This window comes from the organism of the source record quoted next, unplaced genomic scaffold (genome assembly GCF_019419815.1).
Source record: "Pyrus x bretschneideri cultivar Hongxiangsu unplaced genomic scaffold, Pyrus_bretschneideri_v1 Contig35, whole genome shotgun sequence".
Classification (NCBI taxonomy): domain Eukaryota; kingdom Viridiplantae; phylum Streptophyta; class Magnoliopsida; order Rosales; family Rosaceae; genus Pyrus; species Pyrus x bretschneideri.
In genome coordinates, this window is record NW_025999668.1 from 443,901 (window position 1) to 515,989 (window position 72,089).

General features: G+C 38.2%; 1 pseudogene; it reads right to left on the reverse strand.

The window, feature by feature from the left end:
• Positions 1–23,777: 23,777 nt before the first annotated feature.
• LOC125480771 lies at positions 23,778–23,888 on the reverse strand (annotated as a pseudogene).
• Positions 23,889–72,089: the final 48,201 nt, after the last annotated feature.

A 72,089-nucleotide genomic window follows, 5' to 3' on the forward strand; every position in this document is an offset into this window, starting at 1 on the left:
TAACAACTTCCCCATCAAATTCCATGGACAAAGTTCCATTAAACACATCAATCTTCGTCCGAGCCGTCTTCATAAATGGTCGGCCAAGGAGGATTGGCAACGAAGGGGCATGGTCAGATTCATCCATCTCGAGCACATAGAAATCCGCCGGAAAGATCAAATGATTGACCTGCACTAACACATCTTCCAAAACTCCCTTTGGATAAGCATTAGATCTATCAGCCAATTGTATGATTACACCATCATTTTCAATACTCCTAGGTTCATAGATGCATAAATTGAATATGGCAAGACATTTATAGAGGCACCTAGGTCTAGCATGGCAGATTCAAAACGAGTGTTACCTATGACACAAGGAATGGTAAAACTACCCGGATCTTTGCATTTGGGGGGTAGTTTGCGTTGCAAGATGGCGGAGACATTTTCACCTACCTTTACCACCTCTTTGGTCGACATCCTCTTCCTAGTGGTGCAAAGCTCCTTTAAAAACTTGGCGTATCTCGGGACTTGTTTGATTGCATCCAAGAGGGGTATGTTAACTTGAACTTTCCTAAATGTCTCAAGGATGTCCTTCTCGACTTCTTCTTTCTTTGTTTGCATGAACCTACTAGGAAAAGGCACATTCGAAGGAAAAACATTAGTAGGAACCGAATTTGACACATTCTTACCCTTTTTGGACAAATTGGACAGTTTGGGGTCACTAGAAGCTTGCGGCAAAGGTGTTTCCACCTTTGCCGTGGGTTGGCTTGCTTCCTCCTCTTCAATTTTTAGTTTTTCATCCTCTTCGGGACTTGATGGTGATGGTGTAGGACCTGCCCCAACTTCTTTTCCACTTCTTAAGAGTATGGCCTTTGCACTTTCGAAGCCTCCCTTTGGGTTTGGAATGGTAGAACTAGGAAGTTGGCCTTGGTCACAAAACTTCCCTTCAAAATCTGCAATCTGCCCAATTTGTTTCTCCAATTGGTCCACCCTCTTGTCTTGGTTTTGCATGGCTTTGGCTTGATTCTCTTGCCCCTGAGACAAATTAGTTAGTAACTTAAGAAGTGAATCATTGTCTAGGGATGTACCTAAAGCATTTGGGGCAGATTGTTGTGGAGCATGTGTGGGTGCGTATGGCTTAGTGAAGAAACCCGGGGGTTGTTGTCTAAAGCCGCCTTATTGTGGTGGTTGTTGGGGCTCCCTCCACTTGAAGTTTGGGTGGTCTCTCCAACTTGGATTATATGTGTTAGAATATGGATCGTTCCTTGGTTGGTTTTGGCCTTGAAATCCAATTGCATTTGCGCTTTCCCATCCACCATTTTCAATTAGTTGTGGGCACTTCTCAGAAGCATGTCCTTGGATAGAACACACTCCGCATACAATTGGTCCTTGCATCCTCATTCCTTCGGCCATCTGAGACACAATGGAAGTAAGATTAGCTAATTGTGAATGAATGTCGGGTGTGGAACTTACCTCATGAACTTGCTGCCGTAGGGGTCCTCTTTGGCCTACTCCTTCGTATTGTTGAGTGTTCAACGCTCGATTAGCAATTAAGACCTTGGCAGCCATGGGTGTCTTGTCCACCAATGCTCCACCCGCCGAGGAATCGAGCATTTGACGTTCAATTGGTAGAAGCCCCTCGTAAAAGTATTGTAGAAGTAACTCCTCCTTCATCTGATGCTGTGGACAAGAAGCAACAAGTGATTTAAAACATTCATAATATGTAGGAAAAGACTCACCTTCATCTTGCTGAATTCCACTTATCCTTTTACGTAGAAGGATGATTCGAGAAGTTGGGAAGAACTTCTCCAGGAATGCCCTCTTTATACTCTCCCATGATGTGACGGTTCCGGGAGCTAATTCATACAATCAATCTTTGGCTTTGTCCATTAAAGAGAATGGAAAAGCCTTCATCTTCAAAATACTTCCATCGACGTTGACGGGAGTCATGCTTAAACACACCACTTCGAATTCTTTTAGATGCTTGTTCGGATCCTCCATGGACAACCCATGGTATTTTGGAATGTGGTGGAGCAAACTTGACTTCAACTCGAACTCTTCGGTCTTACCTTCGGCAGGTGGGGGATATTGGATACACAAAGGTGCGGCATTATCCAATCCCGAAGCAGAAAGCTCCTTGAGTGTCTGGTTGTCCACGGCCATGCCTTGTGTTTCTTCAAAAATCCTTGTCGTGGCCTCTTCTTCCTCTTCTAAGACTTGTTCTTCAAGGTCAGGTTCCGGGCTTGGTGGATTTGATTTGTGTTGCTTCCTCTTTCGTCTCAAAATCCTCTCGAAATCGCTGTCAAAGTCCAAGATATTCTCACGAATCGGTTGAGAACTCCGAGTCATAAACTAGTACCTAAAACAAGAAAAACAAAACAACATCAGAAACTTTAACAAAATAAAATAAATAGAAAATAACAATCCAAGGGATTAGCAAAGTTGCTAATCCCCGGCAACGGCGCCAAAAATTTGATGCGAAATATATAAGCACACAAATTAAAACCCTCTTTTGACAATTGTAGTATATGTATAAGTAGGGATCGTTCTAAACCGGGGATTAGGAGGGATTGCTAAATCACTTGAAAACTGACTCAAAAATGTAAAACAAAGGTTAAAACACTAAACTAGACTCAATGAATGCAAAACTAAACACTAAAACACTAAAACAAACCAAAAGACTCAAAACAGCAACAAAACACTCAAACTCAGGTTCCGGGCTTGGCGGATTTGATTCGTGATGCTTCTTCCTTCGTCTCAAAGTCCTCTCAAAATCGCTGTCAAAGTCCAAGATATCCTCACGAATAGGTTGAGAACTCCGAGTCATACACTAGTACCTACAACAAGAAAAACAAAATAAAGTCAGAATCTTTAACAAAATAAATAAACAAAACGTAACACTCCAAGGGATTAGCAAAGTTGCTAATCCCCGGCAACGGCGCCAAAAATTTTATGCAAACTAAGTAAGCACACAAATTAAAACCCTCTTGTGACAATTGTAGTATATGTATAAGTAGGGATCGTTCTTAACCGGGGATTAGGAGGGATTGCAAAATCACTTGGAAACTGACTCAAAAACGTAAAATAAAGTTTAAAACACTAAACTAGACTCAAAGAAAGCAAAACTACACACTTAAAACACTAAAACAAATCAAAAGACTCAAAACAGCAACAAAACACTCAAAACTGCCTTAAAAACACAATCTGGGCAGTTTTGAACACCTACACTAATTTGGACGAAATTGGGTGATAACTTGAATCAAAACACTTAGAAACACAAACTAAGACACTTTCTAACTAAATTGAAACACTAAAGTAAAGGGGGATTTAGTTTTGACGAAATTAAAACAAAGAACACAGATTGTAATAAAAACAGATTGCAAATACGAATTTGATGAAAATATGGATGGAATGCTAGCTAGAAGGTTCTTCTCCACACATGTCACACTTGCATACAAGATGATTTTCGGTTGGTCTTTCGATGAATCATGAAACTCAACACCCCAGGTTAAATAGGTTCGCTTAAATTAACCTTCAAGTTCTCCTTAAGTTAATGAATTGGATGGGAAAGCGCATACAACAATTCAAAACATTCTCCAAAAGTACTTTACGTGAAAAGCACAATAAAGATACAATCAAAGATCATTAAGCAACATGAAAACTATAAGTGTTGACGAGGCATTCGTTACTATGATGAGCATGAAACTAGTGCCAAGAATTCATTTAACGCGATTGTTTATAAGCAACCTCCACTACTTGTGAATATAAGTTTGTAACTATTAGGTGAAACTCCCTCATATTCTAGCATCATATTCATGCATGAAAACTAAGCGTGCACTCTCAATAAACATACATAAATACGTTATCAATCAAGTAGTTAAACAAATTGAATCCACAACTCATGAAATTCCAACTGAAGGTAATCAATTTATATTGCAAGCATAGACATGGTTTTGAATCACCCCCTAGCTAACTAGGGGTTTAGCCTCTCATGTTCATAGAAAGAGAAACAAAATTGAAATTAAACATAGAGAACAAAAGATTGATTACACCTAGAAAGCCCAACGAATCCACTTTGAATTTCTGCACGTTTTAAGCTCCTCTTTCTTCTTCTCCTTGATGCGGCAGAGAGGGTTTGGGGTGATTTTGGATGATTTTCTGGGTTGTAGATGGGTTTAGGAAGGGATGGTGGTGCGGCAAGGCTTAGTGGTGGTGTAGGGAGGTGGCTGCGATGGTGTGAAGGTGTATGGAGGGGTAGAATGGTGTAGAGGGATGATGGTGGCTGTGGCAGAGAGGAAGAATGATGAATGAATGAATGAAAAAGGATCCCTAAGGTGCGACTAAGTGCAAGAATATATAGGGTTTCCAGAAATTAAAACCCTAAGTTATTTTGGTTAATTAAAATTAAGTCAAAGGCTTCTAGAATTAGGAAATCAAATCAGAAAATTAAAGGGAAATTGGTTAATAGGTGCGGCTAGGGTTTTATTTGAAAGGGAAATAGGTTTAAGTTCAGAAATTAAAGGGAACGGTGCGGCCAAGAAAAGGTTAGGGTTTAGGTGCGGCTTAGGGTTTTATTTTGAAAGGGGAAGTGTCCTAAAACCAAGGGAAAAGGGGTCCCTTGCACGGCAAGGGATGGGGAGAAAGGGAAACCCACGGCAAAGGTCCCTAAGAGGTCTAGGGCCTTTGTTTTGTGTCTTAAAGTGCATACGAGGCCTTCAAAGTGGCTGGAAAATAAGGACTTTCAAGATTAGGAAAGGTTACCAAAATGGGAAACCCTGGCTTAACTTTCCTACTTCAAGTAGGAATCCTTGTTCTTCTAGGAATCCTCATGTGAGTAGGAATCCATCTTCAATTAGGAAGTCATATTTCTTCAAGTCTTCAACTCATTCATTCCTCTTTTGCTCCAAAAGACTCCAATTTGCATCTTCTTGCACACTTTGGCTTTATAATCTGAAAATGCACACAAGTGACTTTAAACACTAAAATAACTAAGGGAACACAACATAAACGCACGAGAACAAGCCAATTAAGTCACATAAATATGCTCCTATCAGCTATCGCCTTGAGAAGTGGCAAGGAAGTTGGAACCAACCCTAAACCAACCAAATTAAGTCAAAAATAGGACGAAAAGCTGCTGCTCGAAGAGGATGAATTGGACAAAGCCACGACAAAGGTGGAACAAACCTTGCCGCTGCCGTGCACCAAAATCGTCCCACATCACTAAGGTAAGTTCAAATTTGAATTTTTCTACTTCTATTCCACTAAATGTGCCATTTCCTAGCAGGTTTAGGCAATCAAAGAAAGAAGAGAATAAAAAGGACATTTTGGAAACCTTTAGGAAAGTTCAAGTCAATATCCCGTTCCTTGATGCAATCAAGCAAGTTCCTAAGTATGCCAAATCCTTAAAAGAGCTTTGCACAACAAGGAAGAGGATTTCAAACAAAGAGGTGGTCCAGGTAAGTGAGAATGTTTATGCAGTGTTACAATGGAAACTACCACCTAAATGCAAAGATCCGAGTAGTTTTACAATTCCTTGTGTTATTGGCAATACTAAGTTTGAACATGCTATGTTAGACTTAGGAGCTTCAATTAATGTCATGCCTTACTCAATTTATGCATCTATGAACTTATGAGAGCTTAAAAATGATGGTGTGATTATTCAATTGGCCGATCGTTTTAATGCATATCCGAAAGGAGTTTTGGAAGATGTTTTGGTGCAAGTTAACAATTTGATCTTTCCAGCAGACTTTTATGTGCTTGACATGGAAAATTCAGCCCATTCTACCCCATTACCGATCCTTCTTGGGAGACCTTTCATGAAAACAGCCCGCACCAAGATAGATGTGTTCAAGGGGACATTAACAATGGAATTTGATGGGGAAGTTATTGATTTCAATCTTTCTGAAACTATAAAATATCCTAAAGATGATCGTTGGCACAGGACTATCTTGACTCCTTGGAGAAGGATCCCCTTGAAATGACCGTTACTAAAGGAATGGGACTCAAAAACCAAGGGGCAGGAAAAGATCAAACCCACGACATGCATGAAGAGGTCCTTTCCGTGCCTACATGTGAAGATGAGGCCGAGATGATTGTTGCCCTTAAGTCGTTGCCACAACACTTTGGTAAGCCTCCAAACCCGTACTAATGCTTTGGGTTGTCGTATGATATCATCCAATCCACTAACTTAAGGGAAATCTGAGGGTTAATTAGTGATGTCACGGTTAATCTGGGGTGTTGAGGTTCATGGTTTATCGAAGTTAGAAAGTATCATGTGTGGAGAATTATCCCTTGGCTATCCCATCATCCATTAGTTTTTCTCAAATTCGTCCAAAAGCTGTTTTTAAGTTTTAAGTTACTTGTTTTCTTTTAAATTCGTCCAAAATCAAAACCCCTTTTCTTACTTGTTCCAAATCTGTCCAAAAGAGTCTTTTTGAGTCTTTAGAGTAAAAACTAAGTGTATTTTCGTCCAAACTAATTCCTAGAGTCTAAATTGAGTCTTTTTGGTTGTTTTGAGTTGTTTTGAGTCTTTAAAGTGTGTTTTGAGTCATACAAGTTAGTAAGAGTCTTGTGAGTCTATTTAAAGTGTGTTAAAGCCTATTTTCACTTCTTTGAGTCAATTTTCATTAGATTAGCAATCCGTCCTAATCCCCGGCCTAGAACGATCCCTACTTATATCTATACTACAATTGTCAAAAAGAGGGTTTAATTTGAGTGCTATCTTTTATCACATCGAATTTTTGGCGCCGTTGCCGGGGATTAGCAATTTTGCTAATCCCCCGTTGTTTCTTTTTGTTTCTTTTTGTTTTCTTTTTGTTTTAGCTACTGACCTAGTTTCTTTTCTTGTTTGTAGGTACTAGTTTATGACTCATAGTTCTTAACCTTTAAGTGCAAACATCTTGGATTTTGACGACGATTTTGAGCACACTTTGAGAAAGAAGAAGAAGAACCCAGAACTTCACACATCAAGTTCTAGTACGGCTCCCAACCTTGACGAGGAAGAAGAGCCCACAGCACAAAGGGAGGAAGAAACCATGGCAGTGGACAACCGTACAATCAAGGAGTTTTCTGCTTCGGGAATGGCCAATGCCGCACCCTTGTGTATCCAATACCCAAGGGCGGCTTAAGACAAGACCGACGAATTTGAATTGAAGTCAAGCTTGTTGCACCACATTCCAAAGTTCCATGGACTGTCCATGGAGGATCCCAACAAGCATTTGAAGGAGTTCGAGGTAGTGTGTTCGAGCATGATTCCAGTTAACGTTGATGGTAGTATTTTGAAGATGAAGGCCTTCCCGTTCTCACTTTTGGACAAAGCTAAGGATTGGTTATACGAGTTAGCACCCGGAACTGTCACTTCTTGGGAGAGTATGAAGAGGGCGTTTCTTGAAAAGTTCTTTCCTACTTCAAGAGTCATTCTCTTGAGAAAGAAGATTAGCGGAATTCAACAAAGTCAAGGGGAGTCTTTTCCAACATACTATGAGCGTTTTAAAACCCTTGTTGCATCATGTCCTCAACATCAAATGAAGGAGGAGCTTCTACTTCAATACTTCTTTGAAGGTCTTCTTCCCATTGAAAGGCAAATGCTTGATGCTTCGGCGGGAGGAGCGTTGGTAGATAAAACCCCTATGGCAGCCAAGAACCTCATTGCAAACCGAGCTCTCAATGCACAACAATACGAACGAATTGGGCAAAGGGACCCCCCACGGCAACAAGTGAATGAGGTAAGTTCTCAATCCAACCTTCAAACTCAATTAGCTAATCTTACTTCTCTTGTGTCTCAGATGGCCGAAGGAATGAAGATCCAAGGTCCAATTGTATGCGGCGTATGTTCTATTCAAGGTCATCCTTCGGACAAGTGCCCTCAATTGATTGAGAATGGTGGGTGGGAGAGTGCAAACGCCATTGGATTTCCAAGCCAAAATCAACCAAGGAATGATCCATATTCCAATACATACAATCCGGGTTGGAGAGACCATCCAAACTTCAAGTGGAGGGAGCCTCAACAACCTTACCAACAAAGAGGCTTTAGGCAGCAACCCCCGGGGTTTTACACCAAAACCCACGGCCAAGACCAAACCCAACCCTAATCCACCGAAAACCATCAAGGTACGTCTTTAGATAATGCTACGATTCTTAAGTTACTTACTAGTTTGTCTCAGGGGCAAGAAAATCAAAACAAAGTATTGCAAAACCAAGAAAGGGTATTGCAAAACCAAGAAAAGGCAATGCAAAACCAAGACAAAAGGGTGGACCACTTAGAGAGGCAAATAGGGCAGATTGCGGAGTTTGTGGGACAATTCCGAGACCAAGGCAAGCTTCCAAGTTCAACCATTGTCAATCCAAAGGGAAGGTTCGAATCTGCCAAAGCAATTACTTTGAGGAGTGGAAAAGAAGTTGGCACTACATCCACACCATCCAAAACAAGTCCTAATGAAGACGAGACGTTGCAACATGAAGAGGAGGCCGCAAACAAGCTCATGGCAAGGACACAACTTCCATTGCCGCAAGCCCAAAAGGACCAAAACTCATCCATGCCATCCCATTCGGCCACCAAAGGTAAGTTGGGTTCAAATTTGATTAATTCTAACCCCGTTCCACCCAATGTTCCATTTCCTCACAGATTTCTGCAAACAAAGAAGGAGGAGCATGAGAAAGACATTCTTGAGACGTTTAGGAAAGTTCAAGTCAATATCCCGCTCCTAGATGCCATAAAGCAAGTGCCCAAATACGCTAAGTTCTTGAAGGAATTATGCACTACAAGGAAGAGGGCGTCACATAAAGAGGTAGTAAGGGTAAGTGAGAATGTTTCCACTGTTTTACAAAGAAAGTTACCACCAAAGTGCAAAGATCCAGGTAGCTGCACAATTCCTTGTATTATTGGCCAAACTAAGTTTGAACATGCTATGTTAGACTTAGGAGCTTCAATTAATGTCATGCCATACTCTATTTATGCATCCATGAACCTTGGCGAATTGAAAAATGATGGCGTGATTATTCAATTGGCCGATCGATCTAATGCCTATCCAAAGGGAGTTTTGGAAGATGTTTTAGTGCAGGTGAATAACTTGATATTCCCGGCGGATTTTTATGTGCTTGAAATGGACGACTCGGTTCATGCTCCACCCTTGCCACTCCTACTTGAAAGACCGTTCCTGAAAACAGCCCAAACAAAGATTGATGTGGCCAAAGGAGCACTAACAATGGAGTTTGGTGGTGATATAATTAAATTCAATGTCTATGACTCTATTAAGAATCCTAATGATTGTCATTCTTGTATTGCCATAGATGTGCATAAGGATATAGGGCCGAAAGGATCCACACCTATCAAGAAGGATGTATCAAGAACCACAATTGGAGAGGAACTTGGAGTGATTGCCCTACAACCACCCAATATGGCTGAAAGTAGCCATAGTGACATTGTTGATAGGGATGCCAATTTTGAGCCTTCACCACAATATGTTTGTAAGTCTTCAATCCCAATTTCAATTCCCATTTCAACTAATAGGTTGTTACCTTCTTTGGTGCAGGTGCCCAACCGATTTCAAGGTGGTGGGAGCATTTACATGGACTTCCGGAACCAAAATACCACCACTAGGGAGGATCACTATCCCCTTCCATTCATTGAGCCATATTACGAAAGTGTTGAAAGGCAAGTTGTGGAGGACATCACCCTCCATGCCGTGGGCTCCAAGTGAGGATGAGAAGAACGTTTGTCCGGCTGCAAGACGTTAAAGCAAGCGCTTCTTGGGAGGCAACCCATGCATTCAACGAGAGAGGATGTGGGCAATTCACCAATTCATGCTACAAAATTAGATTTGCGTTCCTCAATCTCTATCTCTTTATTATTTTTACTTTTGTCATGTTAGTTAGTTTATATTGTTTGTTTGGATGTGAGTCTTTGTGTGAAACATTGAGGACAATGTTTGATTTAAGTGTGGGGGGGTAAACAAATTTCTTTTGTATGATTTTACATGATTTTCGTGGGATTTTATCACCTATCACTTATAATGTTGTTTCTCACTGTTTTTAAGTGTTTTTAGAGTGTTTTGAAGTGTTTTTATGTCTTTTGTTCAGAAAATCCGAAAATTTACAAAAAAATTTGCAAAACAGTTTTGAAAAACCCAAAAAGAGTTGTTTTAAAGTTGCTTTCGTGTGTGTGTTTGTGTCTTAGGGTACCTTCCAACGCAATGATGAGGATTTGGTTTTTAATTGCATGACTATTAAAGAATGTTGTAAACATGGCTGGAAGTTGATTTATGCTTTGGTTTATGCTTGGTTATGGTTATAGCTTATGAATTCACATGTAATTACAAAGAGAAAATCAGTTTTTGTAACATGCTTGAAGGAAAAAACTCAAACTAACGCTACAACCCTGAGAGACTTGAGCCTATAACGTTCTTTGGAGAGTATAATCTGTGATTTCTTGTTTTCTAAAGTCGTTGCATGATCTCATCATTCTTTGCTTGGTTGCTACTTAGAATGCATTTCATTATAGTTCCAAATACTAGAACTCATGCCCATTTCATTCAAAGCATGGTATTGATTGCATAACATACAATAAGATGAAGTTGTTAGTCAAGCCAGAGCCAAAAAGCCTATCCCTTTTCATATGTATTGTAGGATTAACCCTCTTGAGCCTTTTCAAAGCCTATTTTCTTTGTTAGCCACATTATCCTCACCTAGCCTGGATTAGGACTTTCCATACCTTTGTTCTTAAAGGATAGTGAAGCACAACTTAGAGTGAACTCCTTTGGTCAATATATGGCAGAAAACGAGTGTGGGGGAAGATGATAGGGCATGACAAAAGAAGAAGAAAAAAAAAAAAAAAAAAAAAAAAAAAAAAGAAGAAGAAGAAGAAGAAAAGAAGAAAAATTCGTGGAAAAATCAAAAGAAAATAGAAAAGTGTTCAAAAGAAAGAAAAGGAGTTGAAAAATAGAACAACAAATCTGCCTTAAACATGAAGACACCATTCCTAAATCATCTTGTCATGAAAAGCCCTTTGGATTGGCATTAGATCTATCGGCCAACTGAATAATCACACCATCATTTTTCAATTCACCAAGGTTCAATGAAGCATAAATAGAGTATGGCATGACATTAATTGAAGCCCCTAAGTCTAACATAGCATGTTCGAACTTAGTTTGACCAATAATACAAGGAATTGTAAAGCTACCTGGATCTTTGCACTTTGGTGGTAACTTCCTTTGTAAAACACTGGAAACGTTTTCACTTACCCTTACTACCTCTTTATTTGAAGCCCTCTTCCTTGTAGTTCACAATTCCTTCAAGAACTTGGCATATTTGGGCACTTGCTTTATGGCATCTAGGAGCGAGATATTGACTTGAACTTTCCTAAACGTCTCAAGAATGTCTTTTTCATGCTCCTCCTTCTTTGTTTGCAAAAATCTGTGAGGAAAAGGAACATGTTGGAAATGTGCCCTAAAACCAATCATATGATGATACTTTACGGACATTTCAAACTAATGTAGTTTAAAGGGCAAAGATTATTGTTTGAGCCGTCTAATATAAATGTTATATGCTTAAACGATAAGTCCAAGGAATATGTGATTGGAAGAATGCGATCTAAAGAAGTTAGATTCATGAGACCATTCTTTCGTTGACACATCCTAAACGTTCCTGATCATAGGATTGTCAATTGGGCATTAACAGTCCGTTAAGATCAGTACGTGCTATGTCTTCTCTCAGGGAGAGTGACTAGTCTCGAGTCATTGGTGTGTGTGACATCAAGACAAGTACGTAGGTGCTCAATAGAGAATGAGTTCACTGAACACGATCAACGAAGAGTTCTCATATTCATGTCACATGAGAACTCATGGTTGGGATAATGCAAATTAGTCTTTTGACCTGAGGCATCACAGTTGTCTTGTGGTTAGGTCCTTAATCTTTGATTATGTCAAAGTCACTCTATCAGGGTGTCCACGGCATCGTCGGGGTTAAGCCACTTAGCCATGGAGGCAAGTGAATGCGCAACAAGGGATCTCTAACCTTCAAACTGTTTGAGGGAGAATACTCTATGATATGATTTGGAATCTCTGGCCAGAGTATGAATGAAATGTTGGAATGCGTTCCAGATCACATTCAAGGTAATCATATAAGCACAAGATTCACATTGGATAGTAGACATGAATAAACTATCAAACCAAACAATGTGGTCAAGAGTATTGTATTAGAGAAAGACCGTATTGCATTTGTAATCCTAAACTGAATAGGTTCTCCACCTCTTCTGATTAGCTTGGGTAACCATGATATGCTGCTAGGTGTCACTCATGGTTTGTGGAAGCCCTAAAAGTGTATTATCACTAACGGGAGAATTGAAAGTAAGTTTCAATTCACAATCGATTTGAAAGAGTTTGAATCGCCCACTGCCTCGCTAAAAGGAACCTAATGGATCGTACACCGTGTAAGGTAGAGTTTGAAGATTCAACGGAGATGAGTAAGAATAATTAAATGGTTTAATTATTTATCTAAGGCTAGGATTAATTAATATGTTAATTAATCAAACGAATAAGTTCGTTAAAGACCTCGGGTTAGTTTTGGGCCGCAAGGCCCAATGGGATTTGAATGTCAAGCCCATTAACTCAAGTTGTATGACAACTTGAATAAAACAAAGGGCTTGAAAGCCCAATAAACCTATAGGCTAGCCATGTGTAAAAGAATAGGGCTTTTGGTCCATTAGGTCACTTATTTGAAGGGACTATATAAAGGACTTTATAGCCTAAAATTTACTAAGGGTTATTTTTGGGGAAAGGATGAGAACACAAGCTCTCATTTTCTCTCAAAAATTTTGGCCAATCTAGAGGGGAAAATCTAGCAATCTTACTTCCTCTAGGTCACTCATTTCTTCTTCAATATACCTTGGTGTGGAGACTTAGAGGTTCTCAATTTTGGGAACTTGGAGAAACCTTTTCATCCATCCAAATCCATGGATCCAAGATGCAAGGAATGAAGGCCCTCTCTTTGGGTGATTAGCCTTTGCTTATGCAAAGAGGAATCTACAAAGGTATTGATTTCTCAACTCACTTTGTTTTGAGTTGAGTCTTGATTCACCTATCTACTAGGCTTTGAATTTCATGGGTAAATGTTTTGTTTTAAGTGCATACAAGCATGATTCCGCCTTTAATTGTTAATTGCATGCTATTGATGTTGCTTAAATGAACATGTTTTTCACAAATTTTCCTTCAATTGGTATCAAGAGCCTAAGTCTAGTAGTTGGTGAATCCTTTTGGGTTTTGTAGTTCATAGTTTGTGATTTGAATGTTGTAATTGTTACAAGCTTTATTCTTGCTTCTTTGAATGTAAATTTTGTTAGAAAATTTGCCATCTCAAATGTTGTAGATGTAGTTCATATGAGCATGAATTTTGGAGCTAAAATTTGGTGCCATGTTTTTTGGGAAATTCGGCCAAATCCAAAGGGTGGAATTTTGGGTTCTTGTTTGACTTGTTAAAATTGTTTTAAAGTGACTTTTGGAACCCCTATGTACCCTAGTATGGTTGTATGTTATTTCCCTTAAGTTTGAGTGGTTTTGGTATGTTTTTGGGTGAAGAATGTTCATGGAGCTCTTATGGGTTTTCATGAATGTTCTTCATTGTTCTTGATATGTTCTTGCCAAGAACAAAAGGTTTGGTGTTTTGATTCAAAGTTTTGATTTATTTCATAAAGTTTTTGTTTTGAAATATTTCTTATGTTTAAATATATTAGATATTTATTTTGAAAAATTAAAGAAATTATAGTGGGTTTGGTGTGTAATGATTTATTCCATTACACACACCCCACTTACAAAACTTTGAAATTTTTTTTTAAAACTTTGCTTCAAAATCAGCCACCCTACTCAATTAGGGTCCTTGTGGGGCTTTCATGCAATTATATAAAGTTTTGATACTTTTGTGTATTTGCATTTTGACCCAAAAGTTTACGTTTTTACGTAAAGGTCCAAAATCACTAAAAGGACAAATTGTTTTGCTCCTTTAATGAAGTTTTATTTTTTGTGGAAATTTTTGGGTTCTAGTTGTAATTACATGAAGTAGTGGACTTTTGTGTTTTTACAAAGTGACCCCAAAAGTTTAAGTTTTTGCAAAATAGCCCAAAAGTTGAGGTTAATTGCACTATGGCCCAAACAAGTTGAGGTCATAGCATTTTGGCCCAAATTAGGTAGAGAACAAAAATTGTTTTGTCTCTTTAAATGAGAATTGGATTTTCATTTCATTTAGCTCCATTTAAATCAATTCTATGGATACAAAAACCAAATGAAAATGTTGCATTCAAGTTTAATTAGTTAAAGTGTTAATTAATTAAAGAAAGGGTGATTATGAACCTTAGCCTACGATAATTGAGCTATGTGAAAGGCCGTTTCAAATTTGTTTGAACCATGGGAATGTGTAGATTAAATTTTGGTTGTAATTTGATATGATCAATTGTTGTAAAAGAGCATAAGCTCTTCTTTACTTTAAAGTAATTTGATTTGATCAATTGTTGTAAAAGAGCATAAGCTCTTATTTACTTTGAAGTACTCCTTTCTTGTTTTATTCGATATGCATGAAAATGGAGTAGTTGGGTCCAACGCCCAACAAGACAACACGCCTTAATGTGATTAAACGCGTAACTAAAATCAATCACCATCCCTAGACCGAGATTCAACACTAGGCTCGTGTTTGAATCGAATCAAAGGTTCATAGTCATCCTAAGGCCCTAAGGCAACTATATAGTCCATCAATGAATGCAAACCTTATGTTAGTAGTATCATATACTCTTGCTTTAAAAACCGTTTTAAAAGCTTAGTGGGAGTATTATATACAACTAAATCAATCAAATGGACCAATAGTTGTAATAGGACCAAAATGTTTTAATTGGATTAAAATGTATGTTTATATGTGATGAGACCTAAAAACCCTCAACCAAATCAATATTAAGTTGATAAGCGAGAGATGCTTTGAATATCTCTTCGTGGCCTTCCACCGTGGTAGGCTCCAATCGTTTGTGACTTGTACACCGGCTTCACCCTATAATGGGGGAGTACAAAGTGCATGCTTACATTCAGGAGGAGTCTATACGCATATGATGAGGTGAGTGTAGACAACGAGTATGGCCAACATGATATAATTCTGAGGTTGTGCTTGAACCTCTACATAAACTAAGCATGGTGGGAATAACTTAACTAAGTGCAATGGTGCCAACATGATATAATTCTGAGGCATTCATTCTCTAGAGGCCAAACTAGATGGGTAATTACAAACGTTGTAAATGAGTAAAGCGTTATTCTCTCATCATTATTTTTGCTAACCAACATCGTATAATCGTGAGGTGGGCTTGGTAATGGTGAGCCTCCCATACCCTACTAAGAGTTTCCTCCAAAACTCTCGAATTCCGATGAGGGATATGGAATTTGCCAAAAATAGTGGGTGGTGCTAATTGATTTAAAGACCCGGATCAAATAGCTTAAAATCAATCAATTTATATTCGTTATGTATTTGTTTACCAATATATTTGCAAACGCTATCCAAAACTTGACAAAGAAAAACCAAACGCTTTAATTTCCGGACTTAGTTCTACAATCCCATAGATTGTCTTTAATGGCTTGTAGATGTAACTAAGTAGTCTCATCCTCACAATCTTCCTATTGATAATGTATCAATGGAAGAACATGTTAGATAAGTCTACCATGAAGAGGACAATGCAAACTCTAGTGCTTGTCTCTTTGTTACACGAACAAGGAACTTGAGAAGTAAGCACAAGGGCATGGACACTTTATGTGCCATGATTCTTCACTTACAAAATGTTGTATGAAGAAATGAGAGTTGCCTTGAACAACTCTTGAGAGTTTGTTGTTATGTTTAGAACATAATGGTTGGTTGACAAAAATAGTCCATTTATATGGACTTATGATGATTTTGAATCATTGAGTGTTGAAGTGTTAAACCACTTAACGAGACGGAAACTAGGCAAGGACTTCACCTTTGTGTCCCTATCCTAATGGTTCACTAAGTTTATTGTAAACTATATAGTGAACAATAACCGCGCGCTCTCCAAATCGTTTGATGTGTATAACACATTTGAAATGAGTTTCAAGAGAGATAGTGGGAGTTTAGGGACCATGACTATTGTAGTCAAAAGGGAAGTCAAATGAAGAAGGCAAAATAACTCCAAGGGAACAAACTTTCTTTATGAAAGGATGGACATTGGAAGGGGTATTTGCAAGAAATGTCTTGCAAGTGTCAAGAACACACCTTTTGAAGGTGTTGTAATACGTTCTTGAAAAGTTCATAACAGTTGGTTCTTCTACTTGAATGCATGATTCTGTATTAGTAACTATGTTTTACAATTGTTGTAAAAGTGTGCTAATAAGAAGTAGAAGATATATGAGAGAAGAGAAAGTACTTCACATTCCAAACGTGAATCGAATATAGATCTCTGCGAAAGCGGATTGTACTTACTTCCTCATATGAACTACCAAAGAAATTGGAAAATACTAAAGATTGTCTTTACATTCCAATTTTAAGGAACTTAAATCCGTCACTATAGTAGAGATGGATAAATGTTTTGTTTGACAAAAACATTGTTCTTTATTAATCAATAATTAGATTATTGTAATTGGTTGTCTCTATAGTAGAGATGATGTGGTAGTTTAACTGTTTAGAATACGATGATGCTTAAAACCCAAAAGGTTGCAAGGTAGTGACTAATCCCAACTGAGTTGTGATACCTCTAAAACATAAGTTACGAGTTGGTCATAGATGGATGCTTTGGATCGTTAGATCCGGATCCAATACCTTCTTGTTAAAATTGTATAGAGGCGAAATGTTCGAATCTTTATTCTTTTGGAAAGAATAAAGAATCACAAAGTTGTTGAGGTTGATTCACTTAGATGTTAGTGGCAATTGTCCACAACATAATACTACTCATGTTGTATGACATTCACCGAAGATCACTCTCGGTTGGACTATAGTTTATTTTGAATAAACACAAGTCCGAATACTTTGCAAAAAGTTTCAAAGAATTCAAGAAATGTAAGTAGATGAGTAAGACGTCTAAAGTATTTACCTCCTTAGATTTGATCCAAGGAAAAAGTAACACTTTAGATTAATTTCCTTGAAAAATATCAAGGAAAGTAGCATCGTAAGATAATGTATTTCTCCATTAGGAGAAGAATGAACATAAATAAGATTTAGTTCGTTGGACATTATCAATTACCCATATATATACATGATATATACTTCTAAGACATGTTAGTTGTAGAGATCCATCCATCATGGATCTTAGCAAGCTAGTGGGAGCCATAAGCGTCTTATGAGAAAAGATAAATTGTTTGATTTCTCATAAAGATGTAAATGAATCTTTTGTTTACTAGGTTTACAAAAGATTAGTGGGAGTTGATCATATTCCTAAATTTGAATATATATACATGATATATATTAATTTTGAAAATGAAAGGAATTCTTCATCGTTAAAGTTATGACTTTAAAACATTCTATAATGATAGAATGTATATGGGAGACATAGTCTATATACATGGGATGGAAATCTATAATGATAGATTTCAAGATATAATTGGATTATATCAATCCCTAAAATAGACAATGAGATGCTAGAAAGTTTCTCATATGATGATAAACTTCAATTAGAATGACAATTCTAGTGAGACTAGGAAGTTGTTCTTCTCAAAGGGAAAGTACCCTTTGACTCCCAAAGAAATAATGCGTAAATAGAATCCTTTATGCATACGCAGAAAGGTGATTTATGTATTTCATATTGTATGAAAACATTGATATAAGTCGTACCTAGAACGGTACAAGATGATATCAGTGCAAGCCCAGGATCAGAACCATGGCAACTGTCAAGTGAATCCTTAGGTATTTAAGAAATACTAAGGATGGATTCCTCAAGAATGAGGAAGAATTAGAGTAACGTAATGGAAGCGTAAATGTATTAGATTATGAATCTAATCCATCATAGAATATCTCTTCATTATGAATGAAGTGATAAAGAGATATCTCTTTATTATGACTAAAGAGATATTTGGGTGGAAACGTTAAAAGTAAATGACTTTAATGTGTTTCATCATGTATGCAAAATATATTGTCATATAGAAGCTTACAACAATGTTGTTTGGATGGGAAAGTTCATTCATGAACTCTTCATTCGGTTCCAACCAGAAAGTGTATGACACTAATGGGGCGATAGCTCAAGCCAGGGAATCAAGGTCTCATCAAGGTCCGAACTAAATGAGAGACTGAACCACATGATTGAGAATCATGTATAATGGTGAAGTCGTTATTCTCAAGGTTGCTTCTATGGATAACATATAGATATCCATTGTTTAGGCCTACTACTCAGCCATTTATGAAATGAATTACAGAAGAGGTACAATCATATGATGACTAAGCTGATTGGCTCTAGTGCAAGTGGGAGATTGTTGGAAATGTGCCCTAAAACCAATCATATGATGATACTTTACGGACATTTCAAACTAATGTAGTTTAAAGGGCAAAGATTATTGTTTGAGCCGTCTAATATAAATGTTATATGCTTAAACGATAAGTCCAAGGAATATGTGATTGGAAGAATGCGATCTAAAGAAGTTAGATTCATGAGACCATTCTTTCGTTGACACATCCTAAACGTTCCTGATCATAGGATTGTCAATTGGGCATTAACAGTCCGTTAAGATCAGTACGTGCTATGTCTTCTCTCAGGGAGAGTGACTAGTCTCGAGTCATTGGTGTGTGTGACATCAAGACAAGTACGTAGGTGCTCAATAGAGAATGAGTTCACTGAACACGATCAACGAAGAGTTCTCATATTCATGTCACATGAGAACTCATGGTTGGGATAATGCAAATTAGTCTTTTGACCTGAGGCATCACAGTTGTCTTGTGGTTAGGTCCTTAATCTTTGATTATGTCAAAGTCACTCTATCAGGGTGTCCACGGCATCGTCGGGGTTAAGCCACTTAGCCATGGAGGCAAGTGAATGCGCAACAAGGGATCTCTAACCTTCAAACTGTTTGAGGGAGAATACTCTATGATATGATTTGGAATCTCTGGCCAGAGTATGAATGAAATGTTGGAATGCGTTCCAGATCACATTCAAGGTAATCATATAAGCACAAGATTCACATTGGATAGTAGACATGAATAAACTATCAAACCAAACAATGTGGTCAAGAGTATTGTATTAGAGAAAGACCGTATTGCATTTGTAATCCTAAACTGAATAGGTTCTCCACCTCTTCTGATTAGCTTGGGTAACCATGATATGCTGCTAGGTGTCACTCATGGTTTGTGGAAGCCCTAAAAGTGTATTATCACTAACGGGAGAATTGAAAGTAAGTTTCAATTCACAATCGATTTGAAAGAGTTTGAATCGCCCACTGCCTCGCTAAAAGGAACCTAATGGATCGTACACCGTGTAAGGTAGAGTTTGAAGATTCAACGGAGATGAGTAAGAATAATTAAATGGTTTAATTATTTATCTAAGGCTAGGATTAATTAATATGTTAATTAATCAAACGAATAAGTTCGTTAAAGACCTCGGGTTAGTTTTGGGCCGCAAGGCCCAATGGGATTTGAATGTCAAGCCCATTAACTCAAGTTGTATGACAACTTGAATAAAACAAAGGGCTTGAAAGCCCAATAAACCTATAGGCTAGCCATGTGTAAAAGAATAGGGCTTTTGGTCCATTAGGTCACTTATTTGAAGGGACTATATAAAGGACTTTATAGCCTAAAATTTACTAAGGGTTATTTTTGGGGAAAGGATGAGAACACAAGCTCTCATTTTCTCTCAAAAATTTTGGCCAATCTAGAGGGGAAAATCTAGCAATCTTACTTCCTCTAGGTCACTCATTTCTTCTTCAATATACCTTGGTGTGGAGACTTAGAGGTTCTCAATTTTGGGAACTTGGAGAAACCTTTTCATCCATCCAAATCCATGGATCCAAGATGCAAGGAATGAAGGCCCTCTCTTTGGGTGATTAGCCTTTGCTTATGCAAAGAGGAATCTACAAAGGTATTGATTTCTCAACTCACTTTGTTTTGAGTTGAGTCTTGATTCACCTATCTACTAGGCTTTGAATTTCATGGGTAAATGTTTTGTTTTAAGTGCATACAAGCATGATTCCGCCTTTAATTGTTAATTGCATGCTATTGATGTTGCTTAAATGAACATGTTTTTCACAAATTTTCCTTCAGAACATTGGGTGGAACGGGGTTAGAATTAATCAAATTTGAACCCAACTTACCTTTGGTGGCCAAATGGGATGCATTGGATGAAGTAGTGTCCTTAGGTGCTTGCGGCAAAGGGGATTGTGTCCTTGCCGTGGGCTTGCTTGCAGCCTCCTCTTCATGTTGCAACGTCTCGTCTTCATTAGGACTTGTTTTGGGTGGTGTGGATGTAGTGCCAACCTCTTTTCCACTCCTCAAAGTGATTGCCTTGCAAGATTCGAACCCTCCCTTCGGATTGGCAACGGTTGAGCTTGGGAGCTTGCCTTGGTCTCGGAATTGCCCTACAAACTCCGCAATCTGCCCCATTTGCTTCTCTAATTGGTCCACCCTTTTGTTTTGATTTTCTTGCCGCTGAGACAAATTGGTAAGTAACTTAAGAATTGCAGCATTTTCTAGGGACGTACCTTGATAGTTTTGGGCAGATTGGGGTTGATTTGAATCTTGGCCGTGGGTTTTGGTGTAAAACCCCGGGGGTTGCTGCCTAAAGCCTCCTTGTTGGTGAGGTTGTTGAGGCTTCCTCCACTTGAAGTTTGGATGGTCTCTCCATCCCGGATTGTATGTATTGGAGTATGGATCATTCCTTGGCTGATTTTAGCTTGGAAATCCAATGGCGTTTGCACTCTCCCACCCCCCATTCTCAATCAATTGAGGGCACTTTTCTGAAGGATGACCTTGAATAGAACATACGCCACATACAATTGGACCTTGGATCTTCATTCCTTCGGCCATCTGAGACACAAGAGAAGTAAGATTAGCTAATTGAGTTTGAATGTCGGATTGAGAACTTACCACATGCACTTGTTGCCGTGGGGGGTGATAAGTCACATTTTGTATACATTTATATCTTCATTATTTGGCGTCTTTGTGATTGTTTTGGATTAAACTAGTTGCATTTTACCTTATTTGGTGTTAGTGTGCAGCCAAGGGTGAATTTGGATCAATGGGAAGGCAAATGAATTAAAAACATTCCTTTTGGTAGCTGAGCATTATTCTAAACGTGGAGAGGATTCTAGGGAGTTAAATTGAAGTCCAAATGAAGAATCTAGGAAACATGTGACTGCTTGAATTTCAGGAAAAGATGTGGAAGTGTTAAGTGGTGCAATTCGACCATATTGGGTGATTCTAAGCAAGGCAAAAGCATTGAAGTCAGATTAGGTGATTCCAACACCAAAACATGCATTCACATGCATGTTTGCAACCTTGCCGTGCTTCTCATGCTATTCTAGCTCCCTTTTGCACCAAGAACATGCATTTCCATTACTTAATTCACTCAGCCATCTTGACACCAACAAACACAATCATACCGTGCAGATTCCATGTTCTAACACCAAAACATGCATTCACATGCATGATTCACAATCTGACCTTGCATTCCATTACCTTTCTCCACTTCATCTTTGCAGAAATCCACATGCATCTTGATTAAACAAACCACATACCTGCAGATCATGTCCACTCCTTGCAGCCATCATTGCAGAAATCCATTTCATCCCATCATTCCATGTGATTTCAGCCCCCTTTGTCCATGCCGTGTGCTTTCTTCCCCTTTCCAGATTTGTACAAACAATTTCAAATGGCCAATTCACCTTTGCAGAGGTCCACTCACTTGTTGCAGCAAAGGCACATGCATCTTTGATTAAATAAATCACATACTTGCAGATCTTGTCCATGCCGTGCGTCCACCACCTCAGAAACCCATCATTCCAGCTGACTTATGCACTGCCATCTGATTTAAACATATTCACGATCCAATCTGATTGTTGGAGCCACATTCCTTTCTATAAAACAAGGCTCACTTCACACAACAAGGGGTTCCGCATTTTTCTTCTTCATTCAGTCCATTACACACGCATAACCTCTCCCATTTCACTTCATTTTTCTGTCCATTTCTGTCCCAAGGGCAGAAACCATTCAACCATAACCATTCTACCTTCATCCGCACCACATTTGGAGAACCAACACCAAAGGCACTCTTCAAGGAATTCAACACCAGTTTTGCTTCAAGGGTTTCTTCTTCTTAATTCTATGTTCACTCATGTTATTTATTTTTATGCTAAACCTTTGTAAACATGAAGTGTAACTAATCTTCCTCTAGGGATTCGATGTAGCCTTGCAAAGTTTGCCATGTAATTAAGTTAGAATGCTCAGTTTGTCCATCTATTTCTTGTTTCATTCTCTGATTTAATGGTGACTTAGTGTGTTGATTTTAATGTTTGATCATCATTTGAATTAATCACAAAGTTGTGTAGCCAAGATTAAATCACACATCATGCATAATCTTGGTAGATATGTGAATGAATGAAGGGAATGTTTAGCAAACATCCTGCCGAGTTATTCCCTTTGGTTTTATGAAAGTTTCTTGTGCATTACATACTCTTGATTATGAACCAAAGTTGCACATCACAATTAGGTTCATGATTAGAGACATTTGATCAAATCCACACATCATATGGTTGATCATGTCCAAGTGAAACAAACTCAAGAAATAGGTAGATGAATGAGTACAAACTAACTTAACAAACATGGACTTAGTTGAGCAATGGTGAAACCGAATCCCTAGCTTCATTTCCATTGGAACCATCTCATTGTATTAATTGTTGATTCATTTATTTGTGTTTATTTCATTTTCTTATACTTTCAAGTTACAACAACAAATCTGCCTATTTTGATTAGTTTGATTCATTTCTTAATCTGCCTATTTTGATTAGTTTGATTCATTTCGTAGAGTTCTTGCAAAACAAGTAATTACATAGGTCCAATTAGTCCCTGTGGATTCGACACCCTTGCTTGTGCCATTATACTAAATATATTCTAGCATTAAGAAGGAATTATACATCAACACAACAAAAATGGCGCCGTTGCCGGGGACTGATTTCAGTCCCTTGTAATTGCTTGTTTGCTATTTAAAATTTGTTCATTTCATTGTTGTTTGCTATTTAAACTTTGTGCTTTTCATTGTAGGTAGATTCTTGATTTTCATTCAAACTTGTGTTACTTTGTTTCAGGTAGTATATGTCAAATAGACTTGTTGAGTTAGGCCAAAGAATTGAACGGTTAAAGGGCCACACTTTGGACAACTTTGTGCCATCAAGTTCATCCATTATCCGTGAGGAAGAGGAAAGGATTTCACCTAGTTCAACAAGTAAAGGATCTGAGCAATTTAATTGGGAAAGAGAGGAAGAGATGGCGGGCAACCAAGATGAACTTCGAGCTTTGGAGGACTTTGCTTAACCAATCATACCAAATTCACCTTCATGCATCTTGCTGCCCACAGAAGCTAGAAACTATGATCTCAAATCTTCACATTTCCATATGTTTCCCTCATTTTATGGCTTACCTAATGAAGACCTTTTAGCTCATATTAAAGAGTTTTACAATGTTGTGAGTGGTTTACCTTTGCAGGGGGTAAGTGAAGCAAATTTGAGGATGAGAGTGTTTCCTTACACCTTGAAAGATAAGGCCAAGAGTTGGTTGATGACTCTAACACCAGGTTCCCTCACCACATGGGATGCCGTGGCTAAGAAGTTCTTGGAGAAGTTCTTTTCTACTCAAAAGACAGCCACATTAAGGGGACAAATCTTCAACTTCAAACAAGATGATGGAGAACCTTTCAATGAGTGTTGGGAGCATTTTAAAGGCCTCTTGTTGCAATGTCCACATCATGGGTTACCTTTTCACTTACAAATGCAAATTTTCTATGATGGACTAACCCAAACTTGTCAATCAACTGTTGATAATGCAGCAGGTGGAGCATTGAAGAAAAAGAATGCTCAAGAGTCATATAACATTTATGAGATGTTGGGGTCTAATGCTCAACACAAAGATTTAAGGGGTAAGAAAGTTGGAGTCTATGAAACAAGTTCTAATCATGAGCTTTTGTTGCAGGTAGCTAACCTAGAAAGGAAGATTGAATCCGTGCTCAACATGGTGCCAAAAGCTAATGAAGTGTGTGCCATTTGCAACATACCAAGCCATCCTACTCACCAATGTCCATCTAGGGAGGCTTACCCCGAGTATGTTCAAGAACAAGTGAACCTCATGAATTCTTACAATCAAAGGCCAAGGAATGATGTGTATTCCAATACATATAACTCAAGTTGGAGAGATCATCCCAACCTTTCATGGAAGAACAACAATCAATTCCAAAATTTCCAACCAAAACCTGCCACTACCCTTGAGGACACGGTTAAATTGTTAGCCCAAAACACCTTGCAATTCCAACATTCCACCAATAGCACTCTCTAACAACATTCAGCAGCTCTAACCAAAATGGAGACACAATTGGGGCAGATTGCAGATGCCCTGAACCAAAGAGAAGTTGGAAAGTTTCCAAGCCAACCCGTGATACTCCAAAGGAACCAAGAGCAAGCCAAAGCAATCACTACACTTAGAAGTGGTAAGATTATTGATAATAGGGTTGGCAATGAAGTTACTAATGAATATGATCATGTGAATGCAGGTGTTACTCAAGGAGACAATGATAGACCAAATGAGGAACCAAGTCATGCTACTTCCTCACTTGAAGCACCAAATCTTCACAAGGCCGAGAAACCTTACAATCCACCAATACCATTCCCTGGAAGACTTGCCAAGAGCAAGCAGGATAAGTCATTCAAAGAAATTTTTGATATACTAAGCAAAGTGAATGTTAACTTACCTTTGCTTGATGTCATTAGGAACATGCCAGCATATGGGAAGTTCTTCAAGGAGTTAAACAGCTACAAAAGGAAGTATGGACCACATGAGAAGGTAGTGGTGTCTGAGAATGTGAGTGCAGTTTTGCAAAGAAAACTTCCACCAAAGCTCAAGGATCCAGGAAGTTTCTCTATCAACATCACCATAGGGGACAAGAAAGTAGAGAAGGCAATGCTTGATTTGGGTGCTAGCATCAACTTAATGCCTTATTCAGTGTACCTTCAACTAGGTTTGGGAGATTTGAAAGCCACCACCATTTCATTACAACTTGCAGACAGATCCATTAAATATCCAAGAGGTATAGTAGAAGATATCCTAGTTCAAGTTGATAAACTAATCTTGCCTGCAGATTTTGTAGTGTTGGACATGGAAGAAGCTCCTATACATGATCGTGAGTTGCCTATATTGCTTGGGAGACCTTTCATGGCCACGGCCAAGACCATCATTGATGTGCAAAATGGACTACTCACTATGACAGTGTTAGGAGAGACAGTTCAATTCAAAGTGTTTGAATCTCTTTCTCATCCTTCTTCATCTCTTGATTGTTATGCCATTGATGTGCTTGATTCACTTGTATTCTCTAAGTTCTTGCAGGCACAATCGAATGAACCATTACAAACTGTTTTGAGTCAATCTCAAGATGAGTTTGATGAAGAAAATGCACTCATGGAAGAAGTAGCTGCCTTGGAAGCATTAGCATTGTATCCTTTGAATGTTTCACCTCTTTTAGAGCCTTTAGAATCATCAATGTCACATCTAACTCCTTCCACTGTTAAGGCACCAAAACTTGAACTTAAACCACTTCCACCACATCTAAAATATGCATATCTAGCTGAATTTGAAACTCTTCCAATTATCATAGCTTCTGATCTCACCCCAAATGAAGAAGATAAACTAATTAGGGTGTTAAAAGAGTTCAAATCAGTTTTTGGTTGGTCTATTGCAGATATCAAGGGAATAAGCCCTACCATGTGCATGCATAGGATTCTCTTAGAGGAAGGGGCAAAGTCAACCCGTGAACCACAAAGAAGGCTCAACCCACACATGAAGGAAGTTGTTAGGAATGAGGTGTTGAAATTGTTAGATGTGGGGATCATATATCCCATTTCTGATAGCAAATGGGTGAGTGCCATTCAAGTGGTACCTAAGAAGGTGGGAATCACAGTGATGAAGAATGAAAACAATGAGCTTGTGCCCACAAAGCCCACAGCTAGTTGGCGTGTTTGCACCGATTACAGGAAGTTGAATTCTAGCACTAGAAAAGATTACTTTCCTATGCCTTTCATAGATCAAATGCTTGAGAGATTGGCAGGGTACTCACATTATTGTTTTCTGGATGGATACTCAGGTTACAATTAAATCGCAATCGCTCCGGAGGATCAAGAGAAAATAACCTTTACTTGCCCCTTTGGCACATTTGCATATAGGAGAATGCCTTTTGGACTTTGCAATGCTCCAGCAACATTCCAAAGATGCATGTTGGCCATCTTTTCTGACATGGTAGAAAGATTCATTGAGGTATTTATGGATGACTTCTCAGTGTTTGGTTCCTCTTTTGATGAATGTCTTAACCATCTCTCTTTAGTACTTCAAAGATGTCAGGAAACAAATTTGGTTCTCAATTGGGAAAAGTGCCAATTTATGGTGAAACAAGGAATTGTGTTGGGACATGTAATCTCTAGCAAAGGAATGGAGGTGGACAAAGCCAAAATTGACGTCATCACTAATATGGTAGCCCCCACCACTGTGAAGGGAGTAAGAAGTTTTTTGGGCCATGCGGGTTTTTATCGTCGTTTCATTAAGAACTTTTCAATGATCACTCGTCCATTATGCAATCTGTTAGCTAAAGATGTTGTATTTCATTTTGATAAGGCTTGTATGGATGCATTCAATACTTTGAAAAATGAACTAACCTCGGCCCCTATTATTATGGCACCAGATTGGTCGTTACCTTTTGAATTAATGTGTGATGCCTCTGACTATGCTGTTGGTGCAGTTTTAGGGCAAAGGGTGAACAAACTTCCACATGTGATCTACTATGCAAGCCGGACTCTGCATGATGCTCAACTTAACTATTCCACAACTGAAAAGGAGTTGCTTGCTGTTGTTTTTGCCTTAGAAAAGTTTAGGTCATATCTGGTGGGATCTAAAGTTATTGTGTTTTCTGATCATGCAGCCCTTAGGTACTTGATGACAAAGAAGGATGCTAAACCACGCTTGATTAGATGGATACTCTTACTACAAGAGTTTGACTTGGAAATTCGAGATAAGAAAGGCAGTGATAATGTTGTGGCTGACCATTTGTCCAGACTTAATGAAAACCATGGAGTGGGGCAACCCTTGCCCCTAAATGAATCATTTCCAGATGAACAACTCCTTGTTGTTCAAGAACAAGAACCATGGTATGCTGATTTTGTTAATTATCTGGCTTGTGGTGTAATGAGAAATGACCTTTCTTTTCAGGAAAGAAAGAAGGTCCTTGCCATGGTAAAGCACTACGTTTGGGACGAACCATATTTGTTCAAATATTGCCCTGACCAAATCATTAGGAGATGTGTCCCAGAGAGTGAGCAACAAAGCATTCTAACATTTAGCCATACATTGGCATGTGGAGGACATTTTGGTGCCAAAAAGACATCTCTAAAGGTTTTACAATCTGGTTTCTTTTGGCCTACTTTATTCAAAGATGCTTTTGATTTTTGTTCTAAGTGTGATAGGTGCCAGAAAATGGGGAACATTAGCCAAAGAAATGAAATGCCATTGAACAACATTTTGGTGGTGGAGCTCTTTGATGTTTGGGGAATCGATTTTATGGGACCATTTCCATCCTCTTTTGGCTACTTATACATATTAGTGGCAGTGGATTACGTATCCAAATGGGTTGAAGCCATTGCTACAAGAACTAATGATCATAAGGTTGTGTTGAATTTTCTTAAAGATGTGATTTTTTGTAGGTTTGGAACTCCAAGAGCTATTATTAGTGATGGTGGCAGCCATTTCTGCAACAAACCCTTTGAATCCTTGATGAAGAAATACAACATCAACCACAAAGTGGCAACCCCATACCATCCTCAAACCTCAGGACAAGTGGAGATTAGCAACAGGGAGATCAAGAACATTCTGATGAAGACTGTGAGCCCTACAAGGAAGGATTGGTCATTGAGGTTGAATGATGCACTATGGGCATATAGAACAGCATACAAGATCCCCATTGGCATGAGTCCTTATCGCCTTGTGTTTGGGAAAGCTTGTCATTTGCCAATGGAGCTTGAACACCGTGCATATTGGGCCATCAAGAAGTTCAACTTTGATTACAAGGATGCTGGAATAGCAAGGAAGCTCCAACTTAATGAGTTGGAAGAACTTAGAAATGAGGCATATGAAAATGCCAAAATCTACAAGGAACGGACTAAGCTCTATCATGACAAGGCCATCCTAAGGAAGGAGTTTCACCAAGGTATGAAAGTACTTTTGTATGACTCACGTTTGAGACTTTTTCCAGGAAAACTGAAGTCTAGGTGGGTGGGACCATTCAAAGTACTGCAAACATTTCCCCATGGAGCTGTGGAGATAGAGAACATGAAGAATGGCACCTCTTTTAAAGTCAATGGGCAGCGATTGAAACCATATTTGGAGAAAGTAGAGGAGGAGCCAGTGTATCAAGTTGTAGATTTTCTTGAGTTTACAACACCATGAACAAGCTACCATGTCTTGCCTAGACATTAAATAAAGCGCTTGCTAGGAGGCAACCTAGTGTGGTTTGTGTTCTTTCCTTATTTTGTGTTTATGTTATTTCCATTCCATATTCTTTGCCTATTTACTTTGCATCCTATTTACTTTGCATACAATTTTAAGCATCGAGGACAATGCTTAGGTTAGGTTTGGGGGTGTAGGATGGAAGGTTTGTGTTTTGGATTTGTTTTATGTGTTAGTTTGGGTAAGATTGTTGAAAGTTTATTTTTGGGTTGTTTGTTTGTTTTTGTTGGGTTAAGTGTGTTTTTGCTTGCTAATATGAATGTATATGAGGGCTATGTTTGAAAATAAACGATTGGGTTGCTATGAAAAAGTGTTGCATCTTGTTGTCATGTATAAAGCTATAACTCTTGGAATTATGATGATAGAGGTACCATACTTAAATTCTGGAAGAAGAATAGTGGAGACTACCCTAGTGAGTTATTTTGAGCCTAATTGCTTCTTTGAGAGGGTTTAAAGTGTTTCTACTCCTATCTTTTTCTTTCAATTTCACTTTAAATGATCTCATTACTTCTATTTTGTTTGGATACTAAGAATCATTCTCCTTTGCAGATACCATGTGTTTAGTATCATTCATGAATGAACTCAATGAGATGATGTTAGGCTATGCATGTTTAACTACTAAAAGGCTTAAATCCTACCCATTTGTGCGCTCCATTCACCCTTATCGCAGCCAAACACTTTAGGCTAATTCTTTCATCACCCACACCATAATCTACCCATTATAGCCCATTTCAAGCCATACCTTATAGTTTGGGGAATACCAATGTGATGAAGACTAAGGGCAGATTGAGTTATAGAGCAAGATTGTGGCGTGTACCAAGGGCACCTATGTTGAAAATATTTCAAAAAAAAAAAAAAAAGAAAAAAAAAAAAAAAGAGAGGATCAAAGTGGATACAAATTCCAAATCGCCTCATTATAAAGCATAGGGCCTGGATGCCAAAAACAAAAGAAGACAAATGCCAGTGAAGAGCATGATCCTCAAAGACACCTTGGTATACCCCAAGCTCTAGTATTTCATATCACTTCTTTCGTAACCTATACCCTAAGCCTTGCATTACAATCTTGAGAAAGACCTAGCTGATCATTGAGGATGTATTCATGGGTGATGGTAAGTGTGTGTGTTATCTATATTCTTAGCATTCGATTCATTTCATGAGATCTACTCAGAAACTGTGCTTCCATTTCAGATTTCATATGTGAGAATTTTGATTCCCTTTACATAATTTCACTCATATATGTTGTTGAGAGACTAAACCTTAAGATCTGAGTGAGAACTTGAGTGGAAGCTGTGAGGAGTAGAGTTGAGGCGAATTCTATCTTAAGCATTTGGGTATGGTGACCTTGAAGTTGTAAGACATGGAGAAATATCTTTATACGTTACAATTGATACGATTCTTTGAAGTGGCAAACTTTTGAGTTGAATGAATGACAAAATCTTCATTGGTTCTTATTAGTTTGTTTAAAGCATGTATTAGCCAAATTGTTTGCAGTGTTTGTAGATGTTTGTGGGTGTCATCACTGTAAACCCTCAGGAGACACAACTCCTCCAACTAGGGACACCTAGGGGTTCAAAGGCTTGTTGCACATGCTCAGTGCAATCGTTTAGCCAGTGAAAGTGGTTTAGTTAGATGTTTGTGTTTTGTGTGTTTTAGTTTTAAGTTTGCTCGAGGACTAGCAAAAACCAGGTTTGGGGGTATTTGATAAGTCACATTTTGTATACATTTATATCTTCATTATTTGGCGTCTTTGTGATTGTTTTGGATTAAACTAGTTGCATTTTACCTTATTTGGTGTTAGTGTGCAGCCAAGGGTGAATTTGGATCAATGGGAAGGCAAATGAATTAAAAACGTTCCTTTTGGTAGCTGAGCATTATTCTAAACGTGGAGAGGATTCTAGGGAGTTAAATTGAAGTCCAAATGAAGAATCTAGGAAACATGTGACTGCTTGAATTTCAGGAAAAGATGTGGAAGTGTTAAATGGTGCAATTCGGCCATATTGGGAGATTCTAAGCAAGGCAAAAGCATTGAAGTCAGATTAGGTGATTCCAACACCAAAACATGCATTCACATGCATGTTTGCAACCTTGCCGTGCTTCCCATGCTATTCCAGCTCCCTTTTGCACCAAGAACATGCATTTCCATTACTTAATTCACTCAGCCATCTTGACACCAACAAACACAATCATACCGTGCAGATTCCATGTTCTAACACCAAAACATGCATTCACATGCATGATTCACAATCTGATCTTGCATTCCATTACCTTTCTCCACTTCATCTTTGCAGAAATCCACATGCATCTTGATTAAACAAACCACATACCTGCAGATCATGTCCACTCCTTGCAGCCATCATTGCAGAAATCCATTTCATCCCATCATTCCATGTGATTCCAGCCCCCTTTGTCCATGCCGTGTGCTTTCTTCCCCTTTCCAGATTTGTACAAACAATTTCAAATGGCCAATTCACCTTTGCAGAGGTCCACTCACTTGTTGCAGCAAAGGCACATGCATCTTTGATTAAATAAATCACATACTTGCAGATCTTGTCCATGCCGTGCGTCCACCACCTCAGAAACCCATCATTCCAGCTGACTTATGCACTGCCATCTGATTTAAACATATTCACGATCCAATCTGATTGTTGGAGCCACATTCCTTTCTATAAAACAAGGCTCACTTCACACAACAAGGGGTTCCGCATTTTTCTTCTTCATTCAGTCCATTACACACGCATAACCTCTCCCATTTCACTTCATTTTTCTGTCCATTTCTGTCCCAAGGGCAGAAACCATTCAACCATAACCATTCTACCTTCATCCGCACCACATTTGGAGAACCAACACCGAAGGCACTCTTCAAGGAATTCAACACCAGTTTTGCTTCAAGGGTTTCTTCTTCTTAATTCTATGTTCACTCATGTTATTTATTTTTATGTTAAACCTTTGTAAACATGAAGTGTAACTAATCTTCCTCTAGGGATTCGATGTAGCCTTGCAAAGTTTGCCATGTAATTAAGTTAGAATGCTCAGTTTGTCCATCTATTTCTTGTTTCATTCTCTGATTTAATGGTGACTTAGTGTGTTGATTTTAATGTTTGATCATCATTTGAATTAATCACAAAGTTGTGTAGCCAAGATTAAATCACACATCATGCATAATCTTGGTAGATATGTGAATGAATGAAGGGAATGTTTAGCAAACATCCTGCCGAGTTATTCCCTTTGGTTTTATGAAAGTTTCTTGTGCATTACATACTCTTGATTATGAACCAAAGTTGCACATCACAATTAGGTTCATGATTAGAGACATTTGATCAAATCCACACATCATATGGTTGATCATGTCCAAGTGAAACAAACTCAAGAAATAGGTAGATGAATGAGTACAAACTAACTTAACAAACATGGACTTAGTTGAGCAATGGTGAAACCGAATCCCTAGCTTCATTTCCATTGGAACCATCTCATTGTATTAATTGTTGATTCATTTATTTGTGTTTATTTCATTTTCTTACACTTTCAAGTTACAACAACAAATCTGCCTATTTTGATTAGTTTGATTCATTTCTTAATCTGCCTATTTTGATTAGTTTGATTCATTTTGTAGAGTTCTTGCAAAACAAGTAATTACATAGGTCCAATTAGTCCCTGTGGATTCGACACCCTTGCTTGTGCCATTATACTAAATATATTCTAGCATTAAGAAGGAATTATACATCAACACAACAGGGGGTCCCTTTGCCCAATTCCTTCGTATTGTTGTGCATTGAGAGCCCGGTTCGCAATGAGATTCTTGGCTGCCATGGGAGTTTTATCGACCAACGCACCTCTCGCCGAAGCATCAAGCATTTGCCTCTCAATGGGAAGAAGACCTTCATAGAAGTATTGAAGTAGAAACTCCTCCTTCATTTGATGTTGAGGACATGATGCAACTAGGGCTTTAAAACGCTCGTAGCATGTTGGAAAAGACTCCCCTTGACTTTGTTGGATTCCGCTAATCTTCTTTCTCAAGAGAATGACTCTTGAAGTAGGAAATAACTTTTCAAGAAACGCCCTCTTCATGCTCTCCCAAGAAGTGACCGTTCCAGGTGCTAACTCGTATAACCAATCCTTGGCCTTCTCCAAAAGTGAGAACAGGAAAGCCTTCATCTTCAAAATACTACTATCAACGTTAATTGGAGTCATGCTCGAATACACCACCTCAAACTCCTTCAAATGCTTGTTGGGATCCTCCATGGACAGTCCATGGAACTTTGGAATGTGGTGCAACAAACTTGACTTCAATTCAAATTCGTCGGTCTTGTCTTGAGCCGCCCTTGGGTATTGGATGCACAAGGGTGCGGCATTGTCCATTCCCGAAGCGGAAAGCTCCTTGATTGTACGGTTATCCGCTGCCATGGTTTGGACTTCTTCTTCCTCCCTTGCCGTGGGTTCCTCACCCTCCTAAAGATTGGAAGCCGAACTAGAACTTGTTGGGTGAAGTTCTGGGTTCTTCTTCTTCTTTCTCAAAGTGCGCTCAAAATCGTCGTCAAAATCCAAGATGTTTGCACTAATAGGTTGAGAACTACGAGTCATAAACTAGTACCTACAAACAAGAAAAGAAATAAGGTCAGTAGCTAAAACAAAAAGATATGAAAAAGAAACAAAAAGAAACAACGGGGGATTAGCAAAGTTGCTAATCCCCGGCAACGGCGCCAAAAATTTGATGTTATATATAATAGCACTCAAATTAAACCCCCTTTTTGACAATTGTAGTATAGGTATAAGTAGGGATCGTTCTAGGCCGGGGATTAGGAGGGATTGCTAACCTAATGAAAATAGACTCAAAGATGTGAAAATAAGCTTTTAAAACACTTAATATAAACTCAAACGACTCTTAACTAACTTATATGACTCAAAACAGATTTTAAAGACTCAACACAACTCAAAACAACCAAAAAGACTCAATTCAGACATTAGGACTCAATTTGGACGAAAATACAATTAGTTTTGACTCAAAAGACTCTAAAATACACTTTTGGACAGATTTGGAACAAGTAAGAAAAGGGGATTTGTTTTTGGACGAATTTAAAAGAAAACAAGTAATTTAAAACTTAGAATAGATTTTTGGACGAATTTGAGTGAAACCAATGGATGATGGACTAGCCAAGGGATACTTCTCCACACATGATACATTGAAACATAAGTTGATTTCCAGTTGCTTTTCGATAAACCATGAACCTCAACACCCCAGATTAACAATGACATCACTAATTAACCCTCAGATTTCCCTTAAGTTATTGGATTGGATGACATCATACGACAACTCAAAGCATTCTTCAAAAGTCCCCTACATGACATCATAATAGAGATACAATCAAAGATCCTTACGTTCAATGAAAATCATAAGTATTGACAAAGCACTCGTAACTATGACATCATGATACTCATGCTAGGAATTTACTTACCATGATTGTGAAAACAACCTTAACTACTTGTGAATATAAGGTTGAAACGATTATGTGAAACTCCCTTATATTCTAGCACCAAATTCAAGCATGCAAATTAAGTAGGCCTCCCTAATTAACATACAAGAATAAGTTATCCATCAAACGGTTAAGTAAGTTGCATTCACAATTTATGAAATCACAACTGGAATTGATCAACTCATATTATAAACGTAATCATGGCTTTAAAGCATCCCTAGGCTAAAACGAGTTTAGCCTCTCATGTTCATAACAAAACAAAGGAAATTAGAATTAATCATTGAAAACAAAAGATAGATTACACCTACAAGCGTTCCAACACTCCAACTCGAATGCATAAACGTCCAAGGCTTCGTCTTCTTTCTCCACTTCTTTGCTAAGTCACGGCACAAGGTCTAGGGTGGTTTTATGGAGGATTTTTTGGGTTTTAGATGGGTTTATGGAGGTATGGTGGTGCTGCAAGGCTTAGTGGTGGTGTAGGGAGGTTTGGATGAATGTTTTTAAGTCGGGGAATGGTGGAAAGTTGGATGGAAGGCTGCGGCAAAGGATGGGATTTTCTGTGAATGGAGGCAGGTTGTGTGGAAGGGAGATTAGGTTCAATAAGGGTGTGGCATGAGGGTATTTATAAGGAAGGAAGAACCCTAAGGCTTTATTTCTTAGTTTAGGAAAGGAATTAACTCTAAATCTTTCAAGAATAGGAAACACAATATCAGAAATTTAAGGGAACAAGAAGGTGACTTGCGGCAAAGGTTTGTAAGAAAGGGAATGTCATTTATTTCTGAATTTAGGAAAGGATTTAGGAATATAAAAGGGTATGTGAGTTATGGCTGAGCTTGGTATGAAAAAGGAAGGTGTTTAAGTGGTTTAAAATAGGAAACAGGGCCCTTCCTTGCACGGCAAGGAAGGGAAACATAAAGGGGACACACGGCAATGACTTAAGATTGCAAGGGATGTTGTTTTGTGACCTAGAATAGGTAGGAGCCTTTGATCTTGCTGAAATATGGAGTCTTTAAGGATTAGGAAAGGTTGAACCAAAATAGGAAACCTTGGCTTAACTTTCCTACTTCAAGTAGGAAACCTTCTTTGACTAGGAATCCTCATTTGATTAGGAATCCTCACTCCATTAGATCTTCAATTTCGTCCATTCCTTTTGCTCCAAAATGCTCCAAAATGCACCTTTTTGCTTCCTTAGCCATATGAACCTAAAAACACACGAAAATGGCTTAAACTACTAAAACAACTATGAGCTAACAACATAAATGCACGAAAACAAGCTAAGTAAGTCGCCTAAATATGCTCCTATCACAATCCACTCTCCTTTCCCTCCAATATCTGCCGCACCCCTCTATCCCTTTTCCCTTGTGGATTCTGATTTATTAGGCCTTATTCCTTGTGGATTTGGGTTATACAAATCCTTTTCTGAAATTAATTGGGCCAAACCCTCTCCTTAGTGGATTTAATTAATTATGCCAAACCCTAGGGCCCTAATCCTTAAAATTTGCTAAGTTGTAACCCTAATCTAATTAACCCTAGGGTTGGCCGAGCCTATATATACATATTTTCAGCCACAATTTCAGAGGAAACCCTCATGCCATTCAAAAAGACCTTTGCCGCAACCCTAGACACCATTCTACATCATTCATTCAATACATTCACTTCCATATACAACCTGCCGCAACTTCTCACCCTCGTCAGCCATCATTCATCATCCTAAGCAAGAATACACCATTCAGCGGCCCCAAAACCACCAACCACACCTTGTGCCGTAGCAAGGAAGAAGGAGGAGAGCCCTTAGACGTGTCTGCCATTCGAATTGGAGTTGCTGGAACGTTTTAGGTGTAATCTTTCTTGTGTTTTCAATGTTTAAATTCAATAATCTTTGTTTTGTGAGTATGAGGAACTAATCCCCTCTTAGCTAGGGGGAATTTCAAAACCATGGCTATATTTGCAATATGATTTGATTACTTCCAGTTGTGATTTCATGAATTGTGAATTCAATTTACTTATCTGTTCGAATTAAAACTTGTTTGTGTATGTGGGTTGAGAGTGCACACTTAATTTGCATGCATAAATCTGATGCTAGGATATAAGGGAGTTTCACCTAATCGTTGTGAACTTATATTCATAAGTAGTCAAGGTTGTTAGTCACAATCATGTTAAGTAAACTCTTGGCATAAGTATCATGCGCTTTCATAGTTACGAACGCCTTGTCAACACTTATGATTTTCATAGAATTTAATGATCTTCGATTGTTTCTCTATTATGCGCTTTCATGTAGGGAACTTTTGAGGAATAATTTGATTGCGATGCGCTAATTCCATTCAATTCAATGACTTAAGGAAAATCTAAGGGTTAATTTAAGCGTACCCCTAATTAGCATGGGGTGTTGAGGTTCATGGTTCATTGAAAAAGCAACTGGAGATTGTTTTGTATGCAAGTATGTCATGTGTGGAGAAAGACCTCCTAGCTAGCCCATCATCCATCTATTTCCACCAAATTCGTGCAAATCTGCTTAGTTTTAGTTCTTGTTTTGTTTACTTTATTTTCATCCAAAACCGAATCCCCCTTTCTTTTAGAGTGTCTAACTAGTTAGGATTTGTTTTAGAGTGTGTTTTCAAGTGTTTTGAGTCAAGTTAATAATAAAATTCGTCCAAAATTGTGTTTAGAGTCAGAATCTGCCCAGTTTGTGTTTTCAGGCAGTTTTGTGTGTTTTTAGCTTATTTTGAGTCTTGTTAACTTGTTTTGAGTCTTTTAAGTTTAGTTAAGTGTTTTAAACCTTAGTTTTACCTATTTGAGTTAGTTTAAAGTGTTTTAGCAAACCCTCCTAATCCCCAGTTTAAGAATGATCCCTACTTACATATATACTACAATTGTCAAAAGAGGGTTTAATATGTGTGTGAAGTTAATTTTCGCATCAACAACCAAATTATCTTTCTCAAGTTCCCTATATGAAACGTATGATAGAGATACATGTCAAAAGCTATTAAGTTCTATGAAAATCTTAAGTATTGACAAGGCATTCATCACCATGAAACGCATGAGACTCATACCAAGGATTTACTTAACACGATTGTGACTAGCAACCTCCACTACTTGTGAATATAAGTGAATAACTATTACGTGAAACTCCCTTATACTCTAGCATCAAATTCATGCATGCAAATTAAGTGTCGACCCTCAACCAACACACATAAACAAGTTTTAATAACTTAGATAAGCAAATCACATTCAAGACTTAAGAAACAATAACTGGATATAATCAATTCATATAAAACACATAATGATGGCTTCAAATTCACCTCTAACTAAAAAGAAATTAGTTCCACATGTTCATTATAATTGAAAACCAAATTAATATAAACATTGAACTAAAATTAAGGATAGAATACACCTAGAAACACTCAACACTCCAATGGTAGATTTCGAACCCTCCTTGGATGGCAGATTGCACAAGTCCTCCTCTCCTTCCTTCCTTGCTTGCGGCACTAGGGTGATGTGGTGTGAATTATGGTGTTTGATGGTTGAATGTATGAATGAATGAATGAGTGAATGGATGATTTGAATGGTGCGGCATAGGGTTGTATTTATAGGCTTAAACCCTAGGGAAATCAGATTAGGGTGTGGTAGAAATTAGGTGGAAAAAGGTTTGCACAATCCTAGGGTAAAAGGACTAGGATTCCACGGCAAAGACCAAGGAAGAAAGGGAAAAGGATTACAGATTCTAGGGCTTCTAGAAGAGGGAGAGGCGCCACTTTTGTAGGGATTCTAGAAACAATGTGTTTTGTGGCAGAAATTGGACTTCTAGATGGTATAAGGGGTGCGGCACCTAATTAGGAGGAGATAGGGTCTTCTAGAACCATATATTTAGGTGTTCTAATGTCAAATTAAGTCTTTTTTGCAGCTGGAATTAAGGTAGCAATAGATTAGGATAGGATAAGATGAGATAAGGTTGGATAAGATAAGATTGGATAGGATAAGGTTGGATAATGTTCCTTATTTCTTGCTCTTTCCTTATCCTCTTTGTTTTTGAACTTCTTTCTCCAGATTTGTAACCTTTCCTAGCCTCTCTTGACTTCAATTTCGTCCATCCCCTTTGCTCCATAGTTAAGCTATCCAATCCATGCCCAAAACTGCTCCAAATAGCTCCAAAATGCACTTTCTTGCTCCTTTTGCCATTAGGACCTAAAACATACGAAAATAGCTTAAATGACTATAATCAGTAGTAGTAGCACCAAATATTCTAGCACCCTTAATACTTATTCTAGCACCAAATTCAAGCATGCAAATTAAGTAGGCCCCCTTAATAAACATACAAGAATAAGTTATCCATCAAACGGTTAAGTAAATTGCGTTCACAATTTATGAAATCACAACTGGACTTAATCAACTCATATTATAAATGTAATCATGGTTTCAAAGCATCCCTAGGCTAAAACGAGTTTAGCCTCTCATGTTCATGAAAAAACAAAGCAATATAGAATTAAACATTGAAAATAAAAGATAGATTACACCTAGAAACGTCCAACACTCCAACTTGAATGCACAAACGCCCAAGGCTTGGTCTTTCTTCTCCTCTTCCTTGCTAAGTCACGGCACAAGGTCTATGGTGGGTTTGTGGATGATTTTCTGGGTTTTGGATGGATTTAGGAGGGTGGGGTGGTGCGGCAAGGGTTGATGGTGGTGTATGGAGGTGTGGAAGTAGGGGAATGATGGATGGGTGGTTGTAAGGTCACGGCAAAGGTTGATTTCTGAATGAATGTTTGAATGTTGTGTGAAGGGGTGGTGGTCTAAATGGTGCGGCAAGGGTTGTTTATATAGGCTAGTTTGGCACACTTAGTGAAGGAAAAGGATTGCCTAATCCCATTGAAAAAGGGTTAATTCAAGGCAGAAATCGAGTGGGATTTGGAATAGGTAGTGCTGCTAGGAATTAGGGAGTTCTAGAAGGCTAGGTGCGGCACACATGTAGGGATAGGATAAGGTGTTCTAGAAACTGTGTTTAAGGCAGATTCCTAATCCTAAAGGGCCTAGGACATGTGATATAAGAGTAGGAAAAGGATTGTGATTCCTAAACCTACAAGGAATGGTGTCTTCCTAAATCATGAAGACCAAGGCTTTTCATGACAAGATGATTCGAAGCAAAACATTCTCCATAGGGCAAAAAGTTTTACTTTTTAATTCTCGCTTACGTTTATTTCCTGGTAAGTTACGTTCTAAGTGGATTAGACCTTTTGTTGTTACTAATGTTTTTCCATATGGCACAGTTCAAATCCAAAGTTTGAGGAATGGCCAGGATTTCAAGGTGAATGGGCATCGTTTGGAGCCCTATTATGCAAGTGTTGAAGGGCATATTATGGAGGACCATACACTCCATGCCATGGGCTCTGAGTGAGGCTAAGAAGCATGTTCGTCCGGCTGCACGACGTTAAAGCAAGCGCTTCTTGGGAGGCAACCCATGCATTCAACTAGTGAAGATTTAGGAGATCCACCAATTCATGCCAAAACAATCAAATTTGCGTTCCTTAATCTCTATCTCTTTACTATTTTTATTTCATCATGTTAGTTAGTTAGTTTATAAGGTTTGTTTGAATGTGAGTCTTTGTTTTAAACATTGAGGACAATATTTGATTTAAGTGTGGGGGGGGGGGGGGGGTAAACACGTGCTTTTGCATGATTTTACATGATTTTCGTGGGATTTTATCACCTATCACTTATAATGTTGTTTCTCACTGTTTTTAGAGTGTTTTGAAGTGTTTTCATGTCTTTTGTTCAGAAAATCCGAAAATTTACAAAAAAAATTACAAAACAGTTTTGAAAACCCAAAAAGAGTTGTTTTAAAGTTATTTTTGTGTGTTTGTTTGTGTATTAGGTTACCTTCCAACACAATGATGAGGATTTGGTTTTTAATTGCATGACTATTAAAGAATGTTGTAAACATGGCTGGAAGTTGATTTATGCTTTGGTTTATGCTTGGTTATGGTTATAGCTTATGAATTCACATGTAATTACAAAGAGAAAATCAGTTTTTGTAACATGCTTGAAGGAAGGAACTCAAACTAAAGTTACATCCTTGAGAGACTTGAGCCTATAACGTTCTTTGGAGAGTATAATCTGTGATTTCTTGTTTTCTAAAGTCGTTGCATGATCTCATCATTCTTTGCTTGGTTGCTACTTGGAATGCATTTCATTATAGTTCCAAATACTACAACTCATGCCCATTTCATTCAAAGCATGATATTGATTGCATAACATACAATAAGATGAAGTTGTTAGTCAAGCCAAAGCCAAAAAGCCTAACCCTTTTGCATATGTATTGTAGAATTACCCCTTTTGAGCCTTTTCAAGCCTATTTTCTTTGTTAGCCACATTATCCTTACCTAGCCTAGATTAGGACTTTCCGTAACCTTGTTCTTAAAGGATAGTGAAGCATGACCTAGAATGAATTCCTTTTGATCAACATATTGCAGAAAACCAAGTGTGGGGGAAGGTAATAGGGTGCGGCAAAGAAGAAAATAAAAAATAAAAAATAAATAAAAAAAATAAAAAAATTTCGTGGAAAAATAAAAAGAAAATAGAAAAGTGGTGAAAAGAAAGAAAAAGAGTTGAAGAATAAGTGAGAATGATCTCACAAGTGTTGGTTGTTGAAGGAAGGGTCCAAAAGTTTTAATTTGACCCTAAATGTTGCATGAATCTTCCTTTGTGTTTAAAAGTTGATTTCTGCCATTAAAAGTGAGTTTAAGTGTCAATTTCATTACTTTGCTTCCTATTGCTTTAAGAACCTTTGTTTATCCTTTACCTTTCTTTGTTAACCAATACCCTTAGCCCTGTTACAACCCTCAACTTCTATCTTGATGTTATGTGTTCGATATGTGGAGTTTGAATTTGGTATGAGCATATGGAATCACTGGTTCTCATTCTAAGTAGTAGCATTCCATTCATGAGATCATATTCATGTCATTATTGTAAATCCAGAAAATGCTTCCTTTGATATAACATCTGTGAGTGTTAGACTTCATATTTGCATCAATCTTCTCACATATATGTAGTGTAGGGTGTGGAGTTAGAAAATCTGTGTGAAAATTGAGTGCATTCTAGTGAGGCATTGAGGGAATTCTCTAAGGCATGTTACTACATTCAAAACATTGTTTTAATTGATTAAATGTGAATTAATAAGTGGTAACTATGATTAAGTGTATGTTGAGGTGTAAAGAAAGCTAAAAACCGTGGGAATGATGTTCTTTAATGTGTCATGTTTGTTGGAAATCCCTGAGGTACATGTTGGAAGGTTTAGAATGTGTTTTGTTTTGTTTCGTTTGTGGTTTCTTTTGTTTTGTTTTGCTCAAGGACTAGCAAAAGCTAAGTGTGGGGGAATTTGATAGGAGCATATTTGTTAGTTCATACTTAAGCCATTTTCGTGTGTTTTTAGGGTCATATGGCTAAGGAAGTAAAAAGGTGCATTTTGGAGCATTTTGAAGCAAAATTGGGCTTGGAATGGATAGCTTACGTTTGGAGCAAAAAGAATGGACGAAATTGAAGATCTAATGGAGTGAGGATTCCTAATCACAAGTGGATTCCTAATCACAAGAGGATTCCTAATCACAAGAGGATTCCTAATCAAATGAGGATTCCTGGTCAAAGAAGGTTTCCTACTTGAAGTAGGAAAGTTAAGCCAAGGTTTCCTATTTTGGTTCAACCTTTCCTAATCCTTAAAGACTCCATATTTCAGCAAGATCAAAGGCTCCTACCTATTCTAGGTCACAAAACAACATCCCTTGCAACATTAAGTCATTACCGTGTGTCCCCTTTACCGTGCAAGGAAGGGCCCTGTTTCCTATTTTAAACCACTTAAACACCTTCCTTTTTCATACCAAGCTCAACCATAACTCACATACCCTTTTATATTCCTAAATCCTTGCCTAAATTCAGAAATAAATGACATTCCCTTTCTTACAAACCTTTGCCGCACGTCACCTTCTTGTTCCCTTCAATTTCTGATTTTGTGTTTCCTATTCTTGAAAGATTTAGAGTTAATTCCTTTCCTAAACTAAGAAATAAAGCCTTAGGGTTCTTCCTTCCTTATAAATACCCTTATGCCGCACCCTTATTGAACCTAATCTCCCATCCACACAACCTGCCTCCATTCACAGAAAATCCCATCCTTTGTCGCAGCCTTCCATCCAATTTTCCACCATTCCCCAACTTAAAAACATTCATCCAAACCTCCCTTCACCACCACTAAGCCTTGCCGCACCACCATACCTCCATAAACCCATCTAAAACCCAGAAAATCCTCCATAAAACCACCCTAGACCTTGTGCCGTGACTTAGCAAAGAAGAGGAGAAAGAAGACGAAGCCTTGGACGTTTATGCATTCGAGTTGGAGTGTTGGAACGCTTCTAGGTGTAATCTATCTTTTGTTTTCAATGATTAATACTAATTTCCTTTGTTTTGTTATGAACATGAGAGGCTAAACTCGTTTTAGCCTAGGGATGCTTTAAAGCCATGATTACGTTTATAATATGAGTTGATCAATTCCAGTTGTGATTTCATAAATTGTGAATGCAATTTACTTAACCGTTTGATGGATAACTTATTCTTGTATGTTGATTAGGGAGGCCTACTTAATTTGCATGCTTGAATTTGGTGCTTGAATATAAGGGAGTTTCACATGATCGTTTCAACCTTATATTCACAAGTAGTTAAGGTTGTTTTCATAATCATGTTAAGTAAATTCCTAGCATGTGTATCATGATGTTATAGTTACAAGTGCTTTGTCAATACTTATGAATTCCATTGAACGTAATGATCTTTGATTGTATCTCTATTATGATGTCATGTAGGGGACTTTTGAAGAATGCTTTGGGTTGTCGTATGATGTCATCCAATCCAATAACTTAAGGGAAATCCGAGGGTTAATTAGTGATGTCACGGTTAATCTGGGGTGTTGAGGTTGATGGTTTATCGAAAAGCAACTGGAAATCAACTTATGTTTCAATGTATCATGTGTGGAGAAGTATCCCTTGGCTAGTCCATCATCCATTGGTTTCACTCAAATTCGTCCAAAAATCTGTTCTAAGTTTTAAATTACTTGTTTTCTTTTAAATTCGTCCAAAAACAAATCCCCTTTTCTTACTTGTTCCAAATCTGTCCACAAGTGTATTTTAGAGTCTTTTGAGTCAAAACTAATTGTATTTTCGTCCAAATTGAGTCCTAAGGTCTGAATTGAGTCTTTTTGGTTGTTTTGAGTTGTGTTGAGTCTTTAAAATCTGTTTTTAGTCATATAAGTTAGTTAAGAGTCATTTGAGTTTATATTAAGTGTTTTAAAAGCTTATTTTCACATCTTTGAGTCTATTTTCATTAGGTTAGCAATCCCTCCTAATCCCCGGCCTAGAACGATCCCTACTTATACCTATACTACAATTGTCAAAAAGAGGGTTTAATTTGAGTGCTATTATATATAACATCAGATTGCAAGGCAAGGCAAGGCTTTCTAGAAGGGAATAGGCGCCATCTTTGTAGGGTTTCTAGAAACAATGTGTTTTGTGGCTGATTTGGGACTTCTAGAAGAGAATGCTTCTAGATATAGGTTCTAGAAATATATATTTAGGTACCCTTGCAGCTAAGATTAAGGCATGATTAGATTAGGATAGGATAAGATAAGATAAGGTTGAATAAGGTTTTGGATAATGTTTCCTCTTTTGAGCTGATTCCTTATCTTCTTTGTCTTGAATTTAATTTCTTCATCTTCTTATTAGATTCTGATAGGAGCATATTTATGCTACTTAGTTATGTTATTTCCTAACATTTAGTGAGCTAATTACTACTTATTATAGTGTTTTAAGCTATTTTCATTTGTTTGTAGGTCCTAATGACAAAGTTGGCAAGAAAAGGCGATTTTGAGCCTTTTAGAGCAGTTTTGGGCTTATTATGGATAGCTTGTATATAGAGCAAGGTGGATGGACGAATTTGGAGTCAAAAGAGGCTAGGAATATGCTACAAATCAGAAAAGGAAAGTTCAAGACAAAGAAGATAAGGAAAGAGCAAGAAATATGGAAACTTATCCTAACAACCTTATCTTATCCAAACCTTATCCTATCTTATCCTAACCTAATCTTGTTCCACCTTAATCCTAGCTACAAGTCGACCTAAAAACCTAATTTCTAGAAGCCTTATCTGACCCTAAAAGGGTGCCGCACCTTTCCCCCTTTTATGCCTTCTAGAACACCCAAAATCAGCCACAAAACACTTAGTTTCTAGAAGGCCCAATTTTGGACGAATTTCCTAAACCTTTTTCTGATTGGATTCTGATTTAATTTGGCCCTTTTCCTCTTGGATTTGGATTGTATAAGTCCATATCTGAAACCAATTGGGCTAGGACTTAAGTTCCCAACTTTTGCCGCAAACCCTATGGGCCCTAATCACTTATTTCTGCTAGGTTTAACCCTAAATTCTGATTGCTAGGGTTTTAGCCGAGTACTATATAAAGGGAACTTAAGTTGCCGCACCCCGCTACACACTCTAGGCAGCCATTCATCATTCAATTCGTTCATTCATTAACACACACACCATCCATTCAGAAAATACAACCTTGTGCCGCAAATCCTAGAGAGAAGAAGGAGTGCCCTGGCTTCCATAGGAGAACGAGACCCTTGTGTCGCAAGGAATCTGCAACCCTTGGAAACTTTCAGAGTTTTTTCTTCCCTCGTTTCGTTTCCATGTTTATTTTAATTTGCTTTTCAATTGTTATGAACATGTGTAACTAAGTTTTTCTTAGTTAGAGGTGAATTCGAAGCCATGGACTTATGTTTTATATGAATTGATTTCCTCTAGATTTTGTTTCTTGAATTGTGAATGTGATTTACTTAATTGATTTATTGAGAACTTGTTCTTGTGTGTTGATTAAGGATGCATACTTAGTTTTCATGCATGAATTTGATGCTAGGATATAAGGGAATTTCACCTAATCGTTATGAACTTATATTCACAAGTAGTGAAAATCACTAGTCATGATTGTATTAAGTAAATTCTAGGCAAGAGTATCATGCAATTCATAGTTACGAATACCTAGTCAATGCTTAGGGTTTTCAAAAAGCTTAATGATCTTTGATTTTATCTCTATTATGCAGTTCATGTAGGGAATTTGATACGAATAATTTGATTGTCGATGCATTTTCCATCCTACTCAATGAAAATAGGAAAATCTGAAAGTTAATTTGTGCTTTTCACAATTAATTTGGAGCATTGTCATTCATGGTTTAAGGGGATAAAATTTGGAAATCAATTTGTGTTACATATGTGCATGTGTGGAGAAGGACCCTCTAACTAGCCTTTTTCCCATTCAATTCACCTAATTTAGTGCCTAATCTGTTTAGTTTACAATCTGCCCAATTTAATTAATTTCGTCCAAATCAATTCCCCCTTTTATTAAGTGTGTTCGATTAGTTAGAAAAGTTTTTGAATCTGTCCAAATTAGTGTTTGGAGTCTAAGTTAGTTAAATTTCGTCCAAATCACCCTTTAGAGTCTAGTTTGAGTCTATTCGATTGTTTTGTGCTGTTTTGAGTCTTTTTAATTTGTTTTGAGTCATATAGGTCTAGTTAAGTGTTTTTAAGTTTAGTTTAGTGTTTTAGAGTCTTATTTGAGTTGATTAGCATCCCTAGTTAATCCCCGGTTAGAACGATCCCTACTTGCATATACTACAATTGTCACAAATAGGGTTTAATTTGTGTGTCAAGATAATTTTCACATCAGATTCCTAGCCTTATGAACTCCAAATTCGTCCATCCATCTTGGCCCATACATGTGCTATCCATTTAGTGCCCAAAACAGCTCCAAAATGCACCCAAATGCACTTTCTTGCTACATTAACCCTTTGGACCTACAAACACACGAAAATAGCTTGAAATACTACATTAACTAAGAAATAACAACACAAATGCACAAGAACAAGCTAACTAAGTTGTATAAATATGCTCCTATCAGTTGCGATGTGATGTGAAAATTATGTTGACACACAAATTAAACCCTATTTGTGACAATTGTAGTAATGATGTAAGTAGGGATCGTTCTAACCGGGGATTAACTAGGGGTGCTAATCTAATATAAATTGACTAAAAAACACAAAAGCTAAACTTAAAGACTCTTAACAAGACTACTATGACTCAAAACAGATTTGAAACACTCAAAACTGCCTAAAACAATCAAATTGACTCAAACAGAAACTAAAACTTGAATTGGACGAATTTGGAAGTGTTTGTGACTCCAAATACTTTAAAACACAAAATAAGACAGATTTAAATGATTAAGACTCAACAAAATATAGGGGGATTGTGTTTGGACGAAATTAAACTTAATGGGCATATTGTAAAGAAAATAGATTGTAAGACAAAATTTGTGATGAATCAATGGATGATGGAATAGCTAAGGGGTTCTTCTCCACACATGAAATATATGCAACGTAAATCAATTTCCAGTTATCAATTCAATAAGTTATGAACCTCGACACTCCAAGTTAATTAGGTCCGCTAAAATTAACCTTCAGATTTCCCTAGAATCATTGAATTGGATGAATATGCATCGCAAACAAATTATTCCTAACAAGTTCTCTATATGAACATCATGATAAAGACACAAGTTAGAATCATTACATTCTTTGGAAATCATAAGCATCGACAAGGCATTTGTAACTATGAAAAGCATGATACTCATGCCAGGAATCTACTTAACACGATCGTGACTAGCGACCTTCACTACTTGTGGATATAAATTCATAACTACTAGGTGAAACAAATTTATACCCTAGCACCAGATTCAAGCATGCAAATTAAGCGTGCACTCTCAATCAACATACAAGGATAAGTTCTAAATCAAACGGTTAAGCAAATTGTATTCAAGACTTATGCAACGATAACTGGAAGTAATCAACTTATTTCACATATATAATCATGGTTTTGAATACACCCTTAGCCAAAACGAATTTAGCCAATCATACTCAAAGCAAAACAAAGATTACATGAATTAGACATTGAAATATAAGATACAATACACCTAAAATTGTTCAACAACTCAGAATGAAGAGCCAAACAATTGCGTGAAACTGTCTCCTTTCCTTTGCTTGTGGCAGATTGGATGATGATGGTTTCTGGGCTGTTTTGATGATGTAGAATGGATTTTGGGTGGTGTAGAGGCATAGCAAGGGGTGTAGGTTGAGTGTGGATGGGTGTTTGATGGTTGGAAGGTGGTGGAGAACTTGGCAAAGAGGGTGGAAGAAGGTGGAGAGGATGCTTGTATTTCTGGGCTCTAGAATGGTGTTTTGGGGTGTTTTGTTGCCTAGGGTGTGAATGGACGAATTTCTGTGTGAATAATGAATGGCTGCCTAGGTTGTGTGTGTAAAAAGGGTGCGGCACACTAATAGATATATATATATATATATATATATATATATATAGCATGGCCGAAACCCTAGCAATCAGATTTAGGGTTAACCTAGCTGATACAAGTGTTTTTGGGCCCCTAAGTTGCGGCATGGGTTTGCGAATTAAGTCCTAGCCCAATCAATCTCAGATATGGACTTATACAATCCAAATCCAAGAAAAAAAGGGCGAAATAAAATTAGAATCCAATCAGAAATAGGTTTAACAATTTTCGTCCAAAATTGGGCCTTCTAGAAACAAATTGTCTTATGGCTGATTTTGGGCATTCTAGAAGGCATAAAAAGGGGGGGAAAGGTGTGGCACCCTTTTAGGGTCAGATAGGGCCTCTAGAAATTAGGTTTTTAGGTCCACTTGTAGCTAGGATTAAGGTGGAACAAGATTAGGTTAGGATAAGATAGGATAAGGTTTGGATAAGATAGGGTTGGATAAGGTTTTGGATAATGTTTCCTCTTTTCTTGCACTTCCCTTATCTTCTTTGTCATGAACTTTCCTTTTCTGATTTGTAGCATGTTTCTAACCTCTTTTGACTCCAAATTCGTCCATCCACCTTGCTCCATATACAAGCTATCCATAATAAGCCCAAAACTGCTCTAAAAGGCTCCAAAATGCATCCTTTTGCCAAATACATCTTGTGAAACTGAAAACACACAAAAGAAGCTTAAAGAACTAAAATAACTAAGAACTAATAACTTAAATGCACTAAAACAACCAACTAAGTCGCATAAATATGCTCCTATCAAATTCCCCCACACTTAGATTTTGCTAGTCCTCCAGCAAAACGGAAAAACAAAACAAAACCTAAACCTTCCAACAATGGTCTTAGGGATTCTTAATGCACATGACATGTTCAAGATCATTACTCACATAGATTTTAGTCATCCTTACGCTTAGGCACATACGTCATCATAATCACTACTTACTAGTTCTCATTTAATCAATTTAAAACAACATTTGAATGTAGTAACATGCCTTAGAGAATTCACTTAATTCCTTACAAGATACTCTCTTATTTTCACACAGAATTTCTGATTACACACCCTACACTAAGTATATGTGAGAAGATTGATGTAAATATGAAACTAAACACCCACATATGTTTATAACAAGGAAAACACTTTTCTGGAATGTATATGAATATGATCTCATGGAAGGAATGCTACTAATTAGATGCGAGAACCAGGGACACCATATGCTTACATCAATTCCAAACTCCACATTATTGAAAACATAATGATCAAGATTGAAGCATAAGGGTTGTAACGGGTTAAGGGTGATTGGCTAACAATGAAAGGTAAGGATAACAAACGTTCTTTAAGCAATAGCAAGCAAAGTAATGAAATTTGACACTTAGAATCACTTATGATTGCAGAAACTCACTTAGACACACAAGGGGAAAATTCACACAACTCTTAGGGCCATATTCCACGTTTTGGACCCTTTCTTCAACTACCACAAACATGTGAGCATATTTTCACTTATTTCATACTTTTTTTCTTTCTTTTCACAACTTTTTCTTTTCTTTTTCTTTTTCCACGATTTTTTCCTTTTTTTTTCTTTTTTTTCATGCCTTATTTCTTTTCGTGGCATATCAACACACACACACAAATTCCCCCACACTTGTTGTTTTGCATAATCGAAAGGATTCCCTCTAAGTCATGCTTACTATGCTTCACGAACAAGGGTATAGGTTGTCCTAATCTAGGCTAGGTAGGGATGATATGGGTAAACAAAGAACAGAGGCTAACAATGGCTCAATGGGGGTTATGACCTACAATATATAGTGCATGGGTTGGCTGTTTGGTTGATCGCTTCACTACACACTTCATCTTGATATATATTATGCACTCAATATCATGCTTTGAATGGAATGGATGCAAGTTCTAGCATTTGGAACTAAGTGATGAAACGCCTTCTAATTAGCAACCAAGCAAGAATAATGAGATCATGCAACGAGTTTGAAAACAAGAATCACAGATTAATACTCTCCAAAGAATGTTTAAAGCTCAAGTCTCTCAGGGTTGTAATGTTATTCTAAGTTCCTTCCTTCAAGCATATTACAAAAACTTATTTTTTTTTTCTTTGAGATTAAACATGAATTCATAAACAACAACTATAACCAAGTATAAACCAAGAATATATCAAACTTCCATCCATGTTTATAACCCTCTTTCACAGCCATGCGCATAAAAATCAAATCCTCATCATTGTGTTGGAAGGTATCCTAAGACACAAACACACAAAGACAAACACAAAACTGACTCAAACTGACTTTTTTTAGTTGTTTCAAACTGTTTTTCGGATTTTTTCAAAATAACACATAAAAAGACTTCAAAACATGTTAAAAACACTCAAAAACAGTGGGAAACAAGTTTAGACATGTTAGGTGGTAATACCCTACGAATTTCATGCAAAAATAACTCAAAACAGAATGTTACCCCCCACACTTAAACTAAACATTGTCCTCAATGTTTAAGACTAAACTAACAGCAAAGGAAAACACAAATAAACACATTACACATAACATAAAGTAAGCAACAAAGGAAAAGGTTTAGGGATGCAAATCTGAGTTTGGAGCGATTCCCAAGTTCTTCCTTTGTTGATTGCATGGGTTGCCTCCCAAGTAGCGCTTTCTTTTACGTCTTGCAGCCGGACGATGCCACATTGATCAACCTCCATGGGAACCCACGGCATAGTGGGTGGTCTCCTCCACATCATGTTCTACAAAGCTCTCATAGTAAGGCTTCAATCGATGCCCATTCACCTTGAACTCTTGACCTGTTTTGAAACTACAAACTTGGACTGCACCATGAGGAAAAACATTAGTAATAACAAAGGGTCCAATCCAACGTGAACGTAACTTACCTAGAAATAGACGAAGATGAGAATTAAACAACAACACTTTCTGTCCAACAGAGAAGGACTTGGTGCAAATCATCTTGTCATGAAAGGCCTTTGTCTTTTCCTTGTAAATGCGAGCATTCTCGTAAGCTTCATTCCGTATCTCCTCAAGTTCATTCAATTGAAGCTTACGATGAATTCCCGCCTCATCTACATCCATGTTGAACTTCCTTATGGCCCAATGAGCCTTGTGCTCTAACTCCACAGGTAAGTGACATGGTTTGCCATAAACAAGCCGAAAGGGGGACATTCCTATAGGTGTTTTGTAGGCGGCCCTATAAGCCCACAATGCATCCTCTAACCTCAAACTCCAATCTTTTCTTGTTGGCCCAACCTGTGACATCCCACATCGCCCAGGGGAGTGATCCTTAAATGTATATTCCTATCCCTACTTAGCACGAGGCCTTTTGGGAGCTCACTGGCAACTTCCCAGAGGGTCACCCATCCTGGGAGTGCTCTAGCCTTCTTCTCGCTTAACTTCGGGTTACGATGTCACATCCCGACCCGGGGCGGATCACTTCCCGGGCCCGTTTCCACTACCGTAGCACGATATTGTCCGCTTTGGGCCTACCATTCCCTCACGGTTTTGTTTTTGGGAACTCACGAGCAACTTCCCAGAGGGTCACCCATCCTGGGAGTGCTCTAGCCCTCTTCTCGCTTAACTTCGGAGTTCCTACGGAACCCGAAGCCAGTGAGCTCCCAAAAGGCCTCGTGCTAAGTAGGGATAGGAATATACATTTAAGGATCACTCCCCTGGGCGATGTGGGATGTCACAATCCACCCCCCTTAGGGGCCCGACATCCTCGTTGGCACACTCGCGACCAGAGTTAGGCTCTGATACCAAATGTCACATCCCGGCTCGGGTGGGACGACTTCCCGGGCCCGCTCCACCACCGTAGCACGATATTGTCCGCTTTGGGCTTACCATTCCCTCACGGTTTTGTTTTTGGGAACTCACGAGCAACTTCCCAGTGGGTCACCCATCATGGGATTGCTCTAGCCCTCTTCTCGCTTAACTTCGGAGTTCCAAAGGAACCCGAAGCCAGTGAGCTCCCAAAAGGCCTCGTGCTAGGTAGGATGGGAATATACATTTAAGGATCAGTCCCCTGGGCGATGTGGGATGTCACAATCCACCCCCCTTAGGGGCCCGACGTCCTCGTCGGCATATTTCCGGCCAGGGATAGGCTCTGATACCAATGTCACATCCCGGCCCGGGACGGATCACTTCCCGAGCCCGCTTCCACTACCGTAGCACGATATTGTTCTCTTTGGGCTTACCATTCCCTCACGGTTTTGTTTTTGGGAACTCACGAGCAACTTCCCAGAGGGTCACCCATCCTGGGAGTGCTCTAGCCCTCTTCTCGCTTAACTTCGGAGTTCCTACGGAACCCGAAGCCAGTGAGCTCCCAAAAGGCCTCGTGCTAGGTAGGGATGGGAATATACATTTAAGGATCACTCTCCTGGGCGATGTGGGATGTCACAATCCACCCCCCTTAGGGCCCGACGTCCTCGTCGGCACATTTCCGACCAGGGATAGGCTCTGATACCAAATTGTCACATCCCGGCCCGGGGCGGACCACTTCCCGGGCCCGACTCCACTACCGTAGCACGATATTATCCGCTTTGGGCCCCGACCACGCCCTCACGGTTTTGTTTTTGGGAACTCACGAGCAACTTCCCAGTGGGTCACCCATCATGGGATTGCTCTAGCCCTCTTCTCGCTTAACTTCGGAGTTCCAAAGGAACCCGAAGCCAGTGAGCTCCCAAAAGGCCTCGTGCTAGGTAGGATGGGAATATACATTTAAGGATCAGTCCCTTGGGCGATGTGGGATGTCACACAACCGTCTTCTCAAGAATCTGTTTTATCTCCCGATTCGACACCTCGGCTTGCTCGCTTGTTTGAGGATGATAGGGTGTCGAAACCCTATGTGTAACGTTGTACTTCTTGAGCGGTGCCTCGATTGTGCGATTACAAAAATGTGAACCTCTATCACTTATAAGGACTCGAGGCATTCCGAACCTAGCAAAAATGTTGGACTTCACAAAATCTGCAACCACTTTGGAATCGTTAGTACGGGTGGCTTTTGCTTCCACCCATTTGGAAACATAATCCACCGCCAACAAGATATAGAGAAAACCATGTGACGAAGGAAAAGGACCCATAAAATCAATTCCCCACACATCAAATATTTCAACAGAAAGTATAGGGTTTTGTGGCATTTGATCCTTAACACTTATATTACCCATTCGTTGACAACGATCACATGTAAGGCAAAATGTCCTAGCATCCCTAAAAATGGTTGGCCAATAAAACCCACATTCTAAGACTTTAAGGGCAGTGCGTTGGGTGCCAAAATGTCCCCCACATGCATATGAATGACAAAATGTTAAAATAGATTGAAACTCAGATTCATTCACACAATGTCGTACAATCTGATCCGGACAAAATTTCCAGAGGTATGGGTCATCCCAAACATAAAACCTAGCATCCTTTTTAAGCTTATCACGTTGATTCCTATTAAGTGTGCTAGGGGTATGTTTAGACACCAAAAAGTTCACCAAATCTACATACCAAGGCTCACTTTCCTGGATAGACATTAATTGCTCATCGGGGAAGGTTTCAGAAATTGACGATGTTTCCTCATGCACCATTCGACTTAGGTGGTCAGCCACCATATTCTCCACGCCCTTCTTATCCCGAATCTCAATGTCAAACTCTTGTAGAAGCAACATCCATCGAATTAGTCTAGGCTTGGCCTCCTTTTTCGTGAGCAAATACTTGAGAGCTGCATGATTAGTAAAAATAATAACTTTAGTACCAAGTAAGTATGATCGAAACTTATCTAATGTAAATACCACAGCAAGTAATTCTTTTTCAGTGGTTGAGTAATTTAATTGAGCATCATTTAGTGTCCTAGATGCATAATAAATAACATGAGGTTGTTCGTTCTTTCGCTGCCCCAAAACAGCACCAATTGCATAGTCCGAAGCATCGCACATCAACTCGAATGGAAGGCTCCAATCTGGAGGTGTGATAATGGGAGCCGAAGTGAGAGCCTCCTTTAAGTGCTTGAATGCCTTGGAGCATGCATCATCAAACTCGAAAGCCACCTCTTTTTGAAGCAATCGGCATAGTGGCTGTGCAATCTTGGAGAAACCCTTTATGAAACGCCTATAAAAACCTACGTGACCAAGAAATGAACGAACCTCTCTAACCGAAGTTGGAGAGGGTAAGTGACGAATAAGGTCTACCTTAGATTTATCCACTTCAATGCCTTTTTCAGAAATAATATGTCCTAGAACAATACCTTGCTTAACCATGAAGTGACATTTTTCCCAATTAAGCACAAGATTCGTTTCAACACAACGTTTCAAAATTAAGCTCAGATTATTCAAGCAATGATCGAATGAATTACCAAACAAGCTAAAGTCATCCATGAATATCTCAATAATCTTCTCCACATAATCAGAAAATATACTCACCATGCATCGTTGAAATGTCGCAGGGGCATTGCACAAACCAAATGGCATGCGCCTATATGCAAAGGTGCCAAAGGGGCACGTGAAAGTTGTCTTCTCTTGGTCCTCCGGAGCTATCACAATTTGGTTATATCAGGAATATCCATCAAGAAAGCAATAAAATTTATAACCGGCTAACCTTTCTAACATTTGGTCCAGGAATGGCAATGGAAAGTGATCCTTCCTGGTCATGGCATTTAACTTCATGTAATCAATACAAACACGCCAACCGATCACAACATGAGTGGGTACAAGCTCTTGTTCTTCATTCTTCACCACCGTGACTCCGGACTTCTTTGGAACAACTTGCACTGGTGACACCCAACGACTATCAGAAATAGGATATATAACACCACAATCAAGCAATTTTATAACATCTTTTTTTACTACTTCCAACATGGGTGGATTAAGGCGACGTTGAGCTTCACGATATGGCTTGGCTCCCTCCTCCAAAAGGATACGATGCATGCATGTGGTGGGACTAATGCCTTTGATATCCGCCAAGGTCCATCCAATGGCAGATTTGTGGTCCTTTAACACCCTTATCAACTTTTGTTCTTCTTGGGCTGTGAGTGAGCTAGATATGATGACGGGTAGTTTCTGATCTTCTCCCAAGAAAACATGCTTCAAGTGACTAGGTAATGGCTTTAACTCAAGTGTAGGTGGCTGCACAATTGATGGAAGTAACTTGTTAGTCAAAACTGAATCTAAAATTGAGAGTGGAGACTTACCAGATTGTGAGGGCAATGACTCGAGGGCCACGACCATTTCAAACACTTCACCACAAGGGGGCACAGCAATATGGTCAGATTCCATGCACTAAGGCTACTTCAAGTGCATCTTCGTTCATTTGATGCAAATGTACCTGTGCCAAAGAATCAACAATGTCAATAGCAAAACAAGAATGGTCCTCAATTGGATATTTAATAGTTTCAGAAAGATTAAAACGAATAATGTCCCCATCAAATTCCATGGTTAATGTTCCCGTAAACACGTCTATCTTTGTTCTCGCTGTTTTCATGAATGGACGGCCTAGCAAGATTGGCAATGATGGAGCATGGCTTGAATCCTCCATTTCTAAGACATAAAAATCTGTAGGAAAGATAAGATGATTGACCTGCACTAAAACATCCTCAAGGACTCCCTTGGGATAAGCGTTAGAACAATCGGCCAATTGAATTATAACGCCATCTTGTTTTAACTCACCAAGGTTCATTGATGCATAAATGGAATATGGCATAACATTAATAGAAGCACCTAAATCTAACATGCATTGTTCAAATCTAGTGTTTCCAATTATGCATGGGATAGTAAAGCTCCCTCGATCCTTACACTTTGGAGGTAACTTTCGTTGCAAAACCGCGGATACATTTTCACTTACTTTCACAACTTATTTGTTTGAAATTCTTTTCCTAGTTGTGCATAACTCTTTTAAAAACTTTGCATACATGGGCACTTGCTTAATAGCATCAAGTAAAGGAATGTTTACTTGGACTTTTCGAAAGGTATCCAAAATGTCCTTTTCGCTTTCTTCCTTCTTCGATTGTGCAAATCTGCGAGGGAAAGGAACATTGGGCAGATTAGTGTTCGAAATCACAACATTTGGGACAACCTTACCTGAGGTGGACGGATGAGAGGTCTTAGATGGCTGCGGCATGGGTGGTGCTACCCTTGCTATGGGGTAAGTTTGCTCCTCTTCTTCAATTTGTATCTTCTCATCTTCCTTGTTTCCCACTTCTTTTCCACTTCTTAGTGTGATAGCTTTTGCAGATTCGAAACCACCCTTGGGATTGACCACCGTAGTGCTTGGTAACTTACCATTTTCACGGAATTGTCCCAAAAATTTGGCCATTTGGCCCATTTGCTTCTTTAGCTCATTAACCTCATTTGCTTGGTTCTGCATTCCCTGCACCATTGTGGTTAGTAACTGATATGTTTTATCGTCATTCATAGATGTACTAGGGTTGGTTTGGGATGATTATGCTTGAGGAGGTGGTTGTGGTGCCATTGGCCTTGGAAAGAAACCCGGGGGTTGTCAGAATCCACTTTGTTTGGCATATTGTGTTGCATCTCTCCATCTGAAATTGGGGTGGTCACGCCATCCCTGATTGTATATATTGGAGAAAGGATCACCCCTTGGTTGGTTTTGATTCCCATAACCCACGGCATTGGCAGATTCCCACCCTCCATTCTCAATTAATTGAGGGCATTGATCAGATTAGTGTCCTTGAATGGAGTACCACAGATTGTAGTTCCTTGCATTTTGGGGCCTTCAACAAACTGCGATAACATAGACGTAAGGTTAGCCATTTGGGATTGTAACTCAGAAATAGAACTTACCTCATTTACATGATGTGGTCGTGGGGTGTTTCTCTGCCCAACACCTTCATATTGTTGTGCATTGAGTGCTTGATTAGCAATGAGAGTTTTGGCATCCCTGGGTGTCTTGTCCACTAGAGCTCCTCCCGCGGATGCATCCAACATTTGCCATTCAAGTGGTAAAAGACCTTCGTAAAAATATTGAAGAAGTAGCTCCTCCTTCATTTGGTGCTGTGGACATGAAGCAACAAGAGTTTTAAAACGTTCATAATAAGTTGGAAAAGATTCACCTTGGCTTTGTTGAATTCGTGATGTCAGAAAGAACTTCTCTAAGAAGGCTCGCTTCATACTCTCCTATGATGTGACAGTTCCGGGAGCCAACTCATACAACCAATCATTGGCCTTCTCCAACAAAGAAAAAGGAAAAGCCTTCATCTTCAATATGTTGCTGTCCACGTTCACCGGTGTCGTACTTGAGCTTACGACTTCGAACTCCTTTAGATGCTTATTGGGGTCCTCCATTGATAACCCATGGAACTTGGGTATATGATGTAGCAAACTTGACTTCAACTCAAATTCATCGATTTTCTCAGGGGCTGCCCTAGGGTATTGGATGCAAAGAGGGGCTGCATTGGCCAAACCCGAGGCAGAAAGCTCCTTGATGGTTCGATTGTCTGCTGCCATGGTTGGTACTTCCTCTTCAAACCTTGTCGTGGCCTCATCTTCAACCGCAACTTCTTGCTCTTCTAATTCAGGTTCAGGACTAGGTGGATTAGACTCTTGCAATTTCTTTTTCCTTCTCAAAGTCCTCTCGAAATCACCGTCAAAGTCGAAGATATGCTTATGAACAGGTTGTGAGCTACGGGTCATAAACTAGTACCTGCACATAAGAGCAAACAAGGTTAGTAACCAACTTAATAGACTCGGCACAAGTAAGGAAATAAGGTGCCTATACACGGCACAAAAACAAAACACACACACATGGTGCAAAATTTAAAAACAAAACAGAAAACTAAACAATTTAAATAAGACTCAAGACAAAGGATTAGCAACTTTGCTAATCCCCGGCAACGGCGCCAAAATTTGATGTGAAAATTATGTTGACACACAAATTAAACCCTATTTGTCACAATTGTAATAATGATGTAAGTAGGGATCTGATAGGAGCATATTCATGCGACTTAATTAGCTTGTTCTCGTGCATTTATGTTGTGTTTCCTTAGTTATTTTAGTGTTTGAAGTCACTTTTGTGTATTTTCAGATTATAAGGCCAAAGTGTGCAAGAAGATGCAAATTGGAGTCTTTTGGAGCGAAAGAGGAATGAATGAGTTGAAGACTTGAAGAAATGATGAATTCCTACTCCAACGAGGATTCCTACTCCGACAAGGATTCCTACTTAAAGTAGGAAAGTTAACCCTAGGTTTCCCATTTTGGTAACCTTTCCTAATCTTAAACGTCCGTATTTTCTAGCCACTTTGAAGGCCTGGTAGGCACTTTAGGACACAAAACAAAGGCCCTAGCCCACTTTAAAGCCTTTGCCGTGGCTTTTCCCTTCTTTCCTTCCCTTGCCGTGCAAGGGGGGGCATTTTTGTCCAAAGTGATGCACTTAAACCCTATTTCCCTTTCTAAATAAACCCTAGCCGCACCTTGCAGCCATGTCCCTTTTAATTTCTGATTTAATTTCCTAATTCTATAAGCTTTTAACTTAATTTTAATTAACCAAAATAACTTAGGGTTTTATTTTCTGAAACCCTATATATTCTACATCTAATGCCGCACCCTAGGTTTAATTTTCATTCAGCCATTCACTCAAAAACCTCTCAGCCGCAGCCACCCATTCATCTTCTCCCTTCAAGCCGCAACATCCATCCATTCCAGCCACTTCCCACTCCTTGCCGCAGCCTCCCATCCATTCCCTCCACCATTCCACACCTCCAAACACCTCCCACACCCCTTGCCGCACCACCATATCCCCATAAACCCATCCCTAAACCAGAAAAACATCCAAAAAGCCATAAAACCTTCTCTGCCGCAGCAAGAAGAAAGGAGAAAGAGGAGCTTAAACGTGCAGAAATTCAAGTGGATTCGTTGGGCGTTCTAGGTGTAATCAATCTTTTGTTCCTTATGTTTAATTTCAATTTTGTTTCTCTTTCTGTGAACATGAGAGGCTAAATCCCTAGTTAGCTAGGGGGTGATTCGAAACCATGTTTATGCTTGCAATATAAATTGATTACCTTTGGTTGGAATTTCATGAGTTGTGGATTCAATTCGTTTAACTGCTTGATTGATAACTTATTTGTGTATGTTTATTGAGAGTGCACGCTTAGTTTTCATGCATGAATATGATGCTAGAATATAAGTGAGTTTCACCTAATTGTTACAAACTTATATTCACAAGTAATGGAGGTTGCTTATAAACAATCGCGTTAAATGAATTCTTGGCACTAGTTTCATGATCATAGTAACGAATGCCTTGTCAACACTTATAGTTTTCATGTTGCTTAATGATCTTTGATTGTATCTTTATTGTGCTTTTCACGTAAAGGACTTTTGGAGAATGTTTTGAATTGTGTATGCGCTGTCCCATCCGATTCATTAACTTAAGGAGAACTTGAAGGTTAATTTAAGCGAACCTAATTAACCCGGGGTGTTGAGTTTCATGATTCATCGAAAGACCAACTGAAAATCATCTTGTATGCAAGTGTGACATGTGTGGAGAAGAACCTTCTAGCTAGCATTACATCCATATTTTCATCAAATTCGTATTTACATTCTGTTTTAATTACAATCTGTGCATTTTGTTTAATTGCGTCAAAAACTCAATCCCCCTTTACTTTAGTGTTCAATTTAGTTAGAAAGTGCCTTAGTTTGTGTTACTAAGTGTTTTGATTCAATTTATTACCCAAATTCGTCCAAATTAGTCAAAGTGCTCAAAACTGCTCAGATTGTGTTTTTAAGGCAGTTTTGAGTGTTTTGGTGCTGTTTTGAGTCTTTTGGTTTGTTTTAGTGTTTTAAGTGTTTAGTTTTGCATTCTTTGAGTCTAGTTTAGTGTTTTAAACTTGGTTTTACATTGTTGACTCAGTTTCCAAGTGATTTAGTAATCCCTCCTAATCACCGGTTTAGAACGATCCCTACTTATACATATACTACAATTGTCAAAAGAGGGTTTTAATTTGTGTGCTTATATATTTCGCATCAGGATCGTTCTAACCGGGGATTAACTAGGGGTGCTAATCTAATATAAATTGACTTAAAAACACAAAAACTAAACTTAAAGACTCTTAACAAGACTACTATGACTCAAAACAGATTTGAAACACTCAAAACTGCCTAAAACAATCAAATTGACTCAAACAGAAACTAAAACTTGAATTGGACGAATTTGGAAGTGTTTGTGACTCCAAATACTTAAAAACACAAAATAAGACAGATTTGAATGATTAAGACTCAACAAAATATAGGGGGATTGTGTTTGGACGAAATTAAACTTAATGGGCAGATTGTAAAGAAAACAGATTCTAAGACAAATTTGTGATGAATCAATGGATGATGGAATAGCTAAGGGGTTCTTCTCCACGCATGAAATATATGCAACATAAATCAATTTCCAGTTATCAATTCAATAAGTTATGAACCTCGACACTCCAAGTTAATTAGGTCCGCTTAAATTAACCTTCAGATTTCCCTAGAATCATTGAATTGGATGAATATGCATCGCAAACAAATTATTCCTAACAAGTTCTCTATATGAACAACATGATAAAGACACAAGTTAGAATCATTACGTTCTTTGGAAATCATAAGCATCGACAAGGCATTTGTAACTATGAAAAGCATGATACTCCTGCCAGGAATCTACTTAACACGATCGTGACTAGCGACCTTCACTACTTGTGGATATAAATTCATAACTATTAGGTGAAACAAATTTATACCCTAGCACCAGATTCAAGCATGCAAATTAAGCGTGCACTCTCAATCAACATACAAGGATAAGTTCTAAATCAAACGGTTAAGCAAATTCTATTCAAGACTTATGCAACGATAACTGGAAGTAATCAACTTATTTCACATATATAATCATGGTTTTGAATACACCCTTAGCCAAAACGAATTTAGCCAATCATACTCAAAGCAAAACAAAGATTACATGAATTAGACATTGAAATATAAGATAGAATACACCCAAAATTGTTCAACAACTCAGAATGAAGAGCCAAACAATTGCGTGAAACTGTCTCCTTTCCTTTGCTTGCGACAGATTGGATGATGATGGTTTCTGAGCTCTTTTGATGATGTAGAATGGATTTTGGGTGGTGTAGAGGCACGACAAGGGGTGTAGGTTGAGTGTGGATAGGTGTTTGATGGTTGGAAGGTGGTGGAGAACTCGGCAAAGAGGGTGGAACAAGGTGGAGCGGCTGCTTGTATTTCTGGGCTCTAGAATGGTGTTTTGGGGTGTTTTGATGCCTAGGGTGTGAATGGATAAATTTCTGTGTGAATGATGAATGGATGCCTAGGTTGTGTGTGTAAAAAGGGTGCGGCACACTAATAGATATCTATATATATATATAGCATGGCTGAAACCCTAGCAATCAAATTTAGGGTTAACCTAGCTGATACAAGTGTTTTTGGGCCCCTAAGTTGCGGCATGGGTTTGGGAATTAAGTCCTAGCCCAATCAATCTAAGATATGGACTTATACAATCCAAATCCAAGAGAAAAGGGGCCAAATAAAATCAGAATCCAATCAGAAATAGGTTTAACAATTTTCGTCCAAAATTGGGCCTTCTAGAAACAAAGTGTCTTATGGCTGATTTTGGGCATTCTAGAAGGCATAAAAAGGGGGTGAAAGGTGTGGCACCCTTTTAGGGTCAGATAGGGCCTCTAGAAATTAGGTTTTTAGGTCTACTTGTAGCTAGGATTAAGGTGGAACAAGATTGGGTTAGGATAAGATAGGGTTGGATAAGGTTTTGGATAATGTTTCCTCTTTTCTTGCACTTCCCTTATCTTCTTTGTCATGAACTTTCCTTTTCTGATTTGTAGCATGTTTCTAACCTCTTTTGACTCCAAATTCGTCCATCCACCTTGCTCCATATACAAGCTATCCATAATAAGCCCAAAACTGCTCTAAAAGGCTCCAAAATGCATCCTTTTGCCAAATACGTCTTGTGAACCTGAAAACACACAAAAGAAGCTTAAAGAACTAAAATAACTAAGAACTAATAACATAAATGCACTAAAACAAGCAACTAAGTCGCATAAATATGCTCCTATCACGATGCGTATTCTATCTAATTCAATGAAATAAGGAAAATCTGATGGTTAGTTGTGCGATGCAACTAACTTGGGGCGTTGTCATTCATAGTCTAAAGGAATAATAACTGGAAATTGGTTTATATGCATGTATCATGTGTGGAGAAGGACCCTCTAACTAGCCTTTCACCCATTTAATTCACCCAAATTCGTTTTTACAAAGTGTTTTATACAAAGTTTCTGTCTTAAGTTTTAAATTCGTCAAAAACAATCCCCCTTTCCTTTAGTCTTGTTATTTGAGTCAAAATCTGTTTTCTTTTAGTCTTTTGAGTCAAGTTAAGTTCTATTTTCGTCGAAATCACTTGTTAGGTCTAGAATTGAGTCTTTTTGAGTGTTTGTTGCTGTTTTAAGTGTTTTAAGTTAGTTTTGAGTCTATAGAGTCTAGTTTAGTGTTTTTGAGTCTTATTTGTATTGATTAGCATCCCTAGTTAATCCCTGGTCTAGAACGATCCCTACTTACATATCTACTACAATTGTCACAAATAGGGTTTAATTTGTGTGTCAAGTTAATTTTCACATCACCTAAAATGCATAAGAGTCCTCAATGTTGCTGGAACTTAGGGGCTTTTAGGACTAGGAATGGTCAAACCAAAATTGGAAACCTTGGCTTAACTTTCCAACTTCAAGTAGGAAACCTTCTTTGACTAGGAATCCTTCTTTGATTAGGAATCCTAGCATCTTTAGGTCTTCAATTTTGTCCATTCCTTTTGCTCCAAGCATATGCTATCCATTCCAAGTCCAATTTTGCTCCAAAAGGCTCCAAAATGCACCTTCTTGCTACTTTAGCCATATAGACCTACAAACACACGAAAATAGCTTAAAATACTAAAATAACTATGAACTAACAACATAAATGTAAGAAAACAAGCTAACTAAGTCGTCTAAATATGCTCCTATCAAATTCCCCCACACTTAGCTTTTGCTAGTCCTCGACCAAAAGAAAAGAAAAGAAACAAAAGAAACAAAGCAAAACACACTCTAGACCTTCCAACATTGACCTCTGGGATTTCCAATGAACATGACACATTAAAGAACACTACTCCCACGGTTTTTAGCTCTCCTTATACTTGAGCAAACACTTAACCATAATTACCACTTAGTAGTTCACATTTAATCAATTAAAACAACATTTTGAATGTAGTAACATGCCTTAGAGAATTCCCTCAATTCCTCACTAGAATACTCTCTATTTTCACACAAATTATTTAACTACACTCCCTACACTAGGTATATGTGAGAAGATTGATGTAGACATGTAGACTAACAGTCACATAAGTTATAACAAAGAAAACATTTTCTGGAATTATGACAATGATATGAATATGATCTCATGAATGGAATGATACTATTTAGAATGAGAACCAGGGATTCCATATACTCATACCAATTTCAAACTCCACATATTGAACACATAACATCAAGATAGAAGTCAAGGGTTGTAATGAGGCTAAGGTATTGGCTAACAAAGAAGGGTAAAGGATAAACAAAGGTTCTTAAAGCAATAGGAAGCAAAGTAATGAAATTGACACTTAAGCTCACTTTTGATGGCAGAAATTAACTTTTAAACACAAGGGAAGATTGACACAAAACTTAGGGTCAAATTCAAACTTTTGGACCCTTTCTTCAACAACCAATACTTGTGAGTTCATTCTCACTTATTTCTCAACTCTGTTTCTTTCTTTTTACAACTTTTCTCTTTTCTTTTTCTTTTTCCACAAATTTTTTTCTTTATTTTCTTTCTTTCCCGTGCCCTTTTACATTCCCCCACACTTATTTTCTGCACCATGTTGATCAAAAGGAATTCATTCTAAGTCATGCTTCACTATCCTTTAAGAACAAGGGTATGGAAAGTCCTAATCTAGGTAAGGTAAGGATAATGTGGCTAACAAAGAAAATAGGCTTGATAAGGCTCAAAAGGGTTAATCCTTCAATACATATGCAAAAGGGTTAGGCTTTTTGGCTTTGGTTTAACTAAACAACTTCATCTTATTGCATGTTATGCAATCAATATCATGCTTTGAATGAAATGGGCATGAGTTCTAGTATTTGGAACTATAATAATGACATGCATTCTAACTAGCAACCAAGCAAAGGATGATGAGATCATGCAACGATTTTAGAGAACAGAAAATCACAGATTTATAACTCTCCAAAAAGCATTTTAGGCTTAAGTCTTTCAGGGATGTAGTGTTAGTTTGAGCTCCTTCCTTCAAGCATGTTACAAAAACTGATTTTCTCTTTGTGATTACATGTGAATTCGTAAACTATAACTATAACCAAGCATAAACCAAAGAGTAAATCAAACTTCCATCCATGTTTGTAACTTTCGTTAATAGTCATGCAATTAAAAACCAAATCTTCATCATTGTGTTGGAAGGTACCCTAAGACACAAACAAACACACAAAAACAACTCTTTTTGGGTTTTCAAAACTGTTTTGAAATTTTTTTTTTTGTAAAATTTTCGTATTTTCTGATCAAAACATATAAAAACACTTCAAAACACACTAAAAACACTTAAAAACAGTGAGAAACAACATTAGAAGTGAAAGGTGATAAAATCCCACGAAAATCATGCAAAAATAGCTTGTTTAAACCCCCCCCCCCCCAACACTTAAATCAAACATTGTCCTCAATGTTTCAAACAAAGACACACATCCAAACAAACAACATAAACTAACTAGCATGACGAAATAAAAGCAATAAAGAGGAGGAGTTTACGAACGCAAATCTGATTTATTTGAATGAATTGTTGGATTGCCTAAGTCCTCTTTAGTTGAATGCATGGGTTGCCTCCCAAGAAGCGCTTGCTTTAACGTCTTGTAGCCGGACGAAACCTCTTCTTAGGCTGAATTGGAACCCACGGCATGGAGGGTTACTTCCTCCACAATCTGCCGTCCAACATTTTCATAATATGGCTTCAAACGATGCCCATTCACCTTGAATTCTTGGCCATTCCTTAAGCTTTGGATTTGAACTGCACCATATGGAAAAGCATTAGTAATAACAAAGGGGCCAATTCATTTAGAACGTAACTTACCGGGAAACAACCGAAGGCGAGAATTAAAAAGTAACACTTTCTGCCCTATGGAGAAAGTTTTGCTATGAATCATCTTGTCATGGAAAGCCTTGGTCTTCTCCTTGTAAATGTAAGATTCTTATAAGCTTCAAGCCGAATCTCTTGATGTGAAAATTAACTTAACACACAAATTAACCCTCTTTTGACAATTGTAGCATATAAATAAGTAGGGATCGTTCTTACACCGGGGATTAGGAGGGATTGATAAACACTTTAAACTGACTCAAATAAATAAAACTAAGCTTTAAAACACTTAACTCAACTTAAAAAGACTTAAAACAAGTTCACAAGACTCAAAATAAGCTAAAAACACTCAAAACTGCCTAAAAACACAAACTGGGCAGTTTTGAGCCTAAACACAAACGTGGACGAAAATTGGTTCTAACTTGACTCAAAACTCTTAAAAACATAATCTAAAACATATTTGAACCAATTAGACACTCTAAGACAATTGGGGATTTGGTTTTGGACGAAAATCAAACAAACAAAACAATAACGTAAACTAGGCAGATTTGGACGAATTTGATGGAATTAAGTGGGTGGTGAGATAGCTAGGAGGTTTTTCACCACACATGGCATACTTGCATACAACACAATCTCTAGTTGTTTATTCAATGAATTATGAACACTCTCAATTCATATACATAAACAAGTTTTAATTAAAACAGATAAGTAAATTGAATTCACCATTCATGAAATCACAACTAGAAGTAATCAAATCATAATGCAAATATAGCCATGGTTTCGAAATTCCCCCTAGCCAAATGGGGATTAGTTCCTCATACTCGCAAAGCAAAGATTCTTGAAATTAAACATTGAAAAACACAAGAAAGATTACACCTAAAACGTTCCAGCAATCCAAGTCGAATGGCATGCACGGCTAGGGCTTTCCTTCTTCTTCCTTGCTGCGGCACAAGGTGTGGGTGATGGTTTTGGGGGTTATGAACGATGTATTCTTGCTTGGGATGATGAATGATGGCTGATTATGGTGGTAGAGTGCGGCAGGTTGTATATGGAAGTGTATGGAGTGAATGAATGATGGAGAATGGAGGCTAGGGCTTGCGGCAAGGATTTTCTGAATGGCATAAGGGGTTGTACGAATTTTTGGCTGATTTTATGTTTATATAGTCCTAGGGTTAAGTAGATTAGGGTTACACGTAACAGATTTAGTGGATTAGGGCCCTAGGGTTCGGCTATAGGTGATCAAATCCACTTAGGAGAGTGTTTGGCCCACTTAGTTTCATACAAGGCTTGTGTAACCCAAATCCAAAAGGAATTAGGCCTTAGAAATCAGAATCCAAAAGGGATAGGGCCTAGGAAGGTGCGGCACAAGTGGGGGAAAGGGTGGAATGGCTTGCAAGGCAAGGCAAGGCCTTCTAGAAGGGTTTGATGCGCCACCTTTGTAGGGTTTCTAGAAAGAATGAGTTTTGTGGCTGATTTGGGCCTTCTAGAAGGGGATGCTTCTAGAAATAGGTTCTAGAATTATCTATTTAGGTCCCCTTGCAACTAGGATTAAGACATGATAAGGTTTGGATAGGATAAGATGAGATAAGGTTTGGATAATGTTTTGGATAATGTTGGATAAGGTTTTAGATAAGGTTTTGGATAGGGTTTCCTCTTTTGAGCTACTCCCTTATCCACTTTGTCTTTAGCTTAGTTCCTTCCTCTTCTTATCACATTTCTAGCCTCTTGAAGTCCAAATTTGTCCATCCATGTTGGCCTATATGCAAGCTATCCACATAGTGTCCAAAATTGCTCCAAAATGCACCAAAATGCACTTTCTTGGTACTTTAACCCTTAGGACCTACAAACACACGAAATTGAGTTGTAATACGACATTAACTAGGAAATAATAGCACAAATGCACAAGAATAAGCTAGCTAAGTCGCCTAAATATGCTCCTATCAAATTCCCCCACACTTATCTTTTGCTAGTCCTCGAGCAAAACAAACAATCTAAACCTTCCAACGTTCGCCTCAGGGATTTCCAATGAAATATAACATGTCAAAGATCACCACTCACACAGATTTAAGCAATCCTTACCCTCGAGCATACTTAATCATAGTCACCATTCACTAGCTTGCATTTAATCAATTAAAAAAACATTTTGAATGTAGTAACATGCCTTAGAGAATTCCCTCAATTCCTTAGTAGATGTACTCTCAATTTTCACACAGATTTTCTGACTACACTCCCTACACAAGGTATATGTGAGAAGATTGATGTAAACATATAGACGAACACTCACATATGTTATAACAAGAAAAGCATTTTCTGGAATTATTAACATGTATATATATGATCTCATGAATGGAATGCCACTACTTAGACGTGAGAACCAGGGATACCATATGCTCAGACCCATTTTAAACTCCGTATATTGAAACACATAACAATCAAGATAGAAGTCAAAGGGTTGTAACGGGGCTAGGGTATTGGCTAACAAAGAAAGGTAAAGGATAAACAAACATTCTTAAAGCAATAGTGAGCAAAGTATTGAATTAGGCACTTAGAATTCCCTTTAGAATGCAGAAGTCAACTTTGAACACCCAAGGGGAAGTCACACAAAACTTAGGGCCATATTCAAACTTTTTGGACCCTTTCTTCAACAGTCAACACTTGTGAGTTCATTCTCACTTATTTTCACTCCTTTTCTTTCTTTTCTTCTTCTTTTTCTTCTTTTTCACATTTTTTCCTTTCTTTTTTTTTTTTTTTTTTCTTTTTCCCGTGCCTCCTTTAAGACTTTGGCACACACACACTCACAAAATCCCTTCCCCCACACTTGTTTTCTGCACAAATGTCACTCAAAAGGAATTCCTTCCATGTCATGTTCCACTATACTTCAAGAACAAGGGTATGGAAAGTCCTATTCTAGGCTAGGTAAGGGTGATGTGGTTAACAAAGAAAATAGGCTAAACAAGGCTCAAATGGGCTAATCCTACAATACATATGACAAGGGTGGGTTCGGCTATTTGGCTATGGTGGTGACTACTACACAACTTCATCTTGTTATTTGTTATGCTAATCAATTTCATGCTTTGAATGAAACGAGTATGAGTTCTAGTATTTGGAACTATAATGATGAAACGCATTCTAAGTAGCAACCAAGCAAAGAATAATGAGATCATGCAACGACTTTAGAAAACAAGAATGCACAGATTAATAACTCTCCAAATAAACGTTTAGGCTCAAGTCTCTCAGGGATGTAGGGTTTGTTTGAGTTCCTTCCTTCAAGCATGTTACAAAAACTGATTTTATCCTTTGTGATTACATGTGAATTCGTAAACTATAACTACAACCAAGCATAAACCAAGGAGCAAATCAAACTTCCATCATTGTTTGTAACTCTCTTTAACAATCATGCATTAAAAACCAAATCCTCATCATTGTATTGGAAGGTACCCTAAGACACAAACAAAAACACAAAAACAACTCTTTTTGGCTTTTTCAAAACACTTTTTTCAATTTTTTTCAAATTTTCGGATTTTTACTTCAACACACACCAAAACAGCTCAAAATGCATTAAAAACACCTAAAAACAGTGAGAAACAACATTAGAAGTGATAGGTGATAGAATCCCACAAATTTTGCATAAAAACACTTGTTTACCCCCCCCACACTTAAATCAAACATTGTCCTCAATGTTTCACACCAAGACTCATATAAAAGCAAACAAATAATAAACAACTAAGCATGAGAAAATAAAGCAGCAAAAAGAAAGGTGTAGAAACGCAAATCTGGGTTTGGAGTGGAAGTTCCATCTTCTCCTTGTTGAATGCATGGGTTGCCTCCCAAGAAGCGCTTGCTATAACATCTTCCAGCCAGACGAATACGCCATGCTAAGCTTCACTAGTAGTACCCATGACATGGAGGGGTACATCATCCACAACATGCTCCTCGAAATTCTCATAGTAGGGCTTTACTCGATGGCATTCACCTTGAACTCTTGTCCTATTTTCAAGCTTTAAACTTGGATTGTACCATAAGGAAAGACATTACTAATAACAAACGGGCCAACCCACTTAGAACGCAACTTACCAAGAAACAAGCGAAGGCGAGAATTAAAGAGTAGCACTTTCTGCCCAAAGGAGAATGATTTGCCTCGAATCATCTTATCATGGAAAGCCTTTATCTTCTCCTTGTAAATTCGAGCATTTTCATACGCCTCGTTCCTAATCTCTTTAAGTTCATTCAATTGGAGCTTCCTATGAATTCCAGTGGCATCAATGTCCATGTTGAATGTTTTGACGGCCCAATGTGCCTTGTGCTCTAATTCCACGGGAAGATGGCATGGTTTGCCATAAATGAGCCAAAATGGGGATGCAAAACTAAACACTAAAACAGTAAAACAAACCAAAAGACTCAAAACAGCAACAAAACACTCAAAACTGCCTTAAAAACACAATCTGGGCAGTTTTGAACACCTAACACTAATTTGGACGAATTTGGGTTATAACTTGAATCAAAACACTTAGAAACACAAACTAAGACACTTTCTAACTAAATTGAAACACTAAAGTAAAGGGGGATTTAGTTTTGACGAAATTAAAATAAAGAAGACAGATTGTAATAAAAACAGATTGTAAAAACGAATTTGATGAAATATGGATGGAGTGCTAGCTAGAAGGTTCTTCTCCACACATGTCACACTTGCATACAAGATGATTTTCAGTTGGTCTTTCGATGAATCATGAAACTCAACACCCCAGGTTAATTAGGTTCGCTTAAATTAACCTTCAAGTTCTCCTTAAGTTAATGAATTGGATGGGAAATCGCATACAACAATTCAAAACATTCTCCAAAAGTCCTTTACGTGAAAAGCACAATAAAGATACAATCAAAGATCATTAAGCAACATGAAAACTATAAGTGTTGATGAGGCATTCGTTACTATGATGAGCATGAAACTAGTGCCAAGAATTCATTTAACGCGATTGTTTATAAGCAACCTCCACTACTTGTGAATATAAGTTTGTAACTATTAGGTGAAACTCCCTTATATTCTAGCATCATATTCATGCATGAAAACTAAGCGTGCACTCTCAATAAACATACACGAATAAGTTATCAAACAAGCAGTTAAACAAATTGAATCCACAACTCATGAAATTCCAACTGAAGGTAATCAATTTATATTGCAAGCATAAACATGGTTTTGAATCACCCCCTAGCTAACTAGGGGTTTAGCCTCTCATGTTCACAGAAAGAGAAACAAAATTGAAATCAAAAATAGAGAACAAAAGATTGATTACACCTAGAACGCCCAATGATTTCACTTTGAATTTCTGCACGTTCAAGCTCCTCTTCTTCTTCTCCTTGCTGCGGCAGAGAGGTTGTAGGGTGATTTTGGATGTGATTTGTGGTTTAGGAAGGGATTTAGGATGGTGTAGGGGTGCGGCTAGGATGTGGAATGTGGCTGCAATGGTGTGGAAGTGTATGGAGGTGTAGAATGGTGGCTGGAATGGATGGAAGGTTGCGGCAGAGAAGGTGGGAGACTGATGGTGGCTGCCGCATGCAAGGGAATGATGAATGAATGATAGAATTTCTCCCTAGGGTGCAGCTTATATATGAGGGTTTTCAGAAATTAAAACCCTAAGTTATTTTGGTTAATTAAAATTAAGTCAAAGGCTTCTAGAATTAGGAAATCAAATCAGAAAATTAAAAGCAAATTGGTTAAGAGGTGCTGCTAGGGTTTTATTTGAAAGGGAAATATGTTTAAGTGCAGAAATTAAAGGGAAAGGTGTGGCAAGGGAAAAGGGTTAGGGTTTAGGAGGTGCGGCTAGGGTTTTAGGAGAGGTAAAGTGTCCTAAAACTGAAGGGAAAAGGGATCCATTGCACAGCAAGGGATGGGGAGAAAGGGGAGGTGCGACAAAGGTCCCTAAGGGGTCTAGGGCCTTTGTTTTGTGTCCTAAAGTGCATACGAGGCCTTCAAAGTGGCTGGAAAATAAGGAATTTCAAGATTAGGAAAGGTTACCAAAATGGGAAACCTTGGCTTAACTTTCCTATATCAAGTAGGAATCCTTGTTGGAGTAGGACTCCTTGTTTTTCTAGGAATCCTCATGTGAGTAGGAATCCATCTTCAATTAGGAATTCATATTTCTTCAAGTCTTCAACTCATTCATTCCTCTTTTGCTCCAAAAGACTCCAATTTGCATCTTCTTGCACACTTTGGCTTTATAATCTGAAAACGCACAAAAGTGACTTTAAACACTAAAATATCTAAGGAAACACAACATAAATGCACGAGAACAAGCCAATTAAGTCGCATAAATATGCTCCTATCAAACTCCCCCACACTTAGCTTTTGCTAGTCCTCGAGCAAAACAAAACAACTAAAGAAAACAAGACGAAACAAAACAAACAAAACATAACCTAAACCTTCCAACGTTTGCCTCAGGGATTTCCAATGAAACATGACATGTCAAAGATCATTACTCACATAGCTTTTAGTCTTCCTTCCCCTCGAGCACATACTTAATCATAGTCACCATTCACTAGCTCGCATTTAATCAATTAAAACAACATTTTGAATGTAGTAACATGCCTTAGAGAATTCCCTCAATTCCTCACTAGTTATGCACTCAATTTTCACTCAGATTTTTTTGACTACACACCCTACAATAGTTATATGTGAGAAGATTGATGTAAACATGAAAGACTAGTACTCACATATGTTATAACAAAGAAAGCAATTTCTGGAGTAATTAAACATGTTTAGATATGATCTCATGAATGGAATGCTACTACTTAGATGCGAGAACCAGTGACACCATATGCTCATACCAAATTCAAACTCCACAAATTGAAATACACAACACTCAAGATCGAAGCCAAAGGTTGTAACGGGGCTTGGGGTATTGGCTAACAAGGAAAGATAGGGATAAACAAAAGTTCTTTAAGCAATAGCAAGCAAAGTAATGAAATTAAGACTTAGAATTCCCTTAGAATGCAGAAATCAACTTTTAAACAAACAGGGAAGATTCAAACAACTCTTAGGGCCTAATTCATTGTTTTGGACCCTTACTTCAACAAACAATAATTTGGAACTGACACACCCCGATCGAGATCAGGGCATGCTGGCCGTCACGTGGAAGTGACGTAACCATGTGCACAGTGCGGAAGCTAATAAAATAGTAACGTAAAAGTACGAATAAATAAAAACTAGCATACATAAGGTAGAAGTAATAAGTGCTAGCGTAAGTGAGACACAAGTTCAGAGCATAACGCCTAAACCAGTCCAAAATAAAATGACGCGACAACAGTGCACCCGAAGGTGGCCCTACGCTGGTGATCGTCTATCAAAATGCCGGGAAAGCCCTCTGGGAAACCACCAAATCAACTGAACAGCTAGAACCTGGAGGGGCGCAAAACAAAAGCGTGAGTGGGCAAAAACAAAG